General features: G+C 45.3%; 3 protein-coding genes and 1 long non-coding RNA gene across 7 annotated transcripts; 2 read left to right on the top strand and 2 right to left on the bottom strand.

Annotated features, from left to right (window-relative positions):
* Positions 1–24,930: 24,930 nt before the first annotated feature.
* LOC136540208 (uncharacterized) lies at positions 24,931–27,925 on the bottom strand. Of its 3 annotated transcripts, XR_010779906.1 has the most exons (5): positions 27,203–27,925; positions 26,752–26,937; positions 26,592–26,683; positions 25,503–26,485; positions 24,931–25,377 (listed from the first exon to the last, which is right to left on the bottom strand). It is a non-coding gene; the product is annotated as an uncharacterized lncRNA (long non-coding RNA). The 3 variants fall into 3 exon arrangements; XR_010779905.1 differs by having other exon boundaries at positions 24,931–26,485; positions 26,752–27,044; XR_010779904.1 differs by having other exon boundaries at positions 24,931–26,485.
* A 642-nt stretch (positions 27,926–28,567) lies between these two features.
* LOC136534054 (probable BOI-related E3 ubiquitin-protein ligase 3) lies at positions 28,568–36,433 on the top strand. The gene is made up of 4 exons (XM_066526543.1): positions 28,568–28,767; positions 28,873–28,970; positions 29,062–29,351; positions 35,752–36,433. Exons 1-4 carry the CDS (start codon positions 28,676–28,678, stop codon positions 36,283–36,285), a joined length of 1,014 nt encoding a protein of 337 aa, XP_066382640.1. The 5' UTR covers positions 28,568–28,675; the 3' UTR covers positions 36,286–36,433.
* A 3,741-nt stretch (positions 36,434–40,174) lies between these two features.
* On the bottom strand, positions 40,175–51,384 carry LOC136540207 (ASC1-like protein 3). 2 transcript variants are annotated; one of them, XR_010779903.1, is made up of 8 exons: positions 50,951–51,384; positions 50,004–50,212; positions 48,876–49,031; positions 47,948–48,133; positions 47,682–47,860; positions 46,953–47,333; positions 40,632–40,717; positions 40,175–40,543 (listed from the first exon to the last, which is right to left on the bottom strand). XR_010779903.1 is itself a non-coding variant. In XM_066532213.1 (6 exons), exons 1-6 carry the CDS (start codon positions 51,047–51,049, stop codon positions 47,314–47,316), a joined length of 849 nt encoding a protein of 282 aa, XP_066388310.1. In that variant the 5' UTR covers positions 51,050–51,384; the 3' UTR covers positions 46,073–47,313. The 2 variants fall into 2 exon arrangements, 1 of the variants encoding a protein (XP_066388310.1); XM_066532213.1 differs by lacking the exons at positions 40,175–40,543; positions 40,632–40,717 and having other exon boundaries at positions 46,073–47,333.
* LOC136540206 (uncharacterized TPR repeat-containing protein At1g05150-like) lies at positions 41,499–44,348 on the top strand. Its single transcript, XM_066532212.1, is given in 3 exon segments — positions 41,499–42,455; positions 42,457–42,792; positions 42,794–44,348. Coding segments are annotated over 3 exon segments (2,523 nt in total). The 5' UTR covers positions 41,499–41,621; the 3' UTR covers positions 44,147–44,348.
* Positions 51,385–71,828: the final 20,444 nt, after the last annotated feature.

Raw genomic sequence — 71,828 nt, 5'->3', positions numbered from 1 at the left:
CCAATAAACAAGGGTAATAACTACTTTATTTAATGACACCTTTTAATGCTACCAAATTTACAGCGAGCACATAACATCCTCGGAAACCTACTGTAAAATTTTCAAAGCCAAAACTATTACCGTTTTACCACAAGAATTCCTACAAATATTAATCTACATAATACTAAGCTTTCTAATTAGAATTTATAAGCCTACAATCATAACAGTTAACTATGAACTAACTACACTAACGGATAGATGGTTTTTTTGCAAACCTAACAAAATTAGTCTCACTATTTATGGACAACCATGCAATTTACTATGATTTATCGAAGTTCAATTCATAACTAAAACAAATAAACTTTTCTTATTTACTGGAAATGATGAAAACCAAATCTTACTCCTCCGGCCCACTCGCGCTGGCCTGACCCAGCGTGCCTTCCCGCCCACGCACGTCAGTAGGCCACCACGCGGCCCACGCGGAGGCGCGGCCCAGCCGGCCAACGGCCCACGACGGGGGAAGGCCCATGCGCGGTGGCAGTTATGCACGGACACCCCCAAAGTACTAGGTAACCACCGCGAGCTCTAGGACACTATTTCCCCAGTCTAAGGTTTTATAGCTACGCCCTCCGAAACTCTTATCCTCTCATTAGCGACACCCCTACGGCCACCCGCCCGCACCGACGTGGCGGGGCTGGCACCGGCGACCCACACCGGCCACCACAGGCCTCCCCCTCCCAAACCAACAAGCTAACTCATACCTAGACGCGAACGCGAAGTGTAGGTCAGAGGAAACGCGCATCGGGATGCAGCAGCGGGCTCGGACCACGACGGCGGGCACCCTACAAACATGGCGATGCCGTTCCGGTGAACGTCAGCAAGGCTGGGGCCAAACAAGTAGCAGATGAGCACCAGCGACTCACCAAGGAACCTTTCAACGCGGCGACTCAACCGAAGATGGCTCAAACTGAGCCGTCCACGTGCGCGCGACGTGGTGCGGCGGAGCACGGCAATGGCACGGCTGTGCCAGGGACTGCTATACGGTAGGAGGGCTTAGGATGTGGTAAGCACGGTGACACCCGACTAGAGGAGAGGCTAGTAGCACGAGGAATTGGACCGAGATGCCTTGGTTGCTTCGTTAGTCGACGGCGTAGGAAACCATGGTCTTATGGACCCGGCGAGCAGCGATTCAAAATTGGAGCACATGACTGAACTACAGGCGGCAATGTGGGGTCAGTAGGGCTATAGGCTACCTAGCGGAGTCGAACACGTGGTCAATTTGAATCAAGACACCGCTACCACGACAAATTTGAAAGAAACGTCTCGGCAGCCATGGAGATAGTGGAGGCAGGGGGGTCCTGTCATGGCTTGGCTTGGTCTATCTACGACATCAACACAATGAGCCAACACACCACTACTAGAACAGCAGGATAGGCGGGACATGCCCCAGACGGCTGTCTGCACGGCCACTACGGAAAGGCAACGAGCACGGTATGGCGCCACCACGACGAGCAGCGCTAGACAAATGACGCAGTGCGATGCGACGCGGAGGGGATGGCGGAGCAGGCGGACGTCCTTCGAGCGAGCAGCCAAGGGAAGTCAGCGATCAGTACCGTGTGTGGCCACTGGCGACGTGAATGCGGGACCCGGTGCGCCTATGGCCAAAATGGGGCAGGACAAGGCTCGGCGGAGCTTGGTCGGTGGCCTGGGCGTAGCGCATCAGCCAGCGAGGTGACCCACGTGCTAGCGAGGCAGCAAGTAGCCAAGGCAGTAGCGCAGGGTCAGCGCGCTTCGCCATCACGGCGGCATGAAGACGTGGTCTGCGCCTTGGTGCGCAGGGCGAGTCAGCAGCGACGGCAGGCCGAGCAGTGGCGGTGGTCGAGCAGCAGCGGCATGCGTGGCCGGCAGCGAAGGTAGACGGCCCTGGTGGGCAGCGTCAGAGCCATGCGTGTGCATCGGTGTGGCGGTGGAACATGGCCAACATGGCAGTGCGCTGGCGAGCCAGCAGCGTGCCAGGCCAAGCGGTGACCATGCCAACTCCAACTCAAGTGCCGTGCACGCATTTTAAAGCAAGTAGAAAACTTGTCTGCAAAGCTCCAAACGCCAAACTACTTGTTCGATGCGCAACAGGGTACATCAAGCTATCAATCGAAGCAGTGACATTGCGCTATTTCCTAAGCCAGTCGTTCTACAAAACTGGCCAAAGTTAGCTTCGTCGACCTTCTTTCAAGCCTACGCGAATGGGCGTCGTTCCGAACGGTTTCGTGTCGAACCCCAAATCTGGCCTACTCGATGTACTAACCAGCTATCCTTGTCCGCGACCGCACCTATTACATCGCCGTTAGTCAAACATCCTGTAGCATTTTTATTTCAACAACAATTCGATTAGAAAACTAAACAATATTATATGAAACATAACCTTTGTCTCGTGTTTTGTATGAATGTTTCAGGTACCGAACATCGAATTATAATTCATGTCATACACACATGCACATAATTATGATGCTCATGAAATGTTTAGTAGGAATAATACAATGTAACACAGAGGGTGTTACAATGATGTAACATACCGGCCCAGGGCTAACAGGATTAATAGGATACTCATAAAAACAAGTTACAACTTCTTTTCTGAAAGCCCATCTCTAAAGAACTCTGAGGTTAAGCGTGCTTGGCCTAGAGCAATTTCAAGATGGGTGACTGATCAGGAAATCTTTCCCGGGTGCGCATGAGTGAGGACAAAGTGCACAGAAAAGACTTGTGGGGTCTGTGAGGGCAGTCTATGTCCTAGAAAAGCTGTCAGATGTAAGCGGGTCCGACCTCATAGAGGTGGGACATTACATAATGCTATCAAAGCTGACTCTCGCGGTTTCACAGGCGCGTGTGTCGTAGTTGCGCAGGCATGGTGCGCATGGCTGGAGTGGTCCTAGAGTGGTCACACAGCATGGCATATGCATTGGCACTGGACACACAGATGTGGCCAAGAGGGGACATTCCTGGCTTGGGATTGACCGACGAGGACGTCGGTCTCTTAAGCGGGTGAGGGTGTAACATCCTATCCCAGGGCTTAATAGGATTAATAGGATACTCATAAAAATAAGTTGCAACTTCTTTTCCGAAAGCCCGTCTCTAAAAAACTCTAAGGTTAAGCGTGCTTAGCCTAGAGCAATTTCAAGATGGGTGACCGATCGGGAAATCTTTCCTAGGTGCGCATGAGTGAGGACAAAGTGCGCAGAAAAGACTTGTGGAGTCTGTGAGGGCAGTCTATGTCCTAGAAATGCTGCCAGATATAAGTGGGCCCGACCTCATAGAGGTGGGACGTTACAGAATGCTATCAAAGCTGACTCTCGCGGTTTCACAGGCGCGTGTGTCGTAGTTGCGCACGCATGGTGCGCATGGCTAGAGTGGTCCTAGAGTGGTCACACAGCATGGCATATGCGCTAGCACTGGACACATAGATGTGGCCAAGAGGGGATGTTCCTAGCTTGGGATTGACCGACGAGGACGTCGGTCTCTTAAGGGGGTGAGGGTGTAACATCCTGGCCCAGGGCTTAACATGATTAATAGGATACTCATAAAAACAAGTTGCAACTTCTTTTCCGAAAGCCCATCTCTAAAAAACTCTGAGGTTAAGCGTGCTTGGCCCAGAGCAATTTCAAGATGGGTGACCGATCGGGAAATCTTTCCTGGGTGCGCACAAGTGAGGACAAAGTGCGTAGAAAAGACTTGTGGGGGTCTGTGAGGGCAGTCTATGTCCTAGAAAAGCTGCCAGATGTAAGTGGACCTGGCCTCATAGAGGCGGGACATTACAGGAAACGATGGGCGAGTGGCACAGCGACGGTGGCTACGACGCTGGCAGGCTTCTCGGCCCCGGCGGACATGGCACGGTCGATAGTAGACGCGGCACGGTGACTATGGCGTGCAGCGGTGCTGCAGCGGCTGCTGCGGGGCGCAGGAGAGGAAGCGACGTAGGCAGTTGGTGCGACATGACAAAGCAGAGTATGGCAGGACGACATGGGGCAATGCTATGGGCCTACAGAGCGCTTGCACGTGCTCACAAGGGGGAAGAGGTGGCTATAGTGGACTGGAGCTGGGACGCCTCCTCTCGGCTATAGAAAAAGGAGAGAAAGAGTGCATGAGTGTGCGAGGCATCAGTGGTAGTGGGCCACGGCGATGTCGAGAACAGGGCATGGGGTAGAGGTGCATGTGGCACAGCATGGCTGGCAGGGCATGTCGGTTGGCACAGACAGTGCCATAAAGATATGTCTACGCGCAGCCACGTGCAACAGCGACGCGGCAGGCAACGCGACGACGCAACAAATTAGACGACTGATTCAGAGAATGGGGATGCACCACCATCGTCACACTAGCGCATAGACAGGACAGCTCGAACCTGGCAGGATGCAAAGGTAGCCAGCTCCTTCATGGTTAGGTGGGTCGTGCGGTGGGTGAAGCGCCACGTCGGCCAGACAGCTGGCTGGCAGTATACACGGCGACCACAAGTTGAGCCGTATGACGATCAGTAGTGATGCGCATGAATTTTTAAGAGACGCAAAAACCGCTAATGAGCTGATACTCCATATCAAGCCATGGAACAAAATATTAGGGTGCTATGTAATTATTTTGCGCAAAACAAATCGCCATAACAACGCTTTAAAATATAATTTCCGATGTTTACTGTTGACGCGAGAAGCTGGTTTTTAAATTTTTAATTTTGATTTTTGAGCTATCGAACATACCATGGAACAACATCCACACGCCACATCAACTGTTGTATTTTTAACTACTAACTTGCACTTCTAATTTATATTTAAGTTCTAATTACAAGTTATATTTTATTTTGTTTATAAAAATTATTTTCGTGCTCAATCCAACAGAACAAGCCATTCACCATTTTCTTGCTAGAATCATTATCGAACATTTCTAAATATCTTTACACACTAACTAATTTAATTTGACATCGATTTGAGTCCATAAAACTGAGTCACACATGATTCCCTTATCACTTCAAGTATGTTTTAAATCAAAAATCCGAGAAACTCGTTTCGAAAATTTTTCTTAGGCCTAAATCTCGGTGCTAAATGAGCTCGTAACACCAGAGGTGTTATACTGTACAAATTTTATGAAAATTGGATAAGAGATGCTTCGGTTTTGGAGTAGATCTTGTCGGCTATAGTGTAGCTGTTTTCAGCATGTAGCAGTGATGAAAGAATTGAAATCTGGTAGCAATCTAGAAGTCAAATGAAGCCTAAATTTTTACAGATGCTAGATGACTTAGTGAACCACATATTCATCAAATTTTGTGATATTAGGATCTGTTAATTCAGAGATATAGATTTTTCTTTAAAGGGTATAGAATCTGCCAGAAAAGTGACATATATTGGATTGATCAATAGTCACTTTGATTGAAAGGTCCTCAAATTAGAAACATATTTATAAGTGTTTGAGATACCTAAGATTGGTTTTGGATTGATAAGCATGACAAGCAAATAGTACAAGGCCATTTGATTGTGGAGTGTATTTGGCACACATTTGGTACTCAAATTGAAGATCAAGATCAAACTTAAGATGAAGATGAAGTTTAAGTTCTAGTGACTATTGGAAATCATTTGGTAGAAAGAAATGGACTTAAACAAGTAGAAAGAAAAGGACTTAAATAAGGATTCAAGGTTTCACACAAGTTAAGTCCATCACTTGAATCAATCAATTAAGTCATTTTAGGTAAGTATAAAGGATGGTTCTTTGGAGAGAGATCACTTCTCCCTAGAGTAGAGGCTTGCCGCCTATGTGTAGGTAAACCAATTGTGACACTTGGAAGGCTAATATGGCAGTGGTGATCGGAGGAATATTTGACATGCTTAGTTAAAGCAATCAAAAGGGTTGATCAAGAAAAGCAAGCAACATCTAAAAGAGAGCTAGCCATGATATTTCAAGTGGTATTCTCACATTGATGCCCTCATGCAAGTAAAGACGAAATGAAGAAGCAAGCCAACCACAACAAGAAAGTGCACTTGATCATTAGTGGACCTTAAATCATATAGGTGAAGAATACTCTATTTATGATGATTGGTCTTCACCAAGCTATAAATTGGACTTCACATTGCTATTGGAGTAATGAATTAGAATCTATGTGACTATCCTCTACTCCAAGATAGTAAAAGTATCATTGTAATGTGCATGATCATTTTCATCCCTTACTAGTATGCGGTTAGTGCATATAGTACATGCTTATAGGATCATGCATGACAAATAAAATTTTAAATTCATAGCCTACCACTATTTCTTGAATGATTAAATTGATCTAGTGGTAGTATATGAGTTTATTCATGAGCTAGTGAACCCAAGTGTTTAATCTATTTTTGATTGCCAACAAGTGACAAGTACAACCTTGATAAGATAACCTCCAAATGAGTGTGAAGAATCTTAGAGAGGGTTCAAACTGGACTTGGAAGCTTATTCAAATCAATTTAGTTCAAGTCAATATTAGAAGCTCATAATAGTAACAAGAGTACAAGCACAAGACAACAATGCAAATGGATATCTAGTTTTGTTGTTTCAAGTGGTATCTAGACTCAATTAATTTATTAAAAGGTATTTGCAAGTGGTGTCTAGATCAACATACAAGACATATCCTACAAGTTGTACTCATGAAGATAGCAAATGTTCAAGAAATGGTATTTATTGACAAAATCCAACAAGTGGTTCTATGCTAGTGAATTCTTCCAAGTGGTATCACATTTCTACATGTGGTATCAATCATACAAGACGGTGGTTCCACAAGTGATCCTCAACCTTAAGTGATCATCAAGTGAAGAAAGTTCCCTCACCTACAAGAGATCAAGATTATCAAGTGGATGACCCATGCTATGACATAGGGGGAGGTGCCCCACCAATTGGTATCAAGGTCAAAGATCCTACATGAGTGATCTCAAGGGCTATAGTGGTGCCATTCCAACACTCGGCGGTGTCCATAAAAAATGAAGATTCAAGTGTTAATCATCTACCCCAATGCAATCCTTTATATCAATAAGAAGCACACCTTTATGGAAATTGATGACAAAGGGGGAGAAGTTGGAACAAAGATATGTAAATGCATCATGGGATGAAGTAGAAGTTGGACATGGACAATGGACAAAGAGGGAGCAACATTGAAGAATGGAGAATAATCAAAGTTCTTGGACAAGAGAAGCACATAAGTAGGGGGAGCAAGCTCATGAAATTGATTGGTTGCATTTGATATGTGCATATTCATGTGCTTGCTTGTGTGTTGTATGCCAGTTATAGAACTTGATTGATGATTTGATAACTAGCATGCATAGGATGGTAGCTAGACTTATTTTTCTACACGTGGTACTAGAACCTTGCTTATAATATTGATCTCATGGGGTTTCTAGTGTATTTGTTGTCTAGATACTCATGGTGCTAAGGATGGTGTTAAAATGAGCACTCCGATTGGTATCACGTATCAAAGGTTAATTCTTTACACCTTAGCATCATTTGGTAGCAATTACTCTCCCACATTTCCAATCTATGCTTATGTGCGAGCTTCAAACCAAACACTCTAGCACATATGTAGGGGGAGCTAATACTACCAATTCGAGTTTATGGTACTTGTCCAAAATTATTTACACATGGCAAAATTGCTTGGACAAGCAACATGAATCCAAAAGAGCTTAATTTCCATATCTTTGTAGAGTTGTCATCAATTACCAAAAAGAGAGAGATTGAAAGGTCCTTGTTTGGTTTTAGTAATTGAGTGACAACCTAGGTGGACTAATTGTGTCTATGTGAGATACACATGTGATTAGTCCATAGGTACATGTGTGTGAGCAACATATGCCATAGAGGTGAAAATGACTTGGATTTGCTGCAAGGCTCACACATGTGATGAAGGAGCTCATTGCATATGAGACATGACATGACATCATGTGATCAAGGTGGAGAAGATCAAGACAAGACTTGGCTCGATGGACCGGTTGCAAGTGTGAAGGGCAAGTTGAATGATGCCTTGGCACCGATGGACCAACGTAACGGTGAAGAGCAAGTGAAGTCAAGATCGATGAACCAATACGGTCATGTGATGATATGAAGTGGATCATATCATTTGGTGATTGGTTGGTGCATGTGTTGCATCGACATCGAAGGAGATGGAATGGAATGCGCAAGGCAAAGGTATAACCTAGGGCATTTCATTTCACTGGTCGAAGGTTGTGTAGAGAAGTGCATGACTGGGTTTATGATAGATGGCCGTACTATTAAGAGAAGCAAACTTGTTTGCATATCGGTCATCTAGTGCCACTTGAGCGATCTAACTTTGCATATGTGTTAGGATCGAGTGGCATTGAGAAAAGAGTGCTAATCCTTTGGAAAAATATTTGTGAAAAGCTAACACACGTGCACAACTTGGTGAACACTTGGTGGTGTTAGCACACTTACAAAGGAGAAGTCGAAAGATGAAGAAAGGAGGCAAAGCCACCCCCTGTCCGGTGCACTACCACCCCTGTGGTGGTGACCGGCTGGAGGAGGCCGAGAGGAGCTGGTGCTAGGGCTGGCACCGCTAGTGGTGGTGTGCACCGCCCCTAGGACGGCAGTGCTCTGCCAGGGTGTGTCCAGTGCCACCGCCGTGGGCACCACCCCTTTATTCCTGAGAGCAGCCAAGTGGGGTTGGTCACCGGATAGGGCACCGCCACCCTATGTATGGTGCCACCACCACTATTTTCTAGAGAGGGGGTATTTCAGGTGACTGGCTGGTGGTCACCGCCACCCCTAGGGTGGTGCCACCGCCATCCCTGTCAGGTGCCCCATGACCAGTCAACCTAGCCATTATGTGACCATTGAAGGGGCACCGCCACCCTAGGGCAGAGCCACCACCACCATGTCCGGTGCCCTCATAGAAAAGGGATCTTTGGTCCAACGGCTCTATTTGGCTTGGGGGCTATAAATAGAGGTGGAGCTTGAGCATTTGGCTGGTGGAGCACCCTTATGCCTTGGTGGCATGTGTAGGTGTGCTTGGGAGCCCACTAACTCACTTGTGCTTGTAAGAGTATGATCCGATTGTGAGTGAGTGTGATTCTAGTGCGTTGCATCGTGAGGTTGCATCGAGTGGCACTAGGTGATCGAGTTGCAAGTCGGTTGTGCTTGTTACTCTTGGAGGTTGCCACCTCCTAGATGGCTTGGTGGCTTGTGACTCCGTTGAAGCACGCGAGAAGATTGTACGGTGCTCTGGAGGAGGATTTGTGAGGGTGATTGTGCTCACCCCACAGGGATCGCGAAGAGAAACTCTAGTTAAGCATGTCATTGAGCTACCCTCACTTGGCTTATGAGGTTCCTATGGTGTCCAATGTGTGGACGAGATTCGTGCAACACCTCTTAGTCGCCGAACCACCAAGTGAGCAGCCGACACAACGGAGACGTAGCTTGGTGGCAACCAAGTGAACCTTGGGAGAAAATCATTGTGTTAACCTTGTCTTCCTGTTGGTTTGCATCCCCGTTACACAAGCTTGTATTTACTTTCACATACAGTGTGCTTGTGTAGTTGCTCTTGTAATTAGTTGGCTTGTGTAGCTTGCTAGTTACCTTCTTGCTTGTGTAGCATAGAAGTACCTCCCTTGCGTGACTAATTTGGTTTGAGTAACCTTGTTAGTCAAATTGCTTAGTTTGTGTAGCTAAGTAATTTATGCTCTCTAATTTGACATTAGTTGCCTTGTTATTGAGCATTGCTAGTGAGCTTAGGAGCTTTGTGCTTTTGCTACTAGCACATGTAGGATCTCCCCGGTGCTTGAAGTACTAGTGGCATAGGTTTATGTGACCTTGCTCCTAAAATTGGTTAGATGAACTCTAGCTAGTCCGGCATCTTTGTTGCCTAATTAGGATCTTTATATGGTGCTTGAGAACTTAGATAGAGGGGTGTAGTCTTGGCTAGACCGATAGTTTTAATTCCGCACTTGTTTCGGTTAGCCGGCGCGATTAAATCTTAGAAAGAACTATTTAGCCCCTCCCCCTCTAGTCCATCATCTCAACCCTACAAAAGGCCCAAGGTCGTTTGATGACCTCATCGCCCTACGTGGTAAGAGGCCAATGACTCGCTCAAAGTCTGCATCCTCGAGCTCACAAACACAAAAGAGGGCCAAGTACCTGACCAACCTCGACCAAGGGACTCGAACAGAAAGGCCCAAGGTTGCCCCGCAATCTCGCCACCCTACGCGGCGAGAGATCTATGACCCACTCAAAAAACCTTGGTTCAATACCAACAAGCCTAAATCTGGCCAAACAGCCTGGGGGCTCACCATGGCCTCGTAAAAGAGCCACAACAACTTTTAAAGGAGGATTCCTTGAGCTTTATTCATATCTCATGATTACAAAGCGATGTGTGGTCGATTCGCACACAAGGAACACAAAACTGATACCACCACACCCTAGCGGTGGTATCACTGAAAAAAACCCTTGGGGAACAACATTGCAAGGGGAGGTGAGACGAAGCAAAAAAAAACAAGCTCGCAAGCCCTCCCCACAATGTCGTAGCCCCTAGGGAACAAAACACGAGGAAGAAGAGAGCGGCAGAACTGCCTAGCTCCAACAAGCACCTCGGCAACCACTCTGGTGCCAAGATGGAGCAAAAGGGAGGCCAAAGTGTAGCCATGTCACAAAAGGCTGCACTACCCCCTACCCGACGGCCACGCCATCTTTTCCTCCTCTGCTCACAAGATCCCTTCTAGCACCATTTGTTGAAAGGGCGACACCGTCTCCGGCCACCCCTATCGACCCTCAGAAGGATGTATGATGGGAACAACATAGTTCTCGAGCCTTTCTATCGACACAAAAATCTAGCGATGTGATCAACACACAGCAAGCCAGAAGAATCTGCTTGGAGTAAGCCCGGAGATCCGCTTGGCTTCAACATAGGACCAGCGATCCTGTGAATCCCGAAGGCAGCCAGTCAATTTGACCTGCAATTGACAAAGAGAGAAAGTCTTATCAGTAGTTTAAGGTGGAACATGACGGTTTTGCCCAGACAGTTCCAAGTGTGCTACTTCGAGAGCAGCCAAACGGGAGAATCGACTAAATAGCCGATACAAGGAGAAATCAACTGTTAAGGACTGTGATGTTCATGGGTCATGACTGATTTATGATAACAAGTACAATGCACCCAGATATAAGTAATATCATCAGCTAGGTGGATATAACCAGTGTGAAGCATTGAGCCGGTAAGTTTAACGAGAAGAGATATAACATGCGAACAAATCGACTGTCTAGTACAAATGAATCTACAAACGCTCTGAATCTAATTTGTTACCATCAATAGTGAGGTTCGACCGAATCGATACAGCTATGATAATGATAACAAACTAAAGCCAAAAAATTCATAAAACCATCTATATATTAACAGGTTCATGAAAAACATGCTAGATGTGTGAAAGCACAGGCGAATCATCTAAAATAGCCAATTCAGGTAGAAAAAGGATTATAGCATGTGAACAATCGACTATTTAATATGAACATATTTATAAACTCATTAAATCTAACATATTATCTTTAACAGTGGGGTTCGACCAGATCGATGGCAGCCATAATAAAGATAACAAATTAAACCTTTAAAGTAAACAGATATATTCACATTTAACAGAATCATGAAAACATACTATGAGCGTTAAAGTACGGGCAATCAGCTATTTAGCCGATGCAGGCATAGCAAACAGCCAATGTCATGTCTGGCCAAAAACAAATCTACCAACTAGCATACTCTGATTTAAAGTGCTAACAGTGGGGATCGACCAGATCGTTACAGCTATAATAGCGAGCTATAGATCAGACTCAACTAGCTAGTAAACCTACTCAACATCAGACATGCCTTGGTGGCGTACTATGCACGATCAAGATCGAAGTAGAACGGCAGATAAAACATAATCCATCATTTAAAGTAAAAATTATCGCAATATAGCAAAATAAACGATGGACTAAAAGGATGTGAGGCCGATCTAGATCGATCTCAATCGGGCAGGTTGATATTGTTGAAACTAATGACAATAAAAATATCATCAAGATCGATAACTTAATGAATCTACCCGGAGGATGCCACCCTTAGGTAGAGCCGGTAACTTGACCTTAATCTAATTCGAGAAGTCAAGCTTAGCCGATGACAGCTGTACTTGAACTAGATAAGGATCAATAACTAACTTATACTAAAGCTCATAAGAGGTCGGCCGGACCGATGCAGCCTTACAAACAAAAGTATAAGCCATAACGGTACTCACAGACAAACCGGAGGTCGACTGGATCGATGCAGCCTTGCTTGTTGAAGAACTCGTCGAGATATACATTACTCCACTCCTAAGGGTTGGTGTGAAGCCGAAAAGGTAAAGACTGTTTTGATTGATTGAGAGATAGATCTACAACATGCCGTGACCCTTTATTATTTATAGGGCTGCTAGACTTTGCGTACAAGAATAAGACTCTTTCATATATGTATACAAAAAGCTAATATGAATCTATTATTCCTTAATTAGTTTGGCCATACGCACACCTAGACCAAGCCATGCGCTGATCTGGTAACGTGTACGTATACGTGTGCTTCTCTACTTGAACTTATCTTGCATCCTCATCACGTCAGTAGCCAGGAGTTGCAACATTCCCTTCATGTATGGACTGCACCTTTAATCAAGAAGCTTCACGTCCCCATCCAAAGATATATTGATTTATTTTCTTATGCAGCCCGGCCAAACAATATTAAAATATCCCTTTCTTGTTAGTTGATCTGCTTGGCCTTGCACGTGAGTCTTACAATATATAACAGGCCAAATATATTAATTGGCCATACTTGCATGAATACCCATAATAGCCAAACAAGCAAGTCTGATGATCACGTATACATGTATATCCCCTTTACCTTAATCTTGCTGGCATCCACGTCAAACATAGCTAGTATAGCACTTGGGCTCTCATCCTTTTCCATTTGCCTTGCCGATTGCCTTTTGCTGCTTCCCATTAATTTCCGAGCATGAAAGATTCCATCGTATATACCTCATCGGCTCTATGGTCATTATCGGAGATTTCCTTTTTACATCACCAGCCGCTTCCTTCCTAATTACCAAATTTTGGTGTCAACACTTTCTCTCCCATTTCCTCGCTCTCTCAGCAGGAAGAAAGGGAATGATTTGTAGATATAGCCATGAGTGGTTCGAACGGAAGGAAGGCCCATATTTATATGCCCCAGGGTAGACCGAACAAAACCCCCGTGACACGTGGTGCACCACGGGATGCCACAGCCAAAGTAAGATGCTCGCATGAGGACGGGGAAATCGAGACCCTCCTTAAGGCAGGGATGCAAGGCCGACAAGACCACTTGGCATCGCCTGGGTCACGAACCCTGAAACACGACACACTAACACGGTGTAGGGTCGAGATGGCAGACTAGAGGAGGGTGAATAGTCCTTTCCAAATTTAATCACACTGGCTAACCAAAACAAATATAGAATTAAAACAATCGGTCTAGCCAAGACTACACCCCTCTATCAAAGTTCACAAGCACCGTATAAAGATTCTAATTAGGCAACAAAGGTGTCAGGCAAGTTAGAGCTCATCTAACCAATTCTAGAAGCAAGGTCACACAAACCTATGCCACTAGTACTTCAAGCAACGAGGGAGCTCCTACACATGCTAGTAAGCAAAAGCACAAAGCCACCTAAGCTCACTAGCAATGCTCAATAACAAGGCTACACAAACCAAATTATAGAGCACAAATTTCTTAGCTACACAAACTAAGCAATGTGACTAACAAAGTTACTCAAACCGAATTAGTCACGTAAGGGAGCCACTTCTATGCTACACAAGCAAGAAGGTAACTAGCAAGCTACACAAGCTAACTAATTACAAGAGCAACTACACAAGCACAATGTAAATGAAGTAAATAAAAGCTTGTATAACGAGGATGCAAACCAACGGGAATACAAGGATGACACGATGATTTTTATCCTGAGATTCACATGCTTGCCAACACGCTAGTCCCCGTTGAGACAAGCTCCAAGGTTGCTGTCGGTCCTCTTGCTAGTGGTGACCTGCAAGTCACACTCTCCCACGTGGAGTGCTTACCACAAGCTCTAGCACTTGACCTGGCCGAACCACTTGTCGCCCTTCGTGTCTCGCTCTACTAGAGTTGCTCTTCATGGCTCCCGTAGGGTGAGCACAATCCCCCTCACAATCACTTCTCCGGAGCACCGCATAATCTTCTTTGCGAGCTTCAATGGAGACCACCTCCAAGTCATCTAGGAGGTGGCAACCTCCAACAGTAACAAGCACCACCGGCCTACAACTCGATCACCTAGTGTCACTCGATGCAACCTCATGATGCAATCGTACTAGAATCAATCACTCACTCGATCGGATGAACACTATCAAGCTCAAGTGAGTCAGAGGGCTCCTAAGCACACCTACACAAGCCACCAAGGCTCAAGGGTGCTCAGCTCTCATCCAAAGGCCGACCAACACTTCTATTTATAGCCCCATGGGCTAAAATAGTCGTTACTCCTTCACTGGGCAGATTTCGGGATGACCGAACATGCAGGTCGTGTGCACCGGATGCGTTCGATCGCTGTGTCCGGTCACTGCTTGACCGCCACGTGCCCCATTCAAACGAAGTAGTCGTTGCCACCCAATGGCCCTCTCTGACATGCTCTGACGCAACACATCGGATGCACTGCAGCTAAGTGATCAAACGCGGGAGGGGCAGCGTCCGGTCGAATCCAGAGAGCTCCTAGAGCCTCTCAACTACGACCGGACGCATCTGGTGTGGCCGACCAGACGCGCCCCTACGTCTAGTCCTCTCTAGACCAACACCCGTGCCCCACGTCACCATGACCTAACACTAAACAGTGATTGCTCAGCATCCGGTCACTGCTACGAGCCAGAGTCTGGTCATCTTGGCAACTCTGCTCGCGCCTAGCCAAAATATTGGACGTGTCCGATCACGTCAGGAACACTATCGCCTGAGTCAGATACCGGATGCGTCCGATATTCATGTCGGACGCGTCCGATCACCCCGTGACCAGCGCATTCAACTCCTTTTCTTCACCAACTTCTTCTCCTTTGCAAATATGCCAACACCACCAAGTGTACAACACCTTGTGTACATGTGTTAGCTTTTCACAAACATTTTTCAAGGAGTTAACCACTCAACTTGCCGCACCACTCGATCCTAGCAACGATGCAAAGTTAGATCACTCGAGTGGCACTGGATGACTGATATGCAAACAAGTTTGCCCCTCTTGATAGTATGGCCATCTATCCTAAACTCGGTCAAGCACTTCTCTACATAACCTATGACCGGTGAAATGAAATGCCCTAGGTTATACCTTTGCCTTACGCATTCCATTCCAACTCCTCCATTGTTGATGCAACACATGCACCAACCAATCACCAAATGATATGATCCACTTCATATCATCATGTGACCATATTGGTTCATCGATCTTGACCTCACTTGCTTTTCACCGTTGCCTTCATCCATCGGCACTAAGTCTTGCTCAAGCTTCACCACCAAATGGTCCATCGCTCCAAAGCCTCCAACTTGCCCTTCACGCTTGCAACTGATCCATCAAGCCAAGTCTTGTCTTGATCTTCTCCGCCTTAGTCACATGACTTAATGTCATGTCTCATATGCAATGAGCTCCTTCATCACATGTGTGAGCCTTGCAACATATCCAAGCCACCTTCACCGTCATGGCATATGTTGCTCACATACATGTACTTGTGGACTAATCACCTGTGTATCTCACATAAACACATATTAGTCCACCTAGGTTGTCACTCAATTACCAAAACCAAACAAGGACCTTTCACACGGCAAGGCTCAACAGTCACGTACCGCGTCGTCGAGGCGTCCTGACAGGGCAAAGCACAACAGCCACCTACCGCATTGAACGTACCTACCTGTAAGGGATCGAGCGATGAAGCTCGAGTAAGCTGAGACTACGAACCCACGCTCAGCGCACATGCACCTCAGCGCTTTCACAATCACTTTGTGATTGCAAAAATGCTCAAGGGCTACTATCGGGGTTATAACCCTAGGGTGTCTCAAGGCACCAATTAGTTTGAAGGCCATGTGGCCCACAACATATCAGCTAGTGAAGGCTCGAACGATCGAGGCCTAGCTAAGACAAGCAAACCAGGTTGGATGATAAGGCTAGGGTCAGCCACGACCCCTTCCTCCTATCTTAGTTGCATGGCACTAGAAAGGCGTACGACCTCTCCCCCGTCATGACCCTAGGAAGGAATGGGGAGAGGTTGAACCTAGCCAAGCGTGCCTACTCTGATAGGAATAAGCACGCTGCACTAACCCTGCAAGGATTGAGGGGACAATAGTCACCTTGATCCTGTCAGACGCCATCCTTGTGCCACACTGAACAGACAAGACAACACCGCACGACGATAACGACTAGTATGGAGCCCACTGTCCAAATACGGAGTTAGTGTTGGTCAATATAACGTGGACTAGCGTGCTGGCAAGCACATGATCCTTGGGAGAAAAATCGTGTGTCATTCTTGTGATTGGATTTCTCCTGGTGATTGGTTGACATCATATTGTGATTGTGTCATTCCTTGCAATCTAGTTGTCAAGCTCTTTAGTGTAGTTAGTCTTTAAGAGCATGTTAGTTTGGTTAGTAGCTAGTCTTTGAGAGCACACAAGCTTAGTGAGTAGTGACCTAGCTTGTTGTGTGCTTAGTGATCATAGCAACTAGAATTGTTGGGATAGGTGGCTTGCAACCCTTATAGAGCTAGAACAAAATTGCATTAAGTCATTTGTTGTACTAATCAATTGCTCTAGTGCATTGTAGACTTTTTAAATTGGCTATTCACCCTCTCTAGCCATATTTGGATCTTTCATCAATGCAACGCACTAGAATCACTCACTTACAATCGAATCAAGCTCTTCCAAGCACAAGTGAGTTAGAAGGCATCCAAGCACTCTCAAGCATGGACACAAAGTCCCCCAAGGTGCTCAACCTCAGCCATGCCCGAGTATCCCTTCAATTTATAGCCCAAGGGCTCAAAAGAGCTGTTGCTCAAAAGTTGCTTGGGGAGGTCCGAACTTGGGCTTCGTACCTAGGGTTCGGACAATGAACAGTGAGGGTCCAGACCATGGGATGCTGCCACATGTCCCCATGTTCGAATGCCAACCGTTGGAGCTTCAATGGTCACTTTCGCGTGCTCGGACAGCAACCAAACCATCTCATACCTTGGTCCTGCTCAGTCCAGAGAGCTCCCGAGAGCTCCCAAAGCAACCGAACTAGGTCCTGTTGCTACAACCATATCATCTCAGGGTCCTGTCTCTCCAAACACATGTAAAAACACTCAACCGGACCTAGAGAACATGGTCCAAACCCTAGAACCGAACCTAGGTGACATGGTCTGGACCTAGGTGACATGGTCTGGACTCTAGAACTAGACCCAGGTGATATGGTTTGGACCCTAGAACCGGACCCGGTCCTGAGCCAAAGTCCTGAGCGCTAAAACGACTATAACTCTTAGCTCCGAACTTTGATTTCGATGATCTTGGATATTTAGGAAAGCATATGCAGAGGGCTACACATCCCACATGCATATTTGTTCCAAAGCACACTGGATCAACATAGAATTCCCATCCAAGAACCATCAAAGTTCAACACAGACCAACATGACCATCTCACAATGGTCTTGTTGTCCTCACCACCAGGTCCTATTGACCTTCTCACCTCCAAATCAACTCAAACTTCTTATTTGCAAATGTGCCAATACCACCAAGTGCACACCATCATGTGCAAGTGTGTTAGCATTTTCATAATCATTTTTCAAAGGATTAGTCACTCAATTCACCACGCCACTCGATCCTAGCAACGATGCAAAGTTAGATCACTCGAGTGGCACAAAATGATCAATATGCAAACAAGTTTGCCCCTCTTGATAGTACGGCCATCTATCCTAAACCTGGTCATAAACATCTCTACATATCTATGACCGGTGAAATAAAAATGCCCTATAGGTTATACCTTTGCCTTGTGCATTCCATTCCATCTCCAATGTTGATGCAACACATACACCAACCATATCACAAATGGTATAGTCTACTTCATATCATCATGTGACCTTGTTGGTTCATCGATCTTGACCTCACTTGCTTTTCACTATTGCCTTTGTCCATCGACGCCAAGTCTTGCTCAAGCTTCACCACCCCGCGGTTCATCGCTCCAAAGCCTCCAACTTGCCCTTCACACTTACAACTAAAAGGCGTGATGAACGACGTCTTGATCTGGTCTTCTTCCTTGAGGGACATCTGGTGATAGCCAGAGTAACAGTCGAGGAAGGAGAGCAGTTCATAGCCGGTGGTGGAGTCTATAACCTCGTCTATCCGAGGCAGACCGAAGGGGTCTTTAGGGCAGTGTTTGTTAAGATCAGTGTAATCAACGCACATTCTCCATTCTTTATTCTTTTTTTGAACGAGAACAGGGTTTGCTAACCACTCAGGATGATACACTTCTTTTATGAATCCGGCAGCTAGGAGTCGTTTTATTTCTACCCTAATAGCCTCCTTCTTGCCTAGCGTGAATCGTTAGAGTTTCTGCTTGATCGGTTTGGCGATCGGTGAGACATTCAAAGAGTGCTCGATCTTTTCCCGTGGTACCCCTGGCATGTCTGCAGGTTTTCAAGCAAACACGTCGACATTGGCACGTAGGAAGGAGATGAGCACGCTTTCCTATTTAGGGTCGAGGTGAGCCCTAATCTTCATGGTCTTGGAGGGGTCGTCGAGGCTGAGGCCGACCTCCTTAGTTTCCTTGGACTTGGCGAAGGCGCGAGGAGGCTCCAGCGATGGGATCTCCAGGTCATCGACAGGCACCGTCTTGGCATCAGTGACCACATTGGCCATCTAGATGGAGAGGTCGGTGGCTTCGGCAAGGGCGAGACTCTTTGTCTCACAGGCGTAGGCGATAGAGAGGTTGGCCCATAGGGCCAGGGCTCCTATAGGCGAAGGCATCTTCAGCACCAGATAAGCATAGTGCGGTACAACCATGAACTTGGCTAGAGCTGGCCGACCAAGTATGGCATGGTAGGTGGTGTTGAAGTCAGCAACATAGAAGTTGATGTGCTCGACACGGTGGTTGTTTGCCGCGCCAAACTGTACTGGTAGGGTGATCTCTCCAAGCGGTTTGGATGCCCCGCCAGGTACCACACCCCAAAAGGAGGAGTCGAAGGGTGTGAGATCTGTTAACCCGAGGCCTAGCTCCTTTAGGGCTCCGGCGAAGAGGAGGTTCAGAGTGCTCCCACCGTCGATGAGCACTTTTATAAAGAGCACTTTCTGGACGGTTGCATCGAGGACGAGGGGGAAACGTCATGTGTAAGGGATGTCCACCCACTGATCGGCCCTGCTGAAAGTGATGGGGACCTCGGACCAGGGGTGATAACTAGGGTTGGCGGCAGCGTCTTTCGCGTTGACGGCGAGCACCCGGCGGGCGGTGAGCTTCCGTTTTCTTTTGCTTTTGGCGGAGGCGAGGCCCCCGAAGATGGTGGCGACCACCTTGTCGTGATCCTAGAAGGCATTGTTGTTGCCCCCAAGTGGTCGGTGGCCTCCGGCTCCATCGTTGTTGTCGTTGTCTGGCTTTTTGGCCTAGAACTCCTTAGCCAAGCCGAGACAGTCCTTCACCTTATGCTTGGCATTCTTGTGGAGAAAGCACGCACCGTTGAGGATCTTCTTATACTGCTCATCATAGTTACGCTTGGCGCGAGGTTCATCAACGGCGGTGATGATGTGGTCTGACCGGCGGCGGCGATATTGACCAGACTTGGATCCTTCTGGCCGATCACGGCCACTGTCCTGATGATGACTGCGGTTGTAGTAGCGGCGGTCGCTGTGGTGCTGGTCGTCGGGGCGAGTTGTGCGATGAGTGCCTGCATCCTTGTTGAAGCGCACCTCAGCTTCCTCGACGTCGGCGTACTGGTTGGCGGTCGTAATCATCTCGCCAATCCCTGTTGGCGGCTTACGATTGAACTTAGAGCGGAGGTCGCGGTGATGGAGTCCTCGGATGAAGGCGGTGATGACCTCAGCTTTCGTGATGTTAGGAATAGAATTCCTCATCTCGAAAAAGCATCTGATGTAGCTACGGTGGAGCTCGGACGGCTTCTGATAGATACGGTTCAGATCATGCTTGGTGCCCGATTGAGTACACGTAGCCATATAGTTGTCGGTGAAGACTTTTTTTAGCTCTTCCTAGGATCCGATGGAGTCCAGGGCAAGGCTGGTGAACTAGTTCATCGTGATTGGAGTGAGCATGACGGGAAGATAGTTCGCCATGACACTGGTATCTCCGGCGGCGCACATAGCAGTGGCGTAAGCCTATAGCCACTGTGTATGGTTCATCCTTCCCTCGTAGGGCTCGACCCTAGTGATTTTGAAACCACGAGGCCACTAGAGTGTTCCGAGTGCCCTCGTGAATGCTGGGAGCCCTTTGGGGTTATCGGCGCCATGATCTGCAGCGTTGCCGGCGTTGAGCGGATCGAGAGCTGAGTCCGGGTTACCGAACTCTTGCTCGTACTCTTGACGGCGGCGTACTTCTTCATGGCAACCAAAGCGGCGCTCGTCGATACGTCGTCGTGCGTCTCGGAGATTATTGAGGTGCACTCGGACGTCCTGGTCGACCTCTTGGTCATGTTGGCAAAGGTGTTCAATGCGGTTGCCCCTAGCTCCCCCCTAGAGGGGTTGTCTATCGTTGCGGTGCTGGTCGGTAAAACGACTTGGGCGGCGATCGGATTTTGGCGTGGCTGATCGGCGAATCGAGCTTGTGGAGTATGGAGGTTTCTGATCCTGGTGGATCTCGTTAACCTGACAGTGCGCCGCTTTAAGCATGGTGATGACCTTGGCGACCTCTGGTGTCTATAGGAACCGGGCGAGCTTGTTGGCGACCACGGCTAGGTTGGCGCTTGGGGTCTTGTAGACGTCATGGCCGTCAACATGGACAAATTCATCGTCGAGGTTGCGGTGGAGTTGGCATGGCCTTCCTTGCGAGTCGAGCTGTGCCTCGGCCATTGCAAGGGCAGCCTTGTTTGCTCAGCGCTGCGCACGGTTGGTGTTCCTATTAATGCAAGCGACGTGATCCTCCTTGGTTTCCCTATTCCGAGAGGGGCTGTCGACACTGACGTTAAAGATTGCGCCTCCACGGAAGGGCGGGAAAGAAGGTTGCATAGTGGTGGTTTCGACGATGGTCTCCGTAGAGCCCTAGGACTCGAAGTCCGGATTCTCCTCCAGGATGGTCTGGAGGGATGCTCCGAGGCGTCGGCCGACGTGCAACATGTTGACAGCCGACGGAGGCTGGTCGGAGATTTGGTTGGCGAGAGGTTGGACATCTCCAACCTGGTCGGCGAACTTGCCCCTTAGGGCATCTTGGTAGGTGGCGGCGACATTGGTGAGCCCGAAGGGTAGGGCCGTGACCCCTAGAGTTTCCCGAGCAGCCTTCGATAGATCTGGATCGAAGGGTGGTCGGCGCTGAACCAGAGTGGTCAGAATCGATTCAGTGATGGAGAGGCCATCGACGAGCTTCTGACCGACCCGATCGATGGATGCGATCAGATCGTCGTTCTTGATTCGCCTCCTCTGGTAGCGAGGAAGCGGGCGATGAGTTGTCGATGAAGGCGACCTCGGAAGTGGTTCTGAGATTGAATCTGCAGTCACAGGTGTTGGGGTGATCAGCGTAGAATTGATCTACATCGGCTCGATGAGCTCTCCGACTCCGTCAGCATTGATGATCCACGAAATTGATCCGACCGTGAAGATCTGGCCGGGCTGTGGGAGGGACGAAGAGCCTGTGGAACGTACCATCTTGTTCGATATAGAAACAACACGCACACCCCTACCTGGCACGCCAACTATTGATAGAATATCATTGACAGTCCTCCGAGGAGTATCCCACGAAGGTAGATTGATTAGCAAAGATGCGTGTAATCGAGAACAAGACAACAAAGACACATGAGTTAGACAGGTTCAGGCCGTCAGTATGACGTAATACCCTACTCCTGTGGTCTGTTGGATTGTATTGGTTATCGTATGATATTGCATGAGTTTGGAGGGGGTCCCTGCCGCCTTATATAGTCCGGGGGTAGGGTTACAAGTCGGTTAGATCTAGGAGATAACCAAAAAGTAATAACATATTACAGGAATCATGGGATCATACGTATCCTAACAGATCTTGTAGTATCTTCAAGATATCGTCCCGGAGTCTTGCGGGAGGCATCGAGCAGTGTCGTGCCCCGCAAGGCTTCGTCTTGTGAGCTGGGCCACCCCTAGGGGCACAGCCCATGTGGTCTACCGTGAGTATCCAGGGTCGTACCCCCCCCCCCCCACACATGTCTCATATGCAATGAGCTCCTTCATCATATGTGTAAGCCTTGCAACAAATTCAAGCCATTTCACCTCCATGGCATGTATTGCTCACACATATGTGCCTGTGGACTAATCACCTATGTATTTCACTCAATTACCAAAATCAAACAAGGACCTTTCAGTTGCCTAGCTGAGAATTTGGCCCTTGCTAGAGGCTCCAACGAGTACTAGAGGAAAACGTGAGCTTCCCTATACCTTAGGCAAAACACTGTTGAGTGGGAGTCTGCATTCTTAACTCATTTACATTTTGCATTTGCCCTTTGCATTCGTTAGTATGTGCTTTACCTTCCTAGTTTAGCTTGTTAAGTTAGTTGATAGAATTGGATCCTAGGGTGCAAAACTCTTTTGTGTTAGAGATAGCAACACTTAAAAAACCTAATGCACATTTAAATGTAACTTACATAGGTTTTCATAAGTGTTTTTGGCCTTAGTTTTTAAGTGGCCTAATTAGACGTTATAGCCCTTTCACGTGGGACACCAAGTCACGCCATGGGTCGAGTGAGGCAGTGGAAGGCCAAGTTACCTAAAATGTTCGTAGGTGCAACATAACAGGGTACTTTGTATCCCATGTTTAAAGAAATCGAGTTGGGAAAGTAAAGTTATTCATGATTGTAGATATATCAAAATACAATTCAAGTATAGAATCGATGTAGTTGTTCAACATTCCATGCGTTGATAGTGATGTTGCAGTGTTGATCCTCAATTCGATAAGCCCCTAGTGATGCGACATGACGCTGTGGGTTGTCGTGGGATGCTGCGTGTCGCAGCGGGATGATGGGCTGCTAAACGTTGGCGCAAGATGCTGAGTCACGCTATGTGTCGTCATGGGTTGCCGAGTGCTGCAACGGCCCATCGCGTGTCGCCACGTGCCATTATGTGATGCCAAGTGATGTCGTGGGCCAATGAAGGTCATAATGGGTCTTAGCCGGCCGTCGAGTGCCATAGCAGGTCGCAACGGGCTATCATGGGCTACCGAGTGCTGTTGTGGGATGTTGAGAGACTCCACAAGACGTTGAGGACACCATGACATGCCAATCAACGTAGTGGAAGGTGTTGGTGAAGAAACCCATCTGATCCATCTAGATGAATCTATGCGCGATGGCCCCTACTCTACTAGTAATCGATGTGTCATGTGTAATAGATCAGAGGGGTAACACACGAGAAAAAAGATTTATACCAAAGTATGGGGTACTCTACGTCCAACGTATTGTGGGTGTTTTGTGATGCTTATGTGCCTTATGTTGGTCTCGACTGCGAGTAGGGGATCACAACTAACGTCTATTGGGTGTCACTATGGGCTAAGGTGCCGATCAGGGTGTCTAGGAGGTAGGGTTACATATAGAGTGTTGATTGGTTTACAAGTTGGTTTCTTACTCCACTACAACAAATGAAGTCAGATTCTACGTATGTTTCACCTATGCGTTGTCTACTAAGTTGGTGAGGCATTCCAGGTTAGATTCGACTTAGCTAGTCAGCCTGGTTTACCCCTTCTTGTGGGGCTAGTTATAGCTCAGGAGGGGGCTAGTTATAGCTCAGGAGGGTATCTGAGGCCTATATTGTCGACAATGGTTGTGTCATCAACGTTGAGGTGGTGGTACTCTATCTTATCTAGTTCCGTTTATGCGTCTAGTGAGCATTGAACTCTTTTGACAAGCGCAATGCTTCTTTATCAATCAGTTAGACGCTTTATACAAGGTTAAAGTTGAAAGCAACGATGCCAGTGCCTGCCGATCTTCCAAGCCCTCAAATATCGAGAATAGGGTGTCATGTTGCCTTATTTCTAGTCTAGGTGTAATAAAAGGCTCTCCCCAACTAGAAGGATCCATGGACAACGACTATTTCCTCCTGAAATATTGGCGGTAACCGAAATGATCGGAAACCCAGATAGCAGTCATACTGTTCCGTTCCTTGGTGGCAACGTCAATGGCTTCGGTGACCCTTCTGATTGTGGCGCTAACACCTACTGTTCTATGCATTGGGAAAAAATAACTAGGACATTACGCGCGCTCCGCTGCGCGCGCGGACGTGAAGTGAAACGGTGATTGCTGTGATGGAAGCAAGCGATGTCAGTGCTTGGAAGGATGAGGTGCTTGCAAAGTGACTTTTTTTTTTTGAAACAACTGCAATGTGACTCCATGAGCATGTCTCGCCGCTGACCTTGTTGAGTCTGTTCGCTCATAGTTGGATGATGGCCTAGAGGCTCGAAATCCTTTGGTGCCTGATGAAGCGGATATTTCACAGCCCTAATAAAAGCACACTTAACGTGCAATTACAGTGTACAAACGCATGATATGACATTTTAGGCTGTGGAACCAGAGATGAAGGAGAAAGAACGCAGGCAATATTAACTCGGCAACCGGGGGTTCACACACACAAGTACAACTACAACGGCGCAAATACGGCTAGAATCACACTACTTCAATAGTAGTGTTTTAGTTACACTGATTCCGTGAACATCAGTGGAACAATGCAGTAATCGGTGCAAGATAGTCTAATTCAACATAAAAGTAGATTGACATTTCAAGTATAATATAAATAAACAATCAACTAATTTTGGTACAATGAAGAAACAATCTGTAACTATCTTTTCACTATGAAAGGATAATAAACAAACTCATCTTTGATTGGTGTCGACATAATCTAACAGGAACAAACAATTTACATATTATTGTAAATCATCAGTTCGTCAATAATTATAGCAACTTGAAAGGTCACATCTGAAAACATTAGCAGCATTGATTCTGACAATCAAAGAGAAAAATATCTTATCAAACATTAAGAGTGAAGGTACAGATATCTGAAGCACTGAGCTAGACACAGAACAAAGAAGCTTTGAATTGAACAGCATGGATGTTTTCTTTTCTTTTGAGGTGAAATGACATAATGTAAAGTTAACTTGGAAGCACATAGCACAATTGGCTTTCTAGCACAGAATACAGTTGTTTCTTCATTCTTACAAATCTTTAGTTTCAGAGCCTTAGACAACATGTTCAGAGTTCAAGAGCCTGAGAGCAACATTCAGAATTTCAGAGTTCGAAGCCTAAGCTAGAGGAAATGGAAGATTGTACTAATATGTATCTAGAGCAAAGGCACCACATATTGAATTTGAGAATGCCTAAATCAAACTTACATGCACAAGAATCAGCCTGCATCCATGGCATTTATCACGTCAGTACTAATCCACCTCCATCGTGGGTAGAAAGATTGTGCAGATTGTGCCTGTAATCATGTGCTGCACATCGCAGCCAACCATCAAGTTCAGGTTCTTTAAAAATATGATGGATAAAACAACTATAGATTAATACTGGCCAAACAAAGCCATAGACCATATGTATGGTGTAATCCATAGAGCATCAGAAGTAAACAAACCTGTAAATCTGAAAAAGGACACTGTCATCACAGAACTTGCATACTGGATTGGGCATGTACAGAACTATCTTAGGATTATCACTTAAATGTGCTGCTCCAGCAGGAAGGAGATTGCCATTAACAGAACTTGCATAGTTGAGTTGGCTAATAACACTGAAATAATCAAAGCAAAGGACAGAACTAAAGGAAGCAAGAATAATTCTGGACAGCTTAGCCTATGATCATACTCTGCACCTATGAATCTATGATCATCAGCCTATATTCGCAAGGTATTTGGGATGTGACTTTAATGACAGGCTATACATCACCCTGCATCGTTGCCACCTGTGAGTATCATATCAGTACATAGCACATCTGGAATAACATGGTTGGACCCTGTCACTTTGAAGTCTAAGCTGCAGTGCAGTCAAATATGCAAGGGTTGTAAAGTATAAAGAAGCATATAGAACAAAGCTCCTGATCGGTAAATGCACACATCAAAATCAGCAAAGTAATAATATAGTTGCGGTCGTAATAAGCATATCTAAGTTTCATCAAACAAGGGATAAAAGAATTGCATACTGGTTGGCTAGTGGACTACTGTCACAATACCAATACCAATGGACATGGTTATTTGCTTAATTACTGTGACCGACAGTGTATCACCTTGGTAGTGTCATGCAAGGCGATGATAGCGTGGTGCAGCAGTGTGTGACCAACACTCCAGCCAGCTAGCACCAAGCAATGCGTCCGGAAAATGCCTCACTGCCAATGAATACAATAAAATTTAGTAGGAACCAGTCTATTGGTTGGTCAAGGGAAGCAAAAGACCAAACAGGTGGTGTGCATGAACAAAATGAAAGAGAAGCACCTGTTCGTGATGCGGTGCCTCACGTAGCGAGGTGGAATTCTTGGATTTGCTTCGGTCCAGCTCTGTAGAGCAGGCCGTGCAACTGTTTGACCCTAAGATTTGCAAAGATGGGTGAAGCAAGGTAACCGAACCAAATCAAAGGCGAGCGTTGGGTACGTACCTAGGCTTTGGTTCTAAGCCTGGGCTCCAATTGCCTGGATGGACAGCTGCCTGGTCCTTGCCTGTGTACCATTTGGTTGCAGCCTGGAACCTTGCCTGCTCCAGGCAACAGATTCCCCAACCAGGCAGACGATATCGAGCGCCTGGGTCGAGCACACTTGCCTGGGCTAACGGAAGTACGTGTGGCCTGCTAATCACATGGTTTCATCGTCTTTTTTTTCATAATCAAGGCATGGTTTTGCGGACTTGACAAACTAGCAAAACAATTATTTCCTTCAATCTCTCGTGCTCCCTCTAATTAATATAGAAAAAAATAATTATTGTAAATAATATTACGAGCTTAGGAAAAGACTAATACAAATAGTTTATCTTGATACGAATAATACAAATAATATTACGTATGTTTTAAAGATGGTATTATATCTTTATTAGTCTATTCCAACCAAACGTACCTTCTTCAAACTTGCATGGCCAGACAAAAATCAACTACTTTTCAGACAACTCTCAGGCAATGCTTTTTCCGCCTAGTGCCTGGCCGCCTTGGGTCGTCGCTGCCGCCACCCTGGCTCTGCCCCCGGCCGTGCCTGCCTCCGTCCCGTGTTCGAGCGTAGCCCCGCCTCCCAGATCTAGGAGAAGGATAGAGAGCGGGTGGGAGAGAAAGCAAAGTTCGGAGGCGAAGGCGGATGAAGGCGCAGTGGCAGCGCCGCCGATGTGGATTACGGCAACCGCGGGCTTGGCACGAGGAGCTGGAGGAGAGGGAGCCCGGTGAAAGAAGGGGGAGAAGCGGAGGACGCGGCGGCGTGGAGAAAGGAAGGTGGCGGCGGCCGCCGGCCGGGATCTCGGTCGGAGTCTGCGAGGGCCGAGGGAGGTGGAGCGCATGGAGAGCGACCGGCGGAGGCAGCAAGAGAAGGACCGATGGCGATCCACGTGTGCGCAGTGATTTTTTCGGCGCCGACTAGTGGGCCCTATGGCTAAGCGGTTGACAGCCTCGGTTAGCACGGGCGTGCCTGGGCCGCAACCGGGTAAGGCCGCCCGCATGCACAGCAGCACCGGCACTAGCCGGTCCCTGGCAGACACGTGCGAGGCGGCCATACGCAGACGGGCAGGAGAGGCCCTCGCTCGTGGAGCGTTTCATTACGCGTTGAGGGATCAACTATTCCTTTCCTTCTTATGGCTGAAATGTACCTGAGGTTTCTTTTTGTTTCTCGTTGCGATTATATATATTCAATATATATGGTTAGCTTTTAGTTCAAATTTATTGCTTAAGTTTAGCTTTTTGCTACATTGTGGATGCCCGTATGCCATCTCCTTAACTACTCATGTTCGAATCTTGGATTCAACATGATGCTCATACTTAAAAGCTTAGGGCTAATTGTTGTCCCAGTAATAGGCAATGAGATGTTATTGATGACTTTGTCAATCGTAAAATTTAACCATTTATTTCCTTATAGGATTATGCATGGTTACATACGTACACTTACACGTGAGCGTCTACGTGTGGGCTCCATTTGGCAAACAAAAGAGCTGTATTGGGGATTTGGGGACAAATATTGCGAAATAAATAGGCAAAATCTTGGAAGTATCTCATTTGTCATATGTATTTTGACGAAAGTACAGGGGTGTTAGCAAAAATCAGTAAACCACCCATGTAGTACCTAGTGCATAGTCAGAGACGACTATTTCCTACTGACCTGTGGGGTCACTAAACATGGCCCAGCATGTCAGTCACAGATCTAATAAGTTATGTAATGCCTAACTCTGTATTCCTAATTCTTCCTCTCTCTCTCTCTCTCTTTTTTCCATTTGCCACCCCCAACTCCTGAAGGCCCATTTCGTCGTCTCTCGTCTCTGCTCCCTCGGTCCCTCCCCCCTTCTCCCCCGGCCCTTTCCCCTCACCTCGCCATCTCCTTCCTCCTCACCTCGCCATGTCGTTCTTCTCTCACCACCATCTCCAGCAGCCACACCCGCAGCAGGCGCCGCCGCCGCATCAGCAGCAGCCGGTGCTTCCTTCCTTCAGGTGAATGCTCGACCTCAATTTTATTTGCACCCGTTCTCTCGAGAATTGCTGTTTAAGGTGAGAATTGCGCTGAATTTCCTCTTCGGATGCCGTAATTCTGGGCAGGAACGCGCTACCGGTGCCTGTGGATGGCCAGATCCCAGCGCCCCTCATCTTCTTCAACCCGCCGCCTGCCTTCCCGGAGCAGCCCGCGCAGGCACCGCGTGAGTTTTCGCCGCGAATCCTCTCTCCGCTTCTTGGAATTCCGCTTAAATTGGCGCTGATTTCGGAGGAGTTTCGCTCTGTTCTGGGCAGTGGTGGATGCGATGGGGCTGACGGCAGCTGCGGGGCTCGGGTGGAGGCAGCCGAGGGAGCAGGAACTGCTTGGGGAAAACTCCCAGATGTCATCCATCGATTTTCTGCAAACGGGCTCGGCAGTGTCGACGGGGCTGGCGCTGTCTCTGGAGGACCGGCGCCACGGCAGTGGCGGGGCTGGGAACTCCTCCGGCGATTCACCGCTGCTCCTGCTGCCTATGCTGGACGATGACATCTCACGCGAGGTCCAGCGGCTTGACGCTGATATGGACCGCTTCATTAAAGCTCAGGTGACCCGCTCATCTTTCTTGCTAACAAACGTAATTGTTGATGCATTGCAGTGCCGGTGTGCAACTGTGTGCTGTGTGCTTTGTGTGGGCGTCCTCAATCTAGTCATGTAACTGTTTTGGGAACTTATCGAAGGCCTAGTGTTTGCATGCCGTGTTCACTAATCTGGGTGTACATAGATAGTATTTGGTAAGGTTGCCAAGGGAGCACATAGATAGTCTCTAGATCGAGCTTTGACATCATTTCCTCTTTTATGTCTGATTTAGCATCCAGGTTCCCTTCTCGCTCATTTCCATGTTTTGGTATTTAGTCTTTGTTCAGGATCACAATTAATATCAGGTTAAACTTGATGCCAGCAGAATAGGAGTGCAATTTGATAACACTAATATCTATGAATGAAGCATGCTGGGGTAGATTTTGCAGTTTCAAGTATAAGACAGTAACACATCAAGGAAACTGAAGTGTGCAAGATATTTGTATTTACCTAATAACTACAAAACAAAGTCTTATCTGTGCCATTATGTATTTTTAGGCCTTATGCTTGATATGGTTGTATTATTATTGATGCATAAATAAAATTTTTATTAGTGCAAGACATCTTTCATGTGCGTTGGGTTTCTTAGTTCATATCTAACTACATGATAGCCGCACATTGCTGCAAGAATTTTATAGACTTTTTAGGATGAGAATTCATGGAGTTAGAAATAAAGGGATTTGTGGTAGAAAATCATTTTGTAATATAGTTGTGCAATCGTCTAAACTGGTAGGACAAAAAAATGTTGATTGTTTAAAGAATGTTTGAGGGCAAAAATTAATTGGAAAAGTATCGTTAATGCATAAACCACAGTTGCACTTATGCCTCAAAAGTACTAATTAGTAAGTGGCATCAAAAGATGTTAAACAAAGCTGCATGTCAGCACTCAGCAGTCATGTCTGCCCAAATGAACACGCTAATGCAGATGGAAATGATGCTACTTGCCTGCATGCCATTGTCATTCGTCATCATGCTCCACACGATCGGATCAACCCTGCAGATGAGCCTTCAGGCACTGAATCTCAGCTCCAGCCACTTCTCTGGCCCTAGGACCTCATCTCCCGCATGTGCCATAGCCGCGCTCTGGCCCAGGCACCAGCATAACCACACACCAGCTCCCAGCCGACATGGCACTGCCGCATCTGCACCGCACCACCTCCAGCTCACCATGCACTTCCACCATGGCCTGCAGAACTGTCGATGCAATTACTAGTTTCACGCCGAGGATGCCCACTTGCGCACAGGCCACAATGACGATGAAAATCCCGTTCAGCTTGCACGCGCTCCATGTGAATTGCGACCAACAGATGCACGGGTGGAGGAAGTGTTCAGGGAGAGCTGAGGATGTTGACAGAAAGCTCGGGGAGGCTGCGCTGGGGGTGCCAGGCCTCCTGCTCCATCATGCCCATGCGGTGGAAGGCGTGCTGCTATCGGAGGCTTTGGTTGATGACGCGCAGCTGTGGGATCTCACCCTTGGTGAGCCCTGAGATGGTGCCAGGCTGCCGGCACCCTTCTCGCCCAGCAGCTCGCCCATGTTTTGCAGCTGCGACACGATGGTATCCTTGAGGCACCGGAAGTGCCGTGACATGGCTTTCTGCGCCAGCGCTCTGTATAGGGTCATCGCGCCAAACCCCATCACTGAGTTGAAGAAGTTCACCGCCATCTGCATCTGGATCATGCATATCAAACCAAACAAATAAAAATTACTTCTTCCATCCATCAGATAATTTATTTACGATTCATCCTTAGTAAAGCAAAGTAATTGAGACATGAAAAGGAAACCTTGGAAAGGGGAGATGAATGGCTCAGGCCATGTGAATTGCGACCAACAGATGCATGAAGGAATATAAATACCATCATCAGTCGACCGCTCAATTGCCTGGCAGTTCCTGATGCATCGATTGCTGGGAGTGGGAGTGGTTTCCTCATGCATCAGTTGCTGGGAGTCGGTGCGCCCGTGTCTCTTCTAAGTCCGAGGAACGAAATATGCTAGTGGGGGTCTCCTATTTAGGTATAGTAGATTACAGATTGCAGTTACATGATCATAGGATAATTGATCAATTATTAATGAGTTATATATATAACTGTAACATGAGGCCATTGTAGCGTATCTTCACCAATTTCCCTAATGACCTAATGATGTGTCCGACTATGATTTTGCTCCTGAGTTGTCATTTTGGTGTGTGACTTCTTGGTGTTCAGGTTTCAGAAGAAGTCATTGTTGTAAATGATATTAACCTTGTGGGTTGCAATTCTTCCCGATAGTGTTTAACATCTTCATATTGAAAGGTCTTTTTTCTATTTGTTTTAAGAAGGATGACAAATGTTATGAATGTGGTTGCTGTGGACGACAACCCTGCCACCCCTTTTATGATTGAGGAACAGCAGTTAAAAAAGGAGAGGCTGTACCCAGTTCTAAAACCTCCCACATATTGTGGGACTGGAGGAGGGAAATTTCTAGGCAGACTTACCCTCAATTTTTTTTAACAAGGAGGCTGATTTGAACCAAGACCTCCAGGACATAAGTAGAGAAACTATTGTACAATTTGGTGCCCAAATTCTCCATGATCTCCCCCTTACTATATCTCTGGATTTCCTCCTGAAATGTTAATTTTATCTAAGTAGACACTGTATAAACTCCATATTACTTGATGGCACTTATTTCTAGCTGAACTACCTCCAAGTGAATTGTTTCCAATGATTTTCTTGAGTACAGATTACTTGCTTGTTGAGTTGCACGCACCCCTAATCTGCACCACTGAGGATGCAATGAGATTCATGCTACTGCTAGTACACATCCTGACAGGGGCAGACCCAGAATTTTTCCATGGGGTATGCCGCACCAAAATTTTCACATGCAACTTGATAAAATACATTTAGCGATTCGATAATCAATCCTTAAAATTGCTGTGCAATTTGGCATACAAGTACTAAATAACACAATAAATCTCAAATTGAACAGTTAAATTAACTTCATCAATTACAATAAAATAGTTCAAACAACATACTAATAGTACGAAATGTGTATAAATATATCTACATCTAGATATCTAGTCATCTACTGTCACCTAGGGGCTAGGGTTTGCATATATGTTGGGGAGTTGCCAAGTTGGGGACTTGGGGCAGCCGCACAGGGGCTGCTGCGGTGATGCTGTCCAGCAGGATTTGGTGTGGAGAAGTGCACCGGTCTCCAGTCAATCCACCACCTCCGATTGCGCTTCAACTGGATTTGGTGAGGAGAAAAGTTAGGGACTGGAGTTTGGAGAGGAGGCTTGTGGGGGATTTACAAAGGGCGGGCAGAGGATCCTCACTGGCAGGAGGCACTTTGATTCTGGCGGTGGCCGGCGATGGGCGGAAGCTCTGGGTCGCCCACTCGGCCTTCGCTTCCAGCGTAGCGGGCAGTGGAGGGGACATAGCGCTGTGTTGAGCGGAGGAGACGAGCGGCTGAGCGTGCGGTAGATGTTTTTTGTACCAAGTGATAGATGGGCCTGCTGCGCTTTCTTAGGGTATGCTGGGCCATGCCCGGATAGCCCACTGGATCTGTCCATGCATCCTGATGCAGCTTCAGTGGTGTATGGATGCGCATGCCCCTGGGGAGACATGATTTTCCTGACTTAATGGAAGTTATATGTTTGAATCCTGCTTGGTATGAAAAAAAAAATCTGTTTTTTCGGCAAAAAAAAAAGTTATTAGTACAATGGTGTTGCATGGGCTTCACTTTTGGATGATAGCTTGTGGGGATTTGGTCATCAGCCTTCACCATTGAAACAAGCAAGCCAATGCTATATCATGATTGTTTGTGCATTTCGTTGAGGATTTCATATGTTATTGCAAGCATTAGTTGTGAATGCTTGTGATTAGTGATCTAGCTGTCCATATTTTAATATTAGAGATAACCTTGTAGCCTCCCTAGTGCTTAGACTGATGGCTAAAGGATGAGTATAAAGCCAATCCCAGTTTTATTTCTCATGTTACTGTCCTTTGCCTGTAATGCTGACGCTGAATGCATTAGGCATGGATGGGCCAAATGAACTGGTGTATGCAACATGATTTAAAAATCTAATGAATCCTCATTGATGGTAGAATACTTAGTCTTTGAGCAGATCTGGACTTCTGGAGATGGAGGTGTGTTCATGTACTTGTACATTGGCTGGTGTGAACTATTTTTTAAAAAGTTTGCACAATTGGTCATGATGGTTTCATTTGAAGTAGGTACTTAGCAATGGAAAAAATGCTTTATGGTGGAAATACATGTGTTGATTTTACTTTAAAACCACAGCATAGAGTTCAATAATTGAAGGGGAGGGGATAAATAAAAAGAGGGTATGGGCAATAGTGTGGAAACCAGGAAAGTTGGGAAGCTTGGTTGCATGTACTTCAGTTGAGGCGTCAAACTTTACATCTCGTAGCAATGCACTCAGAGCACACGCGTCTGTATGTGGCAATAGAGTTTCTCAGGCCAGTAGGCAGACCAGTAAAAAACACTCAGGCCCTGTTTGGATGTTGCAGTATTATAAAACTATAGTATCTAGAAACCACAGTTTTAAAGACCACAGCCATGTAATACCATAGTATTTAGAAACTAGAGTTTTTCTCTGTTTTAGAAAAAACTATGACGCGTGATGTGTTTGGCTGTTGTAGTATTGTTGCCGGCAATTTCAAATGGTCCGGCTGCCGGCGACGTACAAATATAAGAGCATCTGCTCTTTATACAGCAAGAGAAATCTATTATTTAAAAATAATGATACTATGAGTAGTCAAACTTGATCCTTAATGCATGCATCTGGCTTAACTGCAACTGCCATGCAAGGTTATCCACGGATCACAATTATTTCTATTCCTACTAGTCATGCCGTCCTTGTCTCCACTTGCCATGGAAGCCAAGGTGGGCGATTTGTTCCCTGGTTCGAAGAAAGGGAAACATGGAAACAAAAGGACTGTGCGCATGGAAAGAAAAAGGGCGCGAAGTGAAAATGAGACACACGCGGTGGACGCCCGTCGCGCGCGCATGAACCTCCGTCAAAAATAAAGAGGTCTGGGACGGAGTTTTGTGGACTTCAAAAAAACTGCGGTTTTGTTAATACTGTAGTTTGTAAAACTCCAAATTATTTACATCCAAACACCTTCTTTCTTTCAGATACCTGGGTATTTTAAAAAACCACGGTATTGATCTAAAACTCCAAAAAACAACTGAGCATCCAAACAGGGCCTCAGTGACATATTCTTATGCTTTCTACATTCTGAGAATGATGTTGCTATTTTGAAAGTTTTCCAAATCCTTCAAAGGAACTAGAGTAGGAGAGGACTTTGTGAAACTTTGAAAGAAATGAGATACACTGGCAGAGGAGCAAGTATTACAGATGCCAATATATGTCACTTCAACATTCTATTCTCATTTGCAGCATTCCAGTTTTATTATTTAGTTCTACCTTTTGATACAGTATTTGGTTAATTGTTCTATCCAAAGTCCGAACTTGGCTATCAATGCCTAGAGTACTGGATGCCTGAACTATCTTGCTTTTAGGAAGCAATGCAAGATTTTTAAGCCTTGATGAATTAGTTATGCACTGCTTTATTTCTTAATTATTGCAGTTTGGTCCCCAGTAAGGTATTTTAGGTCATAGCACTGAGGTTACTTTAGGTCGTAGCACTTAGGTTTGTTGCTAAATAGGATTCTGTATCAGTTTGTTTGGGTTGAACACTTATGTGCAGCGTTCACTTAAACTTGTTTAAACCGCCCTCTACACACTAGACACTAAACTGTGGGTATACGTGTAGTTTATGCTTTAAACGGTGAATTAAACAAAAAATCTTTAAATGGTCAAAGCATTAAAAACAGTTTAAACAGTGTGTTTAAATGTGATTTAAACGTTTGAAGCGTCTAAATGACTGTCTTGGTGATAGAGAACTGACTCGTTAAAACTATTTGATATTTGATTCTTGTTAGAACTTAATGTCTAATGTAATGTTATTGTGTAATGACACCTAACCATTAACTAGTGAGAACTACATGTGTACTATCTATGTCATTATCCTGTCTAATGTCGATGTCTTATTATGTAACTGTGTGCATGTCTCAAGCCACATTTAAAAAATTTACTATATGGAATTATAGTTTTTTTATGCATATTTATTACTAAAGTGCAAATTGTTTAAACCATCTAATTTATCGTCTACATTGACTTAAACGCTAAACGAAGGGTTACCTACCGACTAGCATTTTGCGTCTAGGAAAGCACTGCTTATGCAGATGTCTAGATCTCATGTCAAACCTTACCTGGGTGATTATTACTGTTAAAAAATAAGCTTGACATTCTTTGTTTGATACTTGTTTTAGAGTTCTACTTCTAACGTTCTTTAATTTTCAGAGTGAACGGCTGAGGCAATCTATACTGGAGAAAGTTCAGGCAAAGCAATTTGAGGCACTGGCCTCAGTTGAGGACAAGATACTCAGAAAAATACGGGATAAAGAGGCGGAAGTGGAGACCATCAACAAAAGGAACTCTGAACTAGAGGACCAGATTAAGCATTTGGGAGTAGAAGTTGGTGCTTGGCAGCAAAGGGCCAAGTACAACGAGAGCATGATCAATGCACTCAAGTACAACTTGGAACAGGTATGTGCTCATCAGAGCAAGGATTTCAAGGAAGGCTGCGGCGATAGTGAGGTAGATGACACGGCGTCCTGTCGCAATGGTGGTGCTGTCGATTTGCAACTGACGCCGAAGGAGAACAGACAACAGAAGGATTTGACGGCTTGCAGGGTCTGTAAATCAAGTGAGGCATGCATGCTCTTGCTGCCTTGTCGGCATCTTTGTCTATGCAAGGAGTGCGAGAGCAAGCTGAGCTTATGCCCCCTGTGCCAGTCATCCAAGATACTTGGCATGGAGATATATTATGCGTAGAATAGAATTTATGTATCACATGAGTATCTTACGAGATACTGCTATGTTAATACGTCAATGTATTTCAAACTTTAGAACCTATGTACCACTATGACTTGCCACTGGATCTAAAAAGACTGCCGTTTATGGTAGATTTACCGCAGCAAAATTCTTTGAGAAGCTCATCCTTGATTTCTGCTCCTAGTAAACTTCTTGGCAGAGTCTGTCTTGCGCGACTAGTTGTTACCATCTATGTATTTCCATCAGGGGACCTTTTCAGGAAGACCCTGTTTTCCGGAATTTTCCCCGATTCCTGTGTTTTCGCTGCTAAATTGAATTGATTTCTGTTAAATTTCTATATGATTTTTGTGAAATCCCTGTAGTCCAAACATGACCCAAAGTGCGGCTGTCCTCTCCTCTCTTTCTATGGGGTAAGTGCTATATAACTCGTAAGTAAGCGAAGTTGTCTTATGCCATAAGGTTTTGTAAATTTTTAAATACCTGTAAAATAAGAAGTCTAAGTGCTGTGTGAAATGCAAAGCATCTTCCATTGAATTGATCATTTGGATATTGAACAGACCAATCTCTTAAAAAGAGTACGCTGCAGCTGCTGCTTTCAGATCTCGGGTCCCTGGCAATGACTTGTACTTGCAAGCTCATTCTACCAAAAAGAACTCGAAAATTTTGTTTGCCGTACACGCATAAACTATGCCATTTGATTACCTATCTTGGGGCGGATTCCGGCAATTATGACCTGGTAGTTAGCAGAAAGCACCAATAGCCTTGTCTTTCAAGCCCAGCAAATCAATTGCTTAGCCACTCAGACCCTCCTCCCCTGGTGCCTGTTGACCCGGCTATCTCATCATAGGTTAGGGTAATGGCATGGGTGTATTCAGTAGAGGAGAAATCCATAGTGCTTGCTAGCTCGAGAGAACTCGATTCTTCAGATACGCCCTACCAATATATCTTTTGTTTAGATTCTGACTCTAGCTCTACACGGACTATAAAAAACCACAGACAGTCAGACATAAATCAACACAAATCGCCCCCGTGCCCCAGATGAGATGGTATTGTTATTCCCCCACAATCCCACAAAAATAGTGGTAGACGGCGATGCCTTGGACAGCTGTACTCCCGCCCAGCTTGTCCAGTTGCGCTTTGACGCATCAGAAATCCAAATCAACGGTCCCAACAAAGGTACCGGGGCCCGGACCACGCCAGCTTTGCCGGCACCACCCCCCAGCTCGGGCGCCCCCCTGCCGCTGTCGCCGCAGCTGTACCATACCGCCACTCGCCCACTCCTCCACCAGTCCACAGCAGCACAGCGACGCGCCCCGGGCGCCATCGGCGAGCTGCTAGCGTATCTTGTGTGGCTCCAGCCCAAACCCTATATATGGCCATGCAGCCCAAGCTCGTCGGTCCGGCCCAAATCCTGTTTTCTTTTTGCCCGGACCAAGCACGGTCCGGCCCAGCGGCGAGCGGGCCCAGGCTGGCATGGCTCAGAGGAACAGGCCGTGTCTGGGCCTTACCATAGGCACGTGGGCCGACACGGCACGGCCTGCTCCTCAACGGCAGGCCCACTGGCGGCCTGGCCTGCCACCAGCCGGCCCCCTCCCCGCGCCCCCGCTCGAGTATATAAGCGGGGAGCGTCGGCTGAGCCACTCGCCCGCTCCCAACCCTAACACTAATCTCCACTCAGTCTCTCTCGCTCGCCGCGACGCAATCTCTGCTCTCTCACCCGCATCGGCCGCATCCACAATCTGGCAAATCTGAGCTCTCTCTCGTTCGTCGTCCCCGACTCCGGTGACCTCGATCTGTCTGTCTGACCCTATCTCCACTCTCCTCCCTTCTCCCTCTCTCCTCTCGACCTCTCGCTCTCGGTGAACTATGTGAGTTCGTGACCGTGTTCCCGTCCGTCCCTCCTCCGCCGTTCGCCGTCGTTTCTAATCGGTGTCTCTCCTCTGGGTGGCCCTCGTCATCTTCGGCACCGGGCTCCGGTTCTGCAGGTAGTCCATGAACCCTAACACTAACCTAGATCTGTCTTCTTGTGTCTCTGAGACTGAGTGACTGACCCTGGATCTCTATCTCTCTGTTTTTTCCTCCGCGCAGGTCGGTTGTCGATGCCTCGTCCTCTTCCTGTGGCATAGACCGGGCACGGCGGTCGCTCGCACCGTTGAGGAACGGTGCTGGAGATCAATCGTCCGCGGTCAAGGTCGCCATGGCGGATGACGACGATGTCGTCTATCCACTCATCGGTAGCGATGACCTGATCGCGGCAGGTCTGGCCCTCGAGGACGACGACGACATCCGTGACGACGCTGCTGCATTGTTGGGTATCGATGTCGGTTGCGGCTCTGCTCCGGTCGATCTGGACGGCGGCGACGGTGGTGGAGGGGCGGCGCTGGCGACAAGGACGCCGGTCGGCTCCAACAGCACAGATGGTATCTCATCTGTTGGTAAGCGTAAATCTGGTGTCTGGGTTGATTTTGATGAGATCTATGAGATTGTGAATGGTTCACAGATTCGAAATGCTGCTATCTGTAAAATGTGTAAGAGTAAATTGTCTGCTAGATCTTCTGCTGGCACTAGCCATTTGATTTGGAACCAGAAATCTTGTAGGAAAAAGGCTGATCACGCTGATAGGGTTCAGTCTAGGCTTTCTTTCAATCCTGATGGATCTATACATAACTAGGACTACAATCCTGTTGTTGCTCGATCTGAGTTGTGTCAGTTAATTGCTAGACTTGACCTTTCATTAGGTATAGGTGAGACACAGGCCTAGGAGGATTACTTTGTTCTTGCTCATAATCCTAGGTTTGCTAAGGTTTCTAGACAGACCACCACTAGAGATCTTGGTAAACTGTTTACTGAACGTCGTGATATGCTTAAGATTTTTGTGTTGCCTGTTGCTTCTTCTGTTGCTTTGACTTCAGACATTTGGTCTGGTAATGCTAAGGAGGACTATATTAGTGTTGTTGCTCACTATGTGAATACTGATTGAGAGTTACAGAAAGAGGGTTATTGGTCTTAGGCTGATTGAGGTTAAACATTCAGGTGAAAACATTGCTGAAAGAATTGCTGCTATGGTTGAGGAGTATTGTCTTATTAACAAGATTTTCTCTGTCGCTCTAGACAATGCTTCTTCTAATGCTAAGGCTATGAACACCTTGACACCTCTATTTGCTGGTTACTTGGGTCTGTCCTGATCCTTTGGATCCTAGTAACTGTAAGTACAGTCTTGTACATCAACATTGTGCTTGTCACATCATTAATCTCATTGTAAAATCTGGATTAAAGAGGTTGAAACCTCACACAGAAGATTTTAGAATTGCAATTAACTTCTTAAATTCCTCTAATCAAAGAATTACATTGTTCAAGGAATATTATAATGCTAAGGATGTTAGACCTAGAAAGTTTGACTTGGATATGGATGTTAGATAAAATTCTACTTACCTGATATTTAAACACTTGCTTCTATACAAGAATATCTTTTCTGTGTTCATTAATTCACATTATGGTTCACAATTGTTGATGATAAATCATTGGTATGTTGTTGAGAAGTTATTGGAGTTTCTGGAACTCTTCTATGACTGCACTGTTGTTTTATCTGGTGTTTATTATCCTATAAGTTCACTTGTTCTGCACCATATCCTATAGATTGCTTCTCATTTGCATGCATGTGAAAATTATCAAAATCTGAGAGCTATTGTATATCCTATGAAGCTTAAATTCCTTAAATATTGGTAGGACTTACCTCTGTTATATTCATTAAGATGAGAGGTTTCTTTAATGTGCTGTAATTACTTGGTGAATACACTGGTTCTGAGTACAGTTCATACTATGCTGATGTTAAAACTGAATTGTATAAACTGTTTAATAAATATGAGAGCAAGTTTGGTGTAGCTAGGTCTCAAAGGGTTGCACAACCATCAAATCATACAGGTGAGAAAAAGCAGGCATGGGGAAGAATCTTTGGCAATGGATCAGGTGTTGTTGGTCCTTCTCCTCTCCCTGCCACTTCATTTTCATCTACTTCTGCTGTTTGTGAGCTCTTAGCTTAGTTAGACAGTGACAATGTCATTTCTTATGAGGATGATTCTGATCTACTTCTGTGGTGGCGTGACCACAAGCTAAACTTTCCAATCATGTCTATAATGGTTAGAGATACCATTTCAGTTTCTGTATGTACTGTCTCTTCGGAGTCTTGTTTCAGTTTGACAGGCAGGATAATTGAGGAACGGCGGCGGCGCTTGTCACCAGAGACTATGGAGATGCTGACCTGCATAAAGGACTGGGAGTTAGAAGAAAAAAAGGAACAGCATGTTGTTGACAACCAAGAGCTGGAAGACTCATTCGAGAACTTGTACCTTGATGAAGATGAAGCTGGTGGTGGTGCTCCTGGTACTTAGTGAGGTTGAGACTTGACTCTTGAGAGTGTGAACGTGATCTGTGACTGTGGAAGAGTAAGTGTGAGTGTGATCTGTGATTCTGAGACTTGTCTATCATTTGAACAATGATTTGTAAGACTTAATTAAGAGCTGACTGCACTCTTTTTTTTTCTTTTTTAGGGTTTCTCACAAGGGTGAGTTTTACCTAAAAAGATTTTTAATGAGGCAACATTACACTAAGCAGCTCGTTTTAGTTATTTCTGTTATCTGTTGGCTTTGAAGTTTGATATCTCTATTGGACTTTAATTATGTATCTGTATGATTATGTGAATGAAATGAAAGTATGAAACTATAAATGTATTGGACTTTGATTATGTGAATGCAAGGGTAACGGACTGTGGGCTGTCACGGTCCATAATTCTAGGTCGTGCTTAGCGGACCGACACGGCACGAAAAATAGCCTATAGTGTACCGTGTCTGGACCGAAGACCAAGCCTGTAGCCCTAAGAAAACGCGGCCTGGGAGGCCCTGACGTGTCGTGCCATGCTTTTACAGGCCCGTGCCGTGCCAGGCCGGGCCGGACCGTTGGCTATCTATACCAAACCCGCGCCGATGTTGACCAGTGGCGGGCGGTGAGCTAACGAACGTTGCGAGCCAGGCTTGCCAACGCTGCGGTGCCACCCCTCGTGCCGCCCCATCCACCGTCATCATTACCATCGTCTCCCCTCGTTAGCAATAGCAAAGTAGCCAGCCGAGCCAGCACACGGCTCCGCCGCCCCCTCCGCTCTGCCATCCCCTCCTCTGAGTCCTCTCCATCCTGGCCGGGCCCACCCGGCATTCCTGAACTCCCCCTTCCCCGCATCCATCAAAATCCCCCCACCCGTGTCGTCGCTGCGCCCGCCCCGCGTGCCCAAATTTCGCCGTAATCCGGCTGGTTTTTCTCGTGCGCAGCAGCGGGCCGTACCCGTAATGGCGCTGTCCGCGTCGGCGGCGTCGGCCGGCCGGGGGTCGCGGGCGGAGAAGGTGAGGAGGATCTTCGAGCGCTTCGACACCAACGGGGACGGCGGGCTGGACCGCAACGAGATGTCCGCGCTCGTCGTCGCCGTCAACCCGCGGGTCAAGTTCAGCGAGGACCAGATCTCCGCCATCCTCGACGAGGTGTTCCGCACCTACGCCGAGTTCATCCTCCCCGACGGCAGGGGCCTCTCCCTGCCGGGGCTGCTCCGCACCTACGACGACGGCGCCGGAGACGTCGACCGTGACTTCCTCGCGCTCTCCCTGCCCGCCGTCGACTCTGACGCCTCATCCCCGGAGATCGCGGCGGGGGACGCCACCGCCCACTCCTCCCCGCCCCCCGGCGCTGCAGCCGCCGCGTCGCTGCTCGACGACCACACCAAGCCGCTCGGCGCCGGCGCCGCTCGGCCGTCGGTCAGCTCCCGCGCCGCGGCCGCCGCGCCGGCGTGGGCGACCTCGCCCAACCATGGCATCGCCTTCGACTCCTCCTGGGGTCTCCTCGACGACCTGGAGATACTTGTCAAGCGCCTCCGCTCAAAGCAGCTGCGGAAGGGCTCCATCGACGGAAGCGGCGGCGCCGGCAACAGCAACTTCGACTCCTTCTCCGAGGCCGGGTGGTCCAGGGAGATCTCCGGCGCGGCGGATTCGGCATCCACCGCCGCTCCGTGGGACGAGACGAGCCGCGACTACCTCACCTTCGTCAAGGAACTCGCCGTGCTCCGCACGCGCGCCGACGCCTCCCGCTCGCGCGAGGAGGCCTTCGACAACCACATGGTCATCGGCCGGGCAGCTTTCTGAGCACCGCCTCTTCCGAGACGCCCTAGCCAGCTTCCGCCGCGCCTGTGAGCTGCAGCCCACTGACGTCCGTCCCCACTTCCGCGCGGGGAACTGCCTGTACGCCCTCGGTCGCCATGCAGAAGCCAAGGAGGAGTACCTCCTTGCCCTTGAGGCCGCGGAGGCTGGCGGCTCACAGTCCGCAGACATCCTCCCGCAGATCCATGTCAACCTTGGTATTGCCATGGAGGCCGAGGGGATGGTTCTTGGTGCCTGTGAGCATTACCGAGAAGCCGCCATATTGTGTCCATCTCATGCCAGGGCACTCAAGCTCCTGGGGAGCGCTCTCTACTGGCGTTGGGGAGTACCGAGCTGCTGAGAAGGCACTGGAGGAGGCCATCTTCTTGAAGGAAGACTATGCTGATGCGCACTGTGACCTTGGGTCGGCCCTGCATGCAGTAGGGGAGGATGACCGTGCAATCCAGGAGTTTCAGACAGCAATTGATATCAAACCTGGCCATGTTGATGCCTTATACAATCTTGGTGGATTGAACATGGATGCAGGACGCTTCGTACGGGCTGCAGAGATGTATACTCGTGTGCTGAGCATCCGACCAAACCATTGGCGTGCACAGCTAAACAAGGCAGTGGCTTTGCTTGGGCAGGGTGAATCTGAGGAGGCCAAGAAGGCACTCAAGGAGGCGTTTAAGATGACACAGAGGGTGGAAGTGTATGATGCCATCTCACATTTGAAGACATTGCAAAAGAAGAAGCCAAAAGGAAAAGATGATGGTCAAGGGGAGCAGGCTTATGTTGTTGTGGAGGCATCCAAGTTCAAGAGGGTTGGCAGGAAGACTACCTTGCGGCAGGATTTGGCCAATGCTCTAGATATAAGGGCCTTCGAGAGGATGACGAAGCTAGGCCATTGTGATGTGGAGCTTCTTAGAAAAGAGATGAATGAGACTGATGTCCCTGTATCTTACTCAGGCACCGGCATCCCTGAGAAGTCAATACGCAAAGCAGCTCTTGAGGTTATTCTCCGCAGGCTCCTCTCTTTTCTCAAGCCAGATACCTTTCAGGGTGCTATCAAGGCAATCAACGAAAGAATTCTCTCTGTCCTTGATGCTCCTGGCTCTGGTCGTGTTGATCTGGGTATGTTCTTCGCCATCATTGCTCCAATCTGTTCTGGCCCTGTGGATAGGCGCAAGCGTATTGTCTTTGATGCGCTTCTTTGGCGTCCTGCTAGCGAAGGCAGCAATGGTCAGATAAGGAGGAGTGATGCGTTAACCTACATTAAGCTTCTTCGGGCTGTTTATATACCCACCCATGGGGCTAGTGACATGCTCGAAATGCATGGGGAGTCTGACCCTACCATGGTATCATACACGGAATTCTTAGAGATGTTCAATGACCCAGATTGGGGATTTGGGATCCTGAGCACTCTGGTGAAACTTGAAGAGAGTGATCACATACGTCATGGTGGTCACACATGCTCCATCTGCCGGTACCCTATCATTGGATCACGGTTTAAGGAAACAAAACACTCATTCAGCCTGTGCAACCGGTGCTACAGTGAAGGGAAGGTTCCGTCAGCGTTCAAGTTGGAGGAGTACAGGTTCAAAGAATACGGTAACGAGTCGGAGGCCCTTATCGATAAGTGCATGTGCTTCAATTTACATTCTAAGAAGCTGGAAACTGATGCTTGATCATTCAAACTTTGATCTCAAGTGCTCAAGCATGAATCTGTGTATTTCCTAGGTACAAAGATGTCTAGTTAGCTCTCCCACTCTCTTGTAAACTAAGGTGCCTCGTTCGGAGTTTCTCTAAATGTGTCCCGGTTACTAATAACCCTAATGTGTTAGCTGCTGTTTTAAGTGTACGGGAACGAGTAAATGTGAATTCCATACACTCCTGTTGCCCCAGTCCAATACACCCTTGCTGACCCTTGCATATTTTTGTTCGAGCAGAACAATTTTGGGATTCTCTTTAATGTTTTTCTTCTTTCGTCTCATATTTTGTGGAGTACTTCAACTTACTGCCATCGTTATGTCTCGTTTTCATTTCTATATATAAGCCAGCTATGGTGTAATTGTTTGCGTGGCACTGGTGAGTTCGCCGTGAGCAAAAGAATTCGAACTTTCCCAATTATGCTTCCTCAATCTGAGCACCTGTAGATTGGTATAATGAGCTGAGCCATGTAAATGTAAGAGAAAGGGCTGGTTTGGTATAACGAACTGAGACAGGTAAGAGGAAGGGCTGAACGGATGGGGCGTTTGGGTGGCCTGCGTTATCAGTATATCAGGAAGAAATAACGCAGGACCTCGCTACTGCAGTCGACATGTATCAATTCAGAATCGCAACCCCCTGAACCCCTGGCTGATAGGAGTCATGACGGTAATCCGGGGTTTAGATAACCCCTCTGTTAGGCACTTAACAAGCTACATCGTCTCGATCACATACTAGTAAGGGCCCAGATTGTCCGAGTCGCGAATAAACCGAAGAACGCAGATAACCAACACACTTTAACGGTGCAAAGCGTCAAGATTTACAAGCAAACCAGCAAAAGATAGCTACCATTGCTTACATGACAAAGAATGACAAGAAAAGGAAGTAGTAGATTAGTCTTTTTTGTTGATTTTGTAGTTGATTACTTCAATGATTCTCTAGCATATATACAGGGGTGGTCTTATCTCAGGAACCCTCTTCGAAGGAAATCCTCAAGTTCCCCACGAAATTGGGCAAGTTCCCATCGAAATAGATTTGAATTGGACTCAGAATTGGAAAACTAGCTTGCCTATTTCAGACACCGGCTTAGCCGATTTCCTCAAGGAAGCCTAGCCAAACTGCCGAAAGCTGACTAAGCATGTTTTGCTGCTTTCATCTCCAATTTGTTGTCAATGCACAATTCCTTCACCCGAGCTCCAAATTATACAATCCGCATGTGTTTTTTTGATCGCCTCGACGAACGAAACACAATGGTGAAATTCATTCCTCATTTTGGATAGCTTCACAAAACCGATTTAGCCTGTTTGGAAAACATGCTAAGCCTGCTGCTGGATAATTTTTCTAATGTTGCACTTTCTTTTTCCGTGCCCTAAATTGGGCAATCTATATATGTTTTTCTACCGTCTCGACAAGAGAAACACAACAGTGGAGTCTATTTTGCATTTTCAGAGTGCAAAAACCGACTTAGCTTGTCACCTGTTTCTACTGGAAATTCTGGATTCAACGTCCTTTGACAATTTTGGTTGTCAACAAGTTTATTTGTACCTCCAACAAACCATCCAAATACATATTAGTGAACGAATCCAAACAGCTACTACTAATAATTAGGTAGCAAATACGTCAAATTTACATCACTAGAGCATTTCCAACAAATTACATATCCTTATCTTCTAAAAGTCTATAGGCGATATTTTATTGTTGGTAGTGTAGTTTTTTCTCCTCCAACAAATTACTTCCTGCGTTCCAAATTATAAGTCGCTTTAACTTTTTTTGGTTCATCTATTTTACTATGTATCTAGACATACTATTATATCTAGATGCATAGCAAAATTAGATGTACCAAAAAAAATCAAAGCAACTTATAATTTGGAACGGAGGGAGTAATTACCAATACCCTTTACAAGTGGATACAGAGGATTGGATGGATCTCCTACATTTGAGGGAGAGAGGGGTTAAGTAGTTCCTTAAAACTTCTAAGAGCAACCCCAAGAGAGTTAGCTAGAAAAAAGATTCCAAATTTCCATTTGAAGGGGAGAGAGGGTGGGTTTTAAGCAGTTCCTTAAAACTTGTAAGAGCAACTCCAAGAGATTTAGCTAAAAAATATTCCAAATTTTCTGGGAACAGCTTGGGTATATTCCCATAAGGGGATGACCTCAACCCATGACTCCAAAGTTCAAACCAAATATTCACAAAATTAAGATCGCCCCATCCCATCCCATCCCTATTCGCCCCTGGAACCAAAACACATGCTTATATTTTAGAACGAAGGTTGTAGTCATTGGTTCCGTTATTAGCACCAGTGGATCCAAATTGGGGTTTAGTCAGTGCCCATCCGTACACATCATTGTTAAAAGTAGCATCCATATTGATTCAATACATTTTAGCCTCCTTGCATTTATAGGAGTATAAGATTGTAAAAATATTGATTCAGCCCTGAAGAAACACAAGTCACGGTAAATTTAAAAGATAACCAAAACATAAGTCACGTTAAATTTAAAACATACCCGATCATATGAATATTGTTCCATTGAATTTGAGTAGTTCAGAGTACATTTCATTTTTTTTATTTGACTAGTATTGAAGTCTAATTTGAGATAATATCATAACCAAATTGGATCTAAACTATACCTGTATCATATGCATAGAATAGGGATAACACTATTCAAAAAATTATATAGCTGCATAAAGCTCAATGCACATCACATGAGATCATTAAGATACAGGTGAGATTTACTCCCAATCAAAAGAATCAATTTATTACCATCAATTAGAACTAAATCTACTCACAGGTGAAGTATATTGAACATGGTACAGAGGGGGTTCTTCAAGCTTCAGGAAAAAGCCCGTACGCCCTCTCATGTCTTTCCCCATATCAAAAAAGGTGAACCAAAATTTTTTGAAGGAACCTTCAAGTAAGCTTGCTAGCTATACCCGTCATGTATAGGACCTGCTCCACTCTCGGTCTAGCCATGTTTGATATCATAAGGCAATATACAGAGATTAAACTTTTATATCCATGCCCAAGACTTACCAAGATCAAAACAATAAATTCTGGAAGCAGGCATAGAAAAGTATTGGCGAAGAAATGACACGTTGATGTCAAAGAATGAATCTCCCATTACTCCTCATCCTCGGAATCAATCTCCCATTACTCCTCATCCTCGGAATCTGCATTGTAGCAAAATAAAATAAGTTGAACTCACACAGATGCCTTCGCCACTAGGGTTTCTATCCAACGAAAGTTCACATATCTATGCTATTATATTATTATGACATGACAGCTCGTAAAAATGTGCGTCAATCCATTTTGCCAGAAGAGAATCTGAAATAGAAATGCTGGGCCTGTCAATAACACAGATGCCATAAGGATCCTCTACTTCTTTACCTAAATATAAATACTGTAATAACGTAAATGTCTCTTGTTTCAAGAAAGATGTGCCAAAAATAACCTCTTATGATTCATGGCTCAATGCAAACCAACCATTTAAGTAATTCCACCAAAGAAAATTCTCTTACCAGATCGAACATCATCTGTAACTTGTCCTTTATTATTCAATTGTCTCATTATCATCAAACATATGAGTTTCCACCAGTACATATGGAATACAAGCAACGTGAGAAGCATTGTGTTCAAGATGTAGTACAAAGCTGTCGGGTATTCATCCAGCTTCCTCAAGAATGCGATGGAATGATAGCTGGCATTGCAACGGCAACAACAGTAAGTCTAAAACTACAAGACTACAGAAACAGAAAGTTATCACAAAGAGAAGTAGCAAACAAACCTCGAGGCTTTGATTATCCAAAATGGGAAGTAAATTAGACGCAATAGCAGCCAGGAGATAGCGAAGAGACCGAAAAACAAGCTAGCCCCCAGCTCTTTTTCTGTGTACTTGCACAATTTGGCAGTCTCAAGAAACACATCACTTGCATCATGAAGAGCGAGAACGATGGTCCCAATTCGGAAAAATCTGAAAGTGAGCATAACTTTCATTATCTTAAAATAGCAATACCCTAGGCCAACCGGAAGCACATAATACCCAAAAAAAATGAGGTGGAAGCAAAACTGGTAATACCATGCTAGCTAAGCACACAGATTATCAGAAAAGTAATGTACTCTTTAGGCCTAGTCTCAGTGGGGTTTCATGTCTCAGTTTCCAGCACACCCATATTTTGGAAACAGTGCAGAAGAGTTTCATCCCCATGAAACTCTCTCTACTCCCATAAAACTTTTATTGTCTCTCTCTTTATCAATACAGTGCCATGTCAGCATATTTAATGCCCATGAAATTCTCATGAAACCCCGCCTAGGACATAATTACACTTCAAGGGAGAAAGGCAAATTAAGGACTAGAACTAAAACATCAAGATCAACTGATGCCAATACTTACCTTTACATCTCATTGCCATTGAGAGTTCGCTTTTCTATTGTATACATATAATCTTAGATCCAACTGTTTATAGATACGTTTTGAGGAATCAAACTACCACGCTTTTCTCACTCTAGAAAATATTGACTACTCAAAAGATCTGAACAATTATCTAAGTTTAGCATATCCTTGAATTCTTGTGTAAGTTATGGACTAATTGATTACTCTGTAGCCTCATAAATTCACAATATGATCAGTTGAACCCAAATAGACAGCACCAGAATATGAGAGAATGAAGTTGTGAAGTGCAAATACATCATTAAGTGCACGGAAAAAGATTTACCCGGTCAGATATGAAACTCCAATTAGAGTAGATGTTATTACATGATGAGACATCATTACAGCAAAATCTTTTCTGCGGGTTTCCCAAGCAACAAGAGCACCGATGCTGTAGATATAAAATCCACACTGGCACATGTAGAAAAGCATCAATGAGGACCTGAGAGAAAGCAGAATATACATTAGAGGGAGCAAAAATCACCACTTTGCTCCAGAGAACATGTTAAGTGGTCACAAGTAATATGCCTGGGTGTCTTTCACTTGTGGAAATAAGTTTAGAAGGATGACAGCCCCCAATATAAGCCATTCAGTCAGCATGGGTACAAGTACAAGGTGTTTGGTGGTGCTGGCATTGAATGGCACAGAGCAAAAATTTGTATAGCCCATTTTTATCAGAAGGCCACAAGACGTGCCCCTGCCGTTTGTAGGAAAAATGGCAAACAGAAGTAAACTTGAAGCTGTTACATTCATGATTTATATGGTTACAGCTGGTAGCGGTTTAGCAGTAAAAAATTCAAGATGCATAAGCTATGAAAACAACCATGCTGAAGAACTGAAGAAAAGGCAGTAGCATGTTTACAGACTTTGTTTGTAAATTGTATGCATGTGGCATGCCCCAATATCACCTTTGACTACATCAAAAATGGAAGACTAAATAACAACAGTGTATGAATAGAGCTATACAAGTAAGCTACTCCGTATTGTTCTTACTTTCAACTTTTCAGGTGCAACTATCAAAATGGAAGAGTAAGAACACACAGGTGTTGCAGTGTGAAATCCTAAATAGGTATGGTTGCATGAAAAAAGTGTTTTTTTTTGTAACATTCAATCCTTAACAAATAACAAGGAAAATGTTGATAACAAGCAAATGATGATTTCCACAGTAATCGCACCATGCACTTAAATGCCCTTGAAAATTCCAAGGGCTACACTTCGAAGAACATTCAAAGGATAATCTGTCCTAATGATATAGTCAAGTGCTGTCTCTTCAACTTCAAAGAGACTGGATATAGGACATGTCAAATAGTCTGCAATACCTATACAGCGAAACCTAGAAACCGAAAGTAAGGGAAAACGCTCCGGCAGGACTAGTATATTTAAATAATTTATTGAGGAAACAGTATGCACTCACGCGATGGGTTGATTTGGCCAGCCATCAAAGTATTGCATCATATCCAATGACCATGGTTCCTGCTTTATTATCATGAGGACCCATGCTTGAACAGAAGCATAGTAGGTAAGTTTCCAACTGGACTCTGAGAACTTGACAATCTTTGCTTGCCTGGCCTCATCATTCATCAACTTAGAAGCTTTGGTGTTGAAAAGGTAGACTGCCAATGGCTGGAAAACATAGCAAAATGTTAAGATGTGTAGTTAAACTGCCATGTAATGTCAAAAGGTACTGTTCACAACTGAAATTTAGAAAAACGATCTGATGCCAAGATAATCAAGAGGTTTACATATGGGCACAGCTATATGAGTAGCATTGTCCTTATATAGAAAAAAAAAACTTGTAAATACAGCACCTAGCCACCATATTTACATCATCACCTCTATTGGGCACAAACCTTCTAGACAAAGAGAAGACATATAGCTAACTTGCAGCAATTCAGGAAAATATCATGCAATTGGCAAGCCATGTCAGATGTAGATTTGTTAGGTGCAAGGTTCTATTGCAAGCAATCCTTGCATAAGGACAAAGTTATTGATCCACGCTCTACTGCGAGCACATAATAATGCTGCTTAAACCGCACCCAGGGCATGAGAACGAAAACGCAAGCTCTTATTAAGCCAGCACCGTTGATCCTAAACAGAGTAGCAGCCACCAGTAACACAATTAACGACCGGTTTCCAGTTTGGAAACAGGCACGTCACCCGCATTCGGATGATCCCCCGTCGGACGAGCGGGATCAACTGATCGGTTACGAAGATGCAACGAGCAGCGGCGGAGACCACGCCCCGCGCCCGCGTCGCGACTCGCGACGGGGAGCATTGGGGCGCGGGAGCGAAACCGGGGAGACCAGAGATCTCGCGGAACCCGGCGCGAATCTGGCGGTGTCGGGACGGGGGAGATTATACCTTGTAGACGAGGCGGTCGAGCAGGAGGCGGGCGCAGAAGAAGGCGAGGGAGAAGAGGAGCGCGACGGAGACCGCCTCTCCGCCGCGGACCGCCGCCATCGTCGGCGCGGGCCAACCAACCAACCGAACGACCTCCTCCCCGCACCGGCACCAGGAGACCGTCCGCACGGCGACGCCACCCACACGCTACGGCCGCTCGCGCGCGCGCGGATAATTGAAGGGCTGGCTGCGAGTCGTGGCGTAGCGAAGGGGGATTAACCGGAGGAGGAGCGAGCGGCAGAGGCGGCACGCGCGCCTATTTCTACTAGTCGCTCGCGCAGGCAGGCGGAGACGGGGGAGGGGGGGCGCACGCACGTGCGGGGGGGCCAGCCGGGAAGGGAGGAGGACGATGATGTGCGTGAGCGTAGCTGCGGGATGGAGATTTGGATCTCTCTCACACACACAACACACCCCAGTCGCTCTCCCCGGCTTCCGTTGCGTTTCCTCGTTTTGGATCGGCTAGAGCCTTGAGCGGATTCGATTCTGGAGTTAATTGAAGAATGTTGTTGGCTTTTCCTTCACGGCCTTATTTAAATTCTGGATGTAAAGTTTTGGGTATTGCATTGGGTGTTATATAAGGTGTCACATATGATGTTTGTATACTAATAAAAAATAAATTACTGAATCCGTCAGTAATCTGTGAGACGAATTTATTAAGCCTAATTAATCTGTCATTAGCACATGTGTTACTGTAGTACCACATTGTCAAATCATAGACTAATTAGGCTTAAAAGATTCGTCTCGTAAATTAGTCATAAATTATGCAATTAGTTATTTTTTAGTCCATATTTAATACTCTATACATGTGTCCAAACATTCGCTAGGATAGGGAGTAAACTTTAGGAAGAAGAAACTAAACATGAGATAAGATACTCTAAAAGGAATAGGTATACTTCCTCCGTTCTATAATATAGTGCATTCTAACATTTAAAATTTATCATCGAATATAATACATTCTAGAGGATAAAAATCAATTTAACATTAAATAATTTCTATTTATCAACCAATCATCATTAATCATGTTAATAATAACCAGCCTGTTCGTTTGTCGGTTTCAGCCAGCCCAAACCAACCAGACAACAGTGTTTTTCTCTCACAACAAATCAGCACCAGCCAGCCTAAACCAATCCAGAAACCAACCAACGAATAGAGTGAATATCTGATTAGAAAATAAAATGAGGATACATGTGTCTCTTAATTTGTCTTAAAATTTCTAAAATGCACGTATCGAGTCACTTGCCAAATGATTTTGGTTGCGCTGTCTTATTATTAATTATTAATCGGATCTAAAAAAACTACACTGTAGAATGTCGGCTGGACAGATCTGGCCGTATTGCTTAAGGACATTCTGTTCATTTTGTTTATCGTGACTGCTGCCTTAAAAACGAATAGAGCCACTCTGTTTTCAAATTTTTTTCCTCCTTTGCTTTGCTGCTGCCACTTGGCATTTAAAACCATCTGGGACCGTTTCCAATAGTAGCGACCCAAACCCAAAATGCATCACGCATACGGAAAAAACGGTGTCCAAGAGAATAGGCATACCAAACACCTATTTTGCGTAGGAGAGAGAACCCAAATGTGCGTCCTCCCTCTGTCTTCTCTCTCCTTGAAAGTGCAATCAAACCTTAATTGTGGGCTTTGATGATAATGACCACGCAATTAGAGAACTAATGAGATTTATCGAGATATCAAGCAAGGAATTCATGTTCGAAGATAATACACGAAATAGAGAAACCTCCAATTACAAATGTTACTGAACCAAACATTACTCGGATATCATGAGTAATGTTATTGAACCAATCATTACTGGAACAATTCTCACTAACTTGGGTGCTGCTAAATCAAACATTCTTATTGTATGCCCCATGATGATGTAAGAGAAGCACATGGAAAATTAATTTTGCAATTTCAGTAGCACAGAGCTACATGGGGATATCTCAAAAAAAACTACTAATGGTTAGGGCATTTCATGAATGAATAGTTTCTGGAGAAGATAGAAGCAAGCTTTGGTGATTGATGAATAATGAACAATACTGGAATATAAAGATGATCTTGGGAAAAGTGACACGTTTTAGAAGCAGAGGGGACAAGACATGCTGGTGAAATTGATCAGATTCTGCTAGCTGTTTTGACTTGATGTATGGACGCAACTGTACATGACTTGTACTGTTGACTAGTGCAAAGACGTTTTAGTGTTTCATCTGTCAATTCTAGGAAATTGCATCTAGGCGATTCTTTGGTATGTCACCTAACAGTTTCTATCAGCGTCATTCAAAGAAAGAGAATATAACTGGCCGGAGGAATTCTTCTGAAAGGAGATTCTCCTTGACATTCGCCCCGTTCACGTGCCCTTAAACCCGACTTGATCCGCTTTTTTTTTCATCCGAAACGGTATTTTTCTCTCACAAATTCCTCCAACATTCCTCCAAACTATCCAAATTCCTTCAGAATTCCTCGAAGCGAACAGGCCCCTTGTGACTTCAAAGGCTCTGTAGTTGGAGCTACTTTCTGGAGCACCCTTTCTTTTGGCCTGAATAATTGCTCAATTATTTGATGTCTTCAAAATCAAAGAAGGTTTAAATTCTTTTATATTTTGAATTTGAGTATAGGAAAAGCCATACTATAAAGGGGGACACAATACTTAAGCTAACATGTACTACCAAGTGCTCAAACATATATATGCATCCTCAGATTCACAGCCAAGACAACCTAAACTTCACTCTTACCCTTGCTGTCTTAGACTGGTGCGGCACTGCCGCACTTGAAGAGAGGCACTACCGCAGTGCGGCACTGCCGCACTTAAGTGACCGTTGGGGCTGAGGGGGTATTTATACCCATCCTCTTCCTCCCCAACGGACATCTTCTTTCTCCTGCTCATTTTAGCTCGTCCAAAACAGAAAAGGAGCTCTCTCTCCCTCCATTAGTGACATTGAGCCATCAAGTAAATACATTGATTTCTTCATCAATCCTTGAGAAAAAGGGTCCAAAACTCGATTAGAGAGCAGCTCCATTGATTCTTCAACTCAAAAGAGTACTTGGTTCACATTTTAGTCAACGGTTGTGTTTGTTACTCTTGGAGCTTAGCTCCTAGCCGGCTAGAGCGTCGCCCGTGGAGCTTGTCAACTTGTGTGGCAGCCCCAGAAGGTTTGTAACCATCTCTTGAAGCTAGTATGCCCACCCCTCATCTCAAGAGTTAAGTCTCTTGACTTGAGAACAAGGAAGGATTGGAAAGCCCTAAGCCTTAGTGGCTAACCTCAACAACATGGAGGTAGGCAAGCCTTGGTGGTGAGCCGAACCACGGGATAAATCATTGTATCACTTGTGCTTGATTTGCATTACTTGCATTTCATATTGTTGGTTGAGGTGATTTCTAGGGTTTCTAGCTGATCTACTTATGTGTGGTATTCCTACAACTTCTAGCTCTTGATCTGTGACTATCATACCTGCAGTAGGCTAAGAAATTTCTCCGATCTAAGTTTCCGTTCACTGATTTTGAACTGTGACTTAAAGTTGTCTACAGGTGCGATAGTGTCATCCTCCAGAGCGACAGTGCCATAGGTGAATTTAATAAAAGTTTCAGTGTTTGTTTTGACAGACCTATTCACCCCCCCCCTCTAGGCCAACCAGAGATCCTACAAGTGGTATCAAAGCAAGGTTACCTCATATACGCTTCCCCGCGTGAGGTATGAAGCCCGGAGGAGGTGTTAGTGGTGTGAAGCCGGTGGATGTCGACATGAACAGCAGCGAGTTAAGCGTGTCGACAACAAGCAACACCACACTACCACATCTTGAGGCTATCGATGCCGAAAAAGCTCTCAATGATAATGAGAGAATAAGAAGAAGGAAGGAGGCAAGAAAGCTAAAAAGAGAAGCAAGAGAGAAGAAGGAGGAGGAGCAGTTAGAGGAGAAGAAGCAAAGGAAATAAGAAAGAAGGCTCAAGAGAGAAGTAAGAAGAAAAAGAAGAGAAGCTAGGAAGAAGGAAGAAGAAGAGAAGGCAACAAGTGCATCATCAAGCATATCAAGTAGTTCCAAAGATAGAGATGATGATGAGTCATACCAAGTGTCGAAGGGGAATAAGAAGGAGAAGAAAGGAAAGGGCAAGACAAATATGCCGCCATATCCTTTAACTACTCTTCTATTCATATGACTAACCATGATCAGAGGTCTTTCATCAATGTGCCCATGGACAAGTTACCTCATTTCAATGGGACTAATTTTGCCAAGTGGAAGCACTTGATGAGAGCCTATCTTATAGGCCTTCACCCTGGCATTTGGGAGATTATTTGCAATGGATTTGAGTCTCTGGTTGATCCCAAGAACCCAACACTAGAAGAGATGAGAATCATTCATCTTAATGGTCAAGCCACAAGTGTGTTGCTTAGTGCCTTGGATGGTGATAAGTACAATAGAGTGATTGGAGTTAATGTTGCCAAGCAAATATGGAATACTTTGCACCTAGCACACTGAAGGGGTTGATAAAGTGAGAAAGGCAATGATTGATTTATTGATGTCAAAGCTCAACCGGTTTGTAATCTTAGATGAAGAGGGGCCACAAGAGATGTTTGATAGGTTGATGACAACGGTGGGCAAGATTAGAGGTTATGGTTGCGATGAGCTAGATGATCACAAAGTTGTCAAGATTATGTTGGAAGCTTATTCACCTAAAAATAAGACCATAGTCACTCTAATTAGAGACAAGAAGAAGTTTGAGTATTTCACACCAAATGATGTACTTTGGAGGATCTTGACCTTTGACATGCAAAGAGAAGAAGCGAATAAGAGGAAGAAACTTGGAGAATTACAAGCAAAGCTAGAGGGCATCAAGATCAAATATGTAGCTCTCAAGGCTAACAAATCAAGCAACCAAGGCTCTACAAGCAAGTCTAAGATCAACCAACAAGCTTCAACTAGGAAGCCCAAAGCAACCAAGCAAGTTTAAGAAAGAGTAGAGACCACATCATCTTTAAGTGAAAGTGAAAATGATGATGATCATTATGAGAAGATTGATGATGTTGCTCTCTTTATGAAGAGATTTCACAAGGGGCTAAAGAAGCAAGGCTACAAGGTAGTGAAGAGAAACTTTCCAAACAAGAAAAGAGGATATGCTATAATTATGGTAGCACCGATCACTTCATTGCCAAGTGTCCATATGAGATCAAGGACAACAAATACAAGAAAGAGGACAAGGCCGATCAGAGGAAGAGCAAGAAGAACATGGGAGAGGCTCACATTGGGCATGAATGGGACTCAACTAAGGAGAGTACAAGTGAAGAGGATGAGAATATTACAACAGTTGCCATTCACAAGTCATCCCCTACACCAAGGCTCTTTAACAACATATCCGATGATGACTACTACTCTCCTCACATTTGTCTCATGGCAAAGTGTGAGAAGGTAAAATTCAAATCAAAGGCCAAATCTCTTCCACCTCCTAGTGATATCTGTAATAGTGATATTAGTGATAGCTCTAGGGATGATGAATCTAGTGATGAAAAATAAACATGATAATTAAAAATTTAGATGGAAAGACCTAAATTATTCATCACTAAGCTAATGGAGGATCTAGAGAGTGTCCAAGCCGAGCTAGAATCTAGAGAAGAGACTCTTATCCAACAAGAGGATCTCTATATTGCTAGCAAAGAAGCTCTTGCATTAGAGAGAAGTGAGGTGGAATAATTGCGCAAGGCCTTGGCCAAAGAGCAAGAGGACCATGCTATCACAAAGAAAGCAAATAAAGCTCTCAAGAAAAAGTATTGTGACTTGGATAAAAGCACAAAGAACTTGAGATGCAATATGACATTCTTTGGGATAGCAACTCATATCTCTCTAAGGCAAAGGAAACCTCTACTTCCTCCAGTAGTCAAGGTTGTGGAAAATATTTTAATCTTAATTTAAATTCCTATTCCACTAATCTTGCAAACATGGAGGCTATGAGAAAGAAGATTGCTGGGCTCAATGAAATCATTGGAAAAGAATGGATGGGTGAGATCTAATCAAATGACAAGAAGGTTGATGAATCAAAAAGACCATAATTCAAGCAAGGAAGGCATCCCTCAATCAAGCATGGGCTCGGCCACACAAAAGGAGCCAAGACAAATGGAAGAAGGATAGTGAATGGCTTTGAGTGTGTGTAGTTTGAGAGGAAGGGCAAAATTTGTACAGATCAAGCCTAGATAGACCAGTGGCAGTGTAGCATCCTAGAGAGGTAGTGCCACAGCGAAGGGCGATAGTGTTGCGCCCCACAAAAATGGGAAGGCTACCAATTCTGCTCCTGATCAAAGTAAGCCTAAGAAGAAGGTGTACTAGCAGAAACAAGGTTTTCCAGAAGCCTAAGGAATCATTGTGGGCCACCAAGAACAAGTATGCCTATCAACCAAAGACTTATGCACCTCGACAAAGCTTGACATCATGCTTTGTTTTGAAGAACAACAGCAGTAGGGAAAGTGGTTGCAAAATATATTAGGAAAGGAAACCAACATATATAGGAATACTTCTATTTGGGTTCCTAAGATCCTTGTGACTAACATGCAAGGCCCCAAGTCAAATTGGAGACCTAAATCTAGCAACTAAACTTGTTTTGTAGGCATACTCCTCCTAGTAGGATCAAGTTGGGTGCTTGATAGTGGATGTACAAATCATATGACCGGAGAAAGGAGTACGTTCTTATCATATTCACCGATGACGCACTCAAATGAAAATATTGTCTTTGGGGACAATTCAAATGTGGATGTGATTGGTCTCGGTAAAGTTGCTATAACTCTTGAGCATTCAATTACAAATGTATTACATATTGATTCATTGAGTTACAATTTGTTGTCCATTTATCAATTGTGTGAGATGGGCTATAATTGTCTCTTTATGATAAGGGCGTGGAAGTCTTTGGAAGGGATGATTCCTCTATTATCTTTATGGGTCAATTAAAGAACAAGCTATACTTAGTTGATTTCAACAAAAGTAAAGCTAAGCTTGAGACTTGTTTAGTGGCAAAATCTAGCATGGGTTGGCTTTGGCATCGCTGACTAGCCCATGTTGGGATGAGAAACTTGGCCAAACTTCTAAAAGATGAACACATCCTTGGACTAACAAATGTTTACTTTGAGAAAGATAGGATTTGTAGCACTTGTCAAGCTAAAAAGCAATGTTGGCGTACCTCACCCACCAAAGAGTATCATGATCACCAAGCAACCATTAGAGCTAATACATATGGATCTCTTTGGACCAGTCACCTACCTAAGTATCAGGGATAACAAATATGGTCTTGTTATTATTAATGATTATTCCTGTTTCACTTTGGTATTTTTCTTGCATGACAAGTGCCAAGTTCAAGAGAAGGTGAAGATATTTGTTAGAAGAGCTTCAAAAGGAGTTCGGTCTTCCCATCAAGAAAGTAAGAAGTGACAATGAGACCGAATTCAAGAATACTGTAGTTGAAGAGTTTCTTGATGAAGAGGCAATCAAGCATGAGTTTTCAACTCCATACACCCCTCAACAAAATGGTGTAGTAGAGAGGAAGAATTGTACACTCATTGACATGGCAAGGACAATGCTAGATGAGTACAAGACACCAGACATCTTTTGGTGCCAGGCCATCAACCCCGCTTGCCATGCCATCAACCGCCTCTACCTACACAAGAAGTAGAAGAAAGCTTCATATGAGCTTCTAACCAGGTAACAAGCCTAAAGTGTCTTACTTTAGAGTGTTTGAGTGCAAGTGTTTCATACTTAACAAGAAACCCAAAACCTCTAAGTTTGCACCTAAAGTTGATGAAGGTGTTTCTTGGTTATGGATCAAATGAGCATGCCTACCGTGTCTTCAACAAAACCTCTAGGAGAGTTGAGATTGTGGTAGACATGATATTTGATGAATCTAATGGCTCTCAAATGGAGCAAGTTGATTCAAGTGTTGTAGAAAAGGAGGATCTACCATGTGAAGCAATCAAGCAATTGGCCATTGGTGATATTAGACCACAAGAAGATGAAGTCACTGAAGTGGAGGTTCCTCAAGTTGCTGCTGCACCTATTTCCACTGACGTACCTGATGCTAAACAATAGCAGACACCTGTTGCAACACCTGCACATGGTAGTGCCGCACTTGAGAGCGGCAGTGCCATACCTACACAGCCAGCAACAGCTGATTCGACTCTAGCTCATAGACAAGACCTACAACCCAAATTTGAGCAAGAAAATGATGAAGGTCCAGAAGATGAACAAGAGGCCTTTGAGCATCCAAGGCTAAGGCAAATAATACAACGAGATCATCCCATTAACAACATCCTTAGGAGTCTTCAAAAGGGGGTAACAACTCATTCACATTTAGCAAAATTTTGCCAATATTACTCATTTGTTTCCTCTTTGGAACCTCTTAAGGTAGAACAAGCACTTGGAGACTCAGATCGAGTGATGGCCATGCAAGAAGAGCTCAACAACTTCGAAAGAAATTAAGTGTGGACCTTGGTGGAACAACCTAATACCAATGTCATTGGCACCAAGTGGGTCTTCTGCAATAAGCAAGATAAGAATGGAGTTGTCGGGGACCAATACTAGGTACCCAAAGAGGAAGAGCTAATGACCATCAACATTGACTTATCCGAGCAGTCAAGAGCGCGACTATGGCTTGAACCGACCCCTAGGCAAGTAAGCTCCACCTTGTCCGACCTCTAGGGGCGAACTCTACCTCGCCTGACCTCTAGGGGAGGGCTTCGCCTCGCTTGACCCCAAGGCTAGGGGCTCTACCTTGTCCAACCCTTGGGTTTGTGCTCCACCTCACCTGACCACAAGGCCATGGGCTTCACCTCGCTCGATCGTTGGGCTTGCGCTCCACCTTGCCTAGCCCTTGGGTTCGTGCTCCGCCTCGCTCGACCCCGAGGCCACAGGCTCTGCCTCGTCTGACCTCTGAGGGAGAGCTCCACCTTGAACCGACCCCCAGGAGAGCAAGCTCCACCTTGCCTAACCTATGGGGGTGAACTTCGCCTCACCCAACCTCTAGGGGAGGGCTTCACCTCGCCCGACCCTAAGGCCATGGGCTCTGCCTCGCCCAACCCCAAGGCTGTGGACTTTGCCTCTTCCGACCCTTGGGTTTGCGCTCTGCCTCACTTGACCCCAAGGCCATGGGCTCCGCCTTGCCTGACCATTAGGTTTGTGCTCCACCTTGTCCGGCTCTTGGGTTCATGCTTCGCCTTGCCCGATCTCGAGGCCACGGGCTCTGCCTCATCCGCCCTCTAGGAGCAGGCTCCGCCTCACCCGACCCTAAGGCTATGGGCTCTGCTTTGCCTGACCTTGAGGCCACATGCTTTGCCTCATCCAACCTCTAGGGGTAGGCTCTACCTCGCCCAATGGGGTCCCATACCGTCGCCAAGCACTTCGGGTCCAAGCGTATGGGCCTAGGTCAAAACTCTAATGCCAAGGAAGAAACCGGCATGCGCCGATATAACCTGTGGCCACGACAGGCCATACCTGAGGATTCACATCAAGAACAGCATCGGGCGTACCGGTACTATTCTGCCTACCCTCGTACAAACACTGATCGGCACGTCGGTTCACCACGACATCCACCAGGACGGAGTGGAGCGCCATGACCGGCAGATGACACCTGCACATGGTGCCAGTGACGGACAAGACCACGACATGGCGTTGTCCCTGTTGACATCTACAGTGTCGGCATGACCCGCATGAAGGAGAAGAAGGACCCAGCGATCCTGAAGGCCTTCGGCTCTTTCTCTCTCGTTCTCCTCTTTCCCTCCACTATAACCCATGCTTTCCCCTGGTCTATAAAAGGGAAAGCAGGGTGCTCCATTGAGGGCATCTGATAACCGATTGGATCGATTCAAGCTAGATCTGAACCAACCCATCGAACCCCAAACACATAGCTAAGCAACAATCGAGCTCTCTTAGCACCCGTTCACTCCTTTCACCAGAGACTTGGGACCCATTTCTCTCTCGCCCGTTTGTAACCCCTACTATGAACTTTTAGTACTAGTAACATGAGCAACAATAACAAACTGGACGTAGGGACATTCTGCTTAAACCAGTATGAACCTCGTGTCCTCTAAGCACACCATCCAAGCCAGACACACAATATTAGAAATTTACTTATTGGTGATGACTCAAAACACTGATAGGAGTGGTGACAAGGAACCAGGCAAGGTTGGTTGCTCAAGGTTTCACTCAAGTAGAGGGCATGGACTTTGAAGAAACATATTCACCGGAGGCATGACTTGAAGCAATTCGAATGCTTCTAGCCTATGTTGCTCATCATGACTTCAAGCTATATCAAATGAATGTGAAGAGTGTATTTCTCAATGGCCCTATTCAAGAACTTGTCTATGTTGAGCGACCACCGGGCTTTGAAGATCACAAGTTTCCCAACCATGTCTCTAAGAGGCGCTCTATAGGCTTAAGCAAGCACCAAGAGCATGGTATGAATGCCTTAAGGAATTCTTGCTTAAACAAGGCTTTGAAATAGGCAAAGCCGATCCTACCCTTTTCACTCATAAAGTTGGCAAACATATATTTGTGTGCCAAATATATGTCGATGACATAATATTTTGTAGTACTAATCATTCTTTTTGTGAGGAATTTAGTAGGATCATGACCAAGAGATTTGAGATGTCTATGATGGGTGAATTGAAGTTCTTCCTTGGATTTCAAATCAAGCAAGTGAAGGATGGAACTTTTATTAGCCAAATGAAGTACACCCATGATATGCTCAAGAAGTTTGACATGGTGAATGCCATGCCTATCAAAACTCCTATGCCAACCAATGGACATCTAGATCTCAATGATGAAGGGAAAGTCATAGATACTAAGGTATATCACTCCATGATTGGCTCCCTACTTTATTTATGCGCATCTAAGCCCGATATTATGCTTAGTGTGTGCATATGTGCTAGATTTCAAGCTAACCTAAAAGAGTGTCACTCAGTGACCGTTAAGAGAATCTTGAGATATTTAGTACACACTCCTAACCTTGGCTTATGGTATCCTAAGGGATCTAGGTTTGATCTACTTGGGTATTTAGATTCTGATTACGCCATTGCAAAGTAGATCAAAAAAGCACTTCGGGGACATGTCAATTCCTTAGACAGTCCCTAGTGTCTTAGAGTTCTAAAAAGCAAAATTGTGTAGCCATTTCCACCACCGAGGCTGAGTATGTTGCAGTGGGTGCATGTTGTGCTCAACTACCTTGGATGAGGCAAACCCTTCAAGATTTTGGATGTCACTTCACCAAAATCCAACTCTTGTGTGGCAACAAAAGTGCCATAAAGCTCGCCAACAATCCTGTAAGCCACTCAAGAACTAAGCACATTAACATCCGACATCATTTCTTGCGAGACCATGAAGCCAAAGGAGATATCGAAAAGCAACTAGCCGATATCTTCACTAAGCCTCTCGATGAGTCAAGGTTTTGTGCTTTGCATAGTGAGCTAAATATACTTAATTCTCGTAACATGGTTTGAACTATAGCACACCTTGATTGATGAACTAGCATGGATAGGAGAAATGAATTGGAAAGGTTTAAATATTGTGTTTCAAAATGATTTTTCATAAGAAACAAGTGCATTATGATCATTGTTTGTATTGATTATTTGCTGATGATCATGGTGCGTTTGAGATATGTGTCCATATTCTATATGTATATAGCTATTTAGTTAGTAGCTAAATCTTGCTGTTCTGGGGACTGCGGCTGTGCCGCGCCTACCTTGCGATAGTGTCGCGTGTGGCAAGAGGCAGTGCTGCACTTTGAATTCCAATCAGAATTCAACCCACAACAGCCAGTTACTGTGGGGCCCATCTTACCTCCTTTTACCAATTGGCCTATGGTAACTCTCTCCCTCATTCTGTCAGACGCCAATGTCTCCCTCTCTCTCACGCATCTCGCACGTCCGTCATTGTCGCGCCATCGTCCAGTGTCGCCGCTACTATCCGGTAGTGCCATGCTAGTTGCTGGCACTCTTCCTCGTCGTCACCAGCAGCAGCCGAAGTTCATGGATAGAGCCATTCTCTTCCTTTCCTCCTCAATCCGCGTAAATCAAGGTGAAACCCTAACCTAGTCTCGATCTATGCCATGGAGCTCTATCTTTGTTGAATGATGGTTTCTAGTAACTGCATGATTGGGGTAGAAACTAGTTTGATAAATGGATTGAATCAAAACAAAGATTCATTGGTTGAGCCTCATCTGTCCCCGCGGTAGTGCCACATGTTAGGTGTAGTAGTGCCGCACTCAACAGAATGAATATGTAAATACAGATGTTATTCCATCGATGACTCTCTATTTTAGTTAGATCTGTGCACCAGATGTATTTCTATCTTTAACATGTAGCTACTTTACATACATTCTAGACAACTCCATGTATTTATTTAGGTCTACTCATTTTGAGATTGTCTGGTGGTTTAGGAGAATGGTTGAGAAATAGTCTGAATAGTTGAGAAAAAAATGAATCGTGGGAGAGGTGAAGCACTAGGTACGGTAGTGTCGCTCCTAGGGTGCGGCAGTGTCATATCCTCTGACCAGATTGGTTCAGGGTGCTTTCCTAACCCGAGATTTGAATCATCTCATCTATCCAGAGTATTTTATAAGTGTTCTATACCCGTTATGTACAATTTCTTATTTAGACCTATATTTGTTTGCATAGATGGCCTCTAGAGGTGATGATGACCGGAGGGGGAAGAGGAAGACGACCGAGCCTCGGGATAAGCAGATGCCTCATCGTGGTCATGGCAAGACTATAGGGGGCAGCAGCAGTGCAACAGGCAGAGATATTGCTAGAGACAGGAGGAGGAGAGATCAGATGATCCAAGATGAGGAGAACCTGGAGAGGGCTGGTGTAGCACCCCTGGTGTTACGAGCTTGCTTAGCACCGAAATTGAGGCCCAAGAGGGATTAGCCAATCAAGTTTTTGGGTTTTAAAATTTTAAAACGCACATAAAATGATAAACGAATCCTATGTGACTCACTTTTGGGACTCAACTAAATATCCCAAGTTAACTTAGTGCATAAAAGTGCTAATGAAAATCCTAACAAGAAAAATGGGATAGGTCATTTTAATTGTTTGGCACGAAAAACAATTTTTATAAACAAAAATAAAATACGACATGTATATAGTACTTAAATAAAATTTGAAGTGTAAGTTTAGTAGATCAAAATGCAACTTGGATTTTTGAGAATAAATATTGTTAACTAATATTTTTGGGAGTTCAAAAATCCTAATTTGAAATTAAGATAAACTCTTTTCGTTAAGTCGGCAAACATTTCAACTTATGTTTAAAGTGTGAATTTTGCCCAATTATATTAAGCAAACTAATTAAATAGTGCCTAAATATTTTGTTTCCATAAGATTAGTATAAAGTATGGACTATTGCATGAGATGCTTGTTGGGTGAAATGAATAGGGTTTAGACCTTTTTAAAAGTTTAGGCAAAAGTGTTAAGGATTGTTAGTTCAAACTGAACCCTAGATTTCTCTCAAGTATAAAATTATAATGATAATGTCATTTTGGCATTCAAATCCTAAAAAATAGAATTAAAAACTAGTGTTATGTTTTAGCCTAGTGATTTGCATCTTGACGAGTGCTTTGCAATGGTATAAGGGTTAGTTGTGTTAGTGATGGTTTTAGTCGCTAATTAAAAGTTTTAAATAGTCTAAATTGCATTTAGGTGTGGCTGTTGGGCCTTCTGGCCGCAGTCACCACGCCCTGGCTCGACAACGCCATGCTCAGCCATGCGCTGGCCGGCCCTGGCCCAGCTAATCGCCGCCGCTGTTGCCACACTGTAGCGCTCTGTGCCGCTGCCGTTGTCGCCACTATGGCGCTGTTGCGCTGCTCTCTCTCTCTCTCTCCCTTCACCATAGCCTATGCCGTTCGCTGCGCACATCACTGTGCTATCGTGCCATGGCCTTAGGACCGTGAAACTATCGCTGCTACTGCTACCGCATCACTGTCATCCTCGACGTCTGAGCCGTCGTACACCAAGTGGCAAGAGGCCATACGGTCGTCTGACCGTGCCACCACCAGCCAAGCGCCACAGTGCAAGCATGCCACCACTTGTCATTTGGTCACATTGCTCGCACCGCTTCCAGCCAAGCACACGTCTCGTGCCAGTGTGCATGCTCACTGTTGCATGTGTGCTTGACCTCGCTAGTAGCCAGCCACGCATCGCCGAGGCAAGGACGAGCCATGTAAAAGCCTGACCCCTCCCTTGTCTCTTTCACTCGATGCGAGTCGCATCTAGCTAGAGAATCAAGGCAACCACTATGGCATTTCCCTGCCCATTATCTGCCCTCCCTATGTGCCCATTTATGGAGACCATCGCACCAACAGGACTTGTCGCAAGCCATCACCACCATCATGGATGATAGGCCGATGTCCCCTCTCGCAGAGGATTCAAAATTCACGCACCTTAGTTCATTATAGCTCGATTCATCACACTTATAGCTCTGCCATAGAGTTGTCTAGCTAAGCCATCCACCTCAAGCCACAACCAAGCTCCGTTGCCGACCAATTTCATGTTTTTCCTCAGCGCCGGTCGCCTCCACCACCATGCCTTAACTCAGTCGGGGGTAAGCCAGCATGCTTCGGTAGCTATTTGATTACTTGCTCCTACGAGCCTGCCTTGGCCCCATCGTCCTCATGCGCACGCTAGTTCCACTGAAGGCACTATTAGCAATGTGCTGATGTGGAGGTGCCGCGCTCAGAGTGCCGTCGCACCGGCGCACCGCCCACAAGTACGTGGCCAACGCGGCTCTGCCTTCTTCGGCCCCGCCCATCACCTTGGCTAGAACTGTTGTAACACCTCTGGTGTTTGACCTAATACTAAAATTTGACATGTCATCATGTGCATTGCAAAGCATTCATTTAGTATAAAGTTTTGAATGCATTCACTAAATAAGGTTTATTTCATAATGTTGTTATTTCATGTGATGTGTTTCAAAAACCCTAAATACAGATCATGACCACAGGGGTTAAATTTCATGTGATCATGTGAGGTCATATGTCCTTTGACTCAAATAACCCTAATGGGCCATGTTACTGGTCAAAAATCAAAATCTAAGTAAAAGGAAGCCAAATCAAATTTGAATTCACATTCAAATTATAAAAGTCCTTTTTGCCCCTTTTTACTAATTCAAAATCCATGAGGAATTTGGGGTTGAGGTAAAAAGCAAAGTTGGAGATTATTTTATAAGGATCAACTTTGGTATTCAAAGTTTTTCAAGTTTGCATACAAAATTTGGAGTAATTTTGAAATGATTCAAATCTTTAAATGTACCCCAAATGTGAAATTCAAAATGGAGGTAGAATTTGAAAATGTTTCTTAAATCAAAGTTGTAGTACTTGAAAAGTTGAGCAACTTTCATTTTTGGAGATTTTCAACTTCTTTAGAAGATTTGAGAGTAATTTGAGAAATGGACGCAATGGCAGTTTTGTAAATTTTTCAAAATTTCACCTCCACCTCACTGCTCACCGCCGTCGACACGCAGTCAGCTTGCCGCCGCCCTTCTTCGCCGCTTTCACGCGCGGTGACACGCCGTTGTCACCGTGGCGAGTCCGCCCGTGCGTTGGCGACACCGTACGCCTCCTTCCAGGCTATAAATAGCCACCGTCGTCACCGTCGCTCCCATTTCTTCCCTCTGCTCTGCTCCGCCACCGCATAGCTCCGCCGCTCACCGTTGGTCTCGTCGAGCCGCGTCAGTCGTTCCCAGGCTACGTCAACGTGATCGCATTGGTCTTGCGCTCCTCCTCGGCTTGCTCTCGTCGCTGGTGTTGGCCGGAATCGCCCGGCGCAATCCATCTTCCCCGTGACCGGTCGGAGCTCCGCCGCGACTGCCTCACCGTGGCCAGGCTGCTCCAGACCATCTCCGGCTGCACCGAGTCCGCCATCGTGATCGCAGTAAGCTCCTGAACGTGTTTATCACTTCGCTTCAGTCCCTACTGTACCATCACCGTGTTTACGCCGTTCACCGACGTGCTCCGCCCGCCATGCCCGGTGTGGAGGTGTCTCCGGTGCACCTTATTCCGTTCTGATAGCCGAGTTCGATTCGTAGGAAGTAGAAGATCATGTAGGAGCAATCCGTAGCGTCGGAGAGTCATCACCGGCGCGTTTTGCTGGTCGGAGCTGGCCGCGCCGCCGTGCCTTGCTCACTGTCGCTGACGCGTGGGGTCAGGCTGTCAGTGAAGCCGAGGAAGAAGAACAGTGAGCTTTGGTTATTTTCTGATTTGGAATAGTGCTGAAATTTGGTAATTTTGTAGGAATTTATTTACACATTCAAAAATTCTGAAAATTTTTGTGTAGCTTCTGTACATGTTCTAGTATGATTTAAAAATTTGAAACTTGGAATTTGAATAAAATTTTAATGTTCAAATATTTGGTCCATTAATTGAAAGATGCAATTTCCATGATTTTTGTAGGTCACTATATAACTCCAAAAATTATGAAATTTATTTTGGTACACTAATTTATCATGAGGAAGCTTACATAAAAATTTGAGCTTAATTGGACAAAGTTTATTTTATACCTAATATAGACTTAAGTATTTAATTAATTATTCATTTAATCAATGTTTAATCAATTAAGATTTGTTTGACTTTAGAATTGATTGTTGACCTTGGGTCATTATCTTATAATGATCCTTAGTACCTTAATTAGTTTTTGAACTAATATCTAATTTGTAGTTAGTAAGTCTTAAGGACATTTCATGTGATAACCAAGGTCATTAACAACTTAACTCGTCGAAACCCTAAGTGTTGATTAGTGTTGGATCTTGCTTTGGTCATGTTTTGTGACTAGTAGGGTTCCAAGATCCATTAGGTCAAGTCACAGTGTGTGTTTCTTATGATAGGGTTACAGGTTGGTTTTGTTGGCTTGCAACTGTACCGCGAAATAAAATCAGTTTGCGGGTGTTTTCTACATTTCATGTACCGTGAAAGCATCATGTTTACATTATCATCATGTTAAAGCATATGTTACCATTTCGTGTAGAACCCGAGAACGAAACGATTCTAGTTGAGCAAGTTCTGGAAGAATCCCCGGTTGTCTCGGGATTTGATAATTGTGGTACTAATCCGGAACCAGAAATCGTCAACGAAGGCAAGCCCCGGTTTATGCATTAAGCCCTTACCTTGTTACTTTGAAAAGTTTATCACCTATGTTATTTATTGCATTAAGTTGATCAATTCAAATACTACCTACTTGATGCATTGCCTACCTTGTTACTTGTTACCATCCTTGAAGATGTTTTTATTTACAAAGGCGTAGAATGCTTAGTATGCTTTATGATAGGCTTTCAAAGCAAAAGTTTTGATACAATCAAAGGTGGCATACTGGCCAAAGAAAGAAAGAATATAGAATGATTAGAGACTAGCCGGGTGACTTATCTTGAATGTTGGGTAATGTTACCGACTATGTCGCTTAAAGGCCACTCATTGTGGATCTTCTGAACGAGACACTTTGTAGTACTGGTCACATACTCCGGTAAGCCTACTTCGGCTAATCCAATACTAAGACGAATGCCCGCGCACTGGGAGTGGAGAGATGGCGGGAGTAGCGTGTACCCTCGTGGCTGGAATGTGGCCGGATTTGAGGTGTGCTGTGCTCTCGGGTGGCGTGGAGACGGCTTAGTATAGGAAGATCCGATAGCGAGGTTGATATATGCAAGATTTAGTTCTACATATGTCGTGTGATAAGGAATCCCCAGCTGGGACTTGAATCAATTCGAATTGCCGGTGCTCCGCGGATATGGAGACTCGATTCATTACAGAAGCAATGTAGTACTGGTGAATTACTAAAATATAAGAAAAAGAATGGAATGAGAAGGAATGGAATATGGGAAATGTATATTTAGTTGAGATAATGAACTAAAAGAATTTAGTGGTAAACTTGAAAATAGAATGAAGGAATAGTAAGCTTTTGGCAAAGAACTTTTGAATCTTGCTACATCCTTACCTTGTCCCAAATCCCTGCATCTCTAAGTCTTACACCCCGTTACGTCGGGTTAGTCTTGTTGAGTACCTTTGTACTCAGGGTTTGTTAACCCTTGTTGCAGGTGAGTCGCATGCGCAGGCTTGTTTTGGTCCCTGCTGCATGTCAGTGTTTGAAGTCAACGATGATGATGAGTAGTAATGAATGGCCTTTGGACAAGGCACTAGTTTGTATGATAAATAAAGTTAATGTAATATTATCCCGCTACTATGGTTGTATAACACTTATGGTATTGTAAGTTTGAAAACAACTGGTTTGTAATTATGTTATCTTAAGACTTCCGCTATCTTTTACTCTGGTATATATTTGAATAAACTGTTGTAATCTGCAATGACTGTGATTGGGATCCTGTTTGAAAAGAGAATCGTGGATGATTCGGGTTTCCCGAGGACACCCGACAGACCTGTTGAGTTGTTGGGAACTCGTGTACGCTATCCGAGGTCTGTTAAGACAACGATAGGTGCATGTGGGCCCAATTTCCTTAGGAGGTTCTGCCACAGCTGGTATCAGAGCAGTTCCCATCTAAGATCATTGTAGGTTACTTTGGAAAACCTTCAAAATGATTTGGATCAATGAAAGTAAACATGATATTTTGAAAGTTCAATTTCTTTCTTCTTACCTTTGATCTAGCCTCAATCCTGTCTTATTTGAAAGTTTGTGGCGGATAATATGATTAGGTTTGTCCTATGAATTATAAAAATCTAGTACTTATGATTATACTAATCTTTTGTACGTAGATTCGTAAGATCGATTCATGCATCATGCTTGAGCACATTGCATAATAATTCCCCTTAATAGTGGTTGGGTAAGGTAATGTCAATCCCATTCTTGCTAACCTCCATTATCCTCAAGCTATTCTTATAGTCCTACCTTAAAATCGTACAGGCTATGGCAAAGACCAAGAAAACCGCACGCAAGTCCACAGGACCTCATGGAGTCCCTCGTCACCAATTGGCACCAAGAAATCACGAGCTTGGTGAAGGAAGTTCCAAGAACCTAGGAGAGGAAGGATCTTCGAGCAACCCCGCCAACGTCGAGAACCTTAACAAGGAGCTCAACACTCTTCGTCGAGCTCATGCCAAAGACCGAGAAGAGCTGGCGGAAATGCAAAGGGGCATCACCATGACCATGGAGCTGCGGAATGAAGCCTGGACACGAGAAGATGCGGCCAATGAACGCGTCAATGAGTTGGAGTTCTACGTAGAGGACCTGGAGATGGACAATGCCATTCTTCACGAGAATGTCCATATGCTGTATGCTCAACTTCATCCTCCTCATGGGGATGGTGAAGTTACCGATGAAGAAATGATTGTAGCTCCAGGGGAAGTCGAGAATGAAGAAGAGGAGGAGGATCCTGAGGAGTTAGTGTACTTCTCAGATGAAGATGAAGGTTTCGTCCGATACGGGCACGGATGACGAAGACTGAAAGCTTGGAGTAGAAGTAGTTCCTTTACTGCTTTCCTAGAAAACCAGGGTTGTCTTGTGGGATGCAAGACATGTAATCTAAATAAGAACCCTTTGTAGTATGCAACCTTTTAAAAGCTTTCAATAAAGAATAATGTAAGTAAATGTGTTTCTCTAACAGATGCCTCGTCCTATCACCCGAACTGGTGCTAGTGGCTCGCACGACGATGATGAGTGCCCAAATCCTCCACCAATGCCCTCGACTATGGCAGATGCCATAGCCGCACTCGTCAATGCAACGGCAGAGAATGCCAGGCTGTTAAGGGAGTTGGCGCAGAATCAGCAGGCACCATACCCTAATCGTGGCCGTCGCAATAATGGAAACGACGAGTCAACTTATGTGGATTTTACTGACACACGTCCGCCTGTGTTCTCTAAGGCAGACGAACCTTTAGAAGCTGATGATTGGCTTAGGACAATAGAGCAAAAGTTCGAGCTGATCCACTGTACTGAGGTTCAAAAACCAAGGTTTGCGGCACAGCAACTCCGAGGAGCTGCTGGTGCTTGGTGGGCAAATTTGGTAGCAGTACAGCCCGTTGGTCACCAAATCAACTGGAGGGAGTTCAAAGATGCCTTTAGGGCACATTATATTCCGAACGGTGTGATGACCATGAAGCTGGAAGAGTTCTTGGCTCTTAAGCAAGGGGAGCACCCGGTAATGCAGTATGTTGGGCGTTTCAACCACCTGTCTCAGTATGCCATAGAGTATGTCAATACGGACAGGAAGAAAAAGAATCATTTTCTTCGAGGCTTGAACACTAAACTTCAGACAATGATGGCAGCCTGTGGTAATGCAACTTACCACGAAACAATCAACATTGCTATCGCTTCGGAAGAAAATTACCGCCGACACAAGAGGCGAAGAAGAAGAAAATATTTGCTTCCGGATCATCAAGTGGCAAGCGTCAGAAGATAGTATACCATCCTCAGAATCATGGCCGTACGCCATTCCGCCCACAACAAGGCCAAAGCAGGCAGCAAATCTTCATTCGCCCTGCAACTAATACACCTTATACTCATCAAGTACCACAGCAGCAAAACAATGCCAATAATGCAAACCGCAATGCTACTCCTCCGAATCACAATTTTCCATGCTATAATTGTGGTAAACCCGGGCATTTTTCCCGAGAATGTCCGTATCCTCGGAAGAACAATCCTGATGCAACCAAAGCCCCTGTTAATCAAACTCCAAATCAGTACAAGGGCAATGCTCAGAACCATCAAAAGGGTCCGGCTGAGAAGAAAACTGGAAGGGTATTCTATACGCAAGTGGAATCTATTCCAGAAGGAGAACCAGTTATGATGGGTATGTTTCCCATTGCTAAGCATCCTGCAATTACCTTATTTGATTCTGGTGCATCCCATACATTCATCAATCGTACATTTGTTGTGAAGCATGGGATAGC

Source organism: Miscanthus floridulus, chromosome 2, assembly GCF_019320115.1.
Source record: "Miscanthus floridulus cultivar M001 chromosome 2, ASM1932011v1, whole genome shotgun sequence".
Lineage (NCBI taxonomy): Eukaryota > Viridiplantae > Streptophyta > Magnoliopsida > Poales > Poaceae > Miscanthus > Miscanthus floridulus.
This window is presented reverse-complemented; position numbering and strand designations above follow the sequence as displayed.

Bases quoted from the DNA above. Each gene is read 5' to 3' on its own strand.
- LOC136534054 (XM_066526543.1), top strand. From the start codon at position 28,676: ATGTCGTTCTTCTCTCACCACCATCTCCAGCAGCCACACCCGCAGCAG. The intron at 28,768-28,872 runs GTGAATGCTCGA...AATTCTGGGCAG, and splicing joins CCGGTGCTTCCTTCCTTCAG to GAACGCGCTACCGGTGCCTG. The intron at 28,971-29,061 runs GTGAGTTTTCGC...TGTTCTGGGCAG, and splicing joins GCAGCCCGCGCAGGCACCGC to TGGTGGATGCGATGGGGCTG.
- LOC136540207 (XM_066532213.1), bottom strand. From the start codon at position 51,049: ATGGCGGCGGTCCGCGGCGGAGAGGCGGTCTCCGTCGCGCTCCTCTTC. The intron at 49,032-50,003 runs GTGAGTGCATAC...GCTTTCTCTCAG, and splicing joins TGGCCAAATCAACCCATCGC to GTCCTCATTGATGCTTTTCT. The intron at 47,334-47,681 runs GTAAGAGAATTT...GCTACAATGCAG, and splicing joins TACAGATGATGTTCGATCTG to ATTCCGAGGATGAGGAGTAA.